Source organism: Phaethon aethereus (assembly GCF_964289735.1).
Source record: "Phaethon aethereus genome assembly, chromosome: 10".
Taxonomy (NCBI): Eukaryota; Metazoa; Chordata; class Aves; order Phaethontiformes; family Phaethontidae; genus Phaethon; species Phaethon aethereus.
In genome coordinates this window covers 4,273,967-4,346,055 of record NC_138586.1, presented here as the reverse complement: position 1 = coordinate 4,346,055, position 72,089 = coordinate 4,273,967, and the positions used below count along the sequence as shown (strand labels likewise).

The 72,089-nt window shown below is 39.0% G+C and overlaps 3 protein-coding genes across 3 annotated transcripts; 1 reads left to right on the top strand and 2 right to left on the bottom strand.

The window, feature by feature from the left end:
- Nucleotides 1-32,566: 32,566 nt before the first annotated feature.
- NXT2 (nuclear transport factor 2 like export factor 2) lies at nt 32,567-35,091 on the top strand (the record flags this gene model as incomplete). The annotated part of the gene is made up of 3 exons (XM_082004036.1): nt 32,567-32,662; nt 33,859-34,003; nt 34,913-35,091. The coding sequence occupies exons 1-3, from the start codon at nt 32,645-32,647 to the stop codon at nt 35,089-35,091; spliced, it is 342 nt and encodes a 113-aa protein (XP_081860162.1). The 5' UTR covers nt 32,567-32,644.
- An 8,660-nt stretch (nt 35,092-43,751) lies between these two features.
- KCNE5 (potassium voltage-gated channel subfamily E regulatory subunit 5) lies at nt 43,752-44,313 on the bottom strand (the record flags this gene model as incomplete). Its single annotated transcript, XM_082004287.1, has 1 exon — nt 43,752-44,313. One exon carries the CDS (start codon nt 44,311-44,313, stop codon nt 44,014-44,016), a length of 300 nt encoding a protein of 99 aa, XP_081860413.1. The 3' UTR covers nt 43,752-44,013.
- A 7,888-nt stretch (nt 44,314-52,201) lies between these two features.
- On the bottom strand, nt 52,202-67,023 carry ACSL4 (acyl-CoA synthetase long chain family member 4; the record flags this gene model as incomplete). Its single annotated transcript, XM_082004035.1, has 14 exons — nt 66,242-67,023; nt 65,758-65,935; nt 63,854-63,963; nt 63,612-63,750; nt 62,140-62,290; nt 60,838-60,961; nt 59,982-60,053; nt 57,107-57,246; nt 56,471-56,643; nt 56,194-56,268; nt 55,772-55,963; nt 55,106-55,220; nt 54,233-54,390; nt 52,202-52,359 (listed from the first exon to the last, which is right to left on the bottom strand). The coding sequence occupies exons 1-14, from the start codon at nt 66,590-66,592 to the stop codon at nt 52,202-52,204; spliced, it is 2,136 nt and encodes a 711-aa protein (XP_081860161.1). The 5' UTR covers nt 66,593-67,023.
- Between the last annotated feature and the right edge of the window lie 5,066 nt (nt 67,024-72,089).

Here is a 72,089-nt window from a genome sequence, read left to right as displayed (position 1 = left end):
TGTTGATTGGTGTAGCTCAGAGAAGTTGGGGAAAGAAGGGACTCTGACACTGTTTCTTTAGGTCTATAGTCTGCAATAATGTGAGGTACAGTAAGTTAATTTCAGACTAAAGCTTGAAATAAAGAACAAAATATACATTCAGTCGAAACCAAAACATAGTATTTCAGTCATATGGCTAGTTAGGATTAGAGCATAGGTTGTTTGATAAACAGATGTTATTCTTTAGATGCAAAGATCCTGGTTAATGCTGAATACCTGTGTCTTCTTGCTAAATTAATTATAATTAAGGGTGTCCAGTATTTAGACTTATTTTACAATAGTGGTGTAAGAATAAAATTAACCTAAAATCAAACAGAATGCTCCACAAAGGCAATATATGGGTTGTAATTTTTTAATGAAATTCTTATGTTTGAACTTAGATAAGAAACGAAAGTTTGAGCAAGCCCTTGTGGATGCAGCATGTTCCTTTCTGACGGCTGAGATAAACAAGCAAATTGAGTATGCAGATAAAGCTGGATCATATAAATTAACTGTGAGTCTATGCATGCTTAAAATACACAGAAAGCAGTAATCAACAACACTATACTCAGTTTAGTCTGTCATCTTGAGAATAAAACACTTGTGTAGTGGCTCTCTGTGAAAGCCAGAAGCGTATTCTTGCCAAACTCTCTCACTTGCAAACTTGGTCATCTATCAAACATTGCTTTGTTATTCCAGAAGATCAGGTATTTGAAATTTTATTTGAATGTATTTGATCTCATCATTCTATTTTCAGTCTTATAATAGGTGACAACTGCAGTTACTGTTCTGGGCAGGAAGTTTGAAGCATAATTTCTTTTTAGGAATTTAAATGTTTTTCTCTGAAGAAATGAGCAGATTGTCTACATGTATCTAGTAGTAAGTATATGGAATAGAGAACTTTATGAGATTACTTCGCTCCTGGAATTAATACTGTGATGGGCACCTGAAAAATGCCCCAGACAGCAGAAAATGTGCTGCTTTCCTACTTATGGTCTTTCTGCTCTAATCAGGCTAAAATAGAGTTCTGGCTGTTCTACCTACTTTACTTATTTTGAAGCTTCTTGTTTTGTTATCATGGACCCACTATGTGGTTGTCAAGCCTGATTTATCAGAGCCCTGTTCACTGTGACCTTTAAAGTACAGTATGTTACTGTAGCAAAGTCAGTTTTCCAGTAACAGAGAAATGAATCAGTTGACATTGCCGTGGCCTTTTACAATTGCAGAATTTATGGGGTCATAGGATCTCTTTGTACAGTTAGGGTGTAGGTCAGTAGTACATGAGCTAAGTCAAATCTCAAAATGTCTCTCTTCTATCCTGCTTCCAGCTGTTACGACATGAAGGACACTTTATATACAGCAGAGGTAGAAGTATATCCTTGGGCATCCACCAAAACAAAAAGAAAACTATAAGTTCTTACAAAATCAGCTGAACAGTTGTTTTCCGCCTGTCAAAATGTGATAGTCCTCATTGCTGGTCATTTTTTGGGCAAAAGAGGTAGAAACCAAAATATTCAATCATCCTATGCAATCTCCAGTGTAGTCAAAACAAGCTCTACCAGAGTGACAGCTGCCACAGACCTTGGTCCAGTCAAGTGATTACTTCTGCTCTAACAAGCTGCTACGAAATATTTGTAACTTTTTTTGTAAATACTCAGACTGCCTCCCACTTTTGGTTGTCTGGAATTTAGGGCAGGACTTTCAAATAGAAAGGGGACACATCTGGGCAGTCTCCAAACAAGCTCAAATACATAATACATGTAGTATAGAAAAGATCTTTGAATTGTTTATAGGTGTATCATTTTGTCATATACATATAAATATATATGTCCTGATTATTCATCTTAAATGCTGAACAAGCTAAGTCTTTAAAAAGAAGGGATTTTTCAAAATACTTTTTCAAAACCAAACCAAAACACAACAGAAATTATACACTGAATTTCTGATTATATAATTTACCCCAGGCTGAAAAAAGGGATGAACTGTATAATATGGAATGCCTTCTCACACTAGTTAAGTTCACAGGAACATCTATTTGCATTGCAAATATGTTTCCATGTTTTCATAATAGAGAGTGATAAGCAAATGGTAGAGAGAGCAAGACCTATATGTTAGTGCAGTTGCCTAACACCCTTAGAAATCAGTGGATTGGAAGCTATTAAAATACAGCTTCTCTCTGTGTTTTCTTTAGATTCTGGATCATTCCTTAAAATTAGATGACTTGTTTCACTTGTAACTAATACTGATATATATCTGTTGTAATTTCATTGACAGTTACCCAGGGGGAGGTTAGAAGAGACCCAGTCTATGCATACTGAAAGCAACATAACATCTTTTTATCTCCTGGAAATACTTAGCCTCTGAAATGCTTATCCAAAAGCATAGCAGCCCCTCAAATGAGTTTAATTGTTCTGTGCACAGCCTATTCCAGTTGTCATGTTTTTTCAGGCTCAATACAAAAAGGTAATTCAGACAGGTGTAGCACAGGTTTTAGTCTTCAATTAGGTCAAATTACAATTAAATCTGACAGTAAAAAATAGGTTAATTGCTTTAGACCCAATTTAACATGACTTAGCCCTTGTATAAAAACACTTCTCATGTTGAAAAAAATAGCATTTTTTAATCTAGGTGAAGGAGAAGGGCAACTTTGCTTTATTTTTAATATCACAGTAAGAAAACTTTTATTTTTAATCTTTATAAAAAGATATTCAAATATTCAGGTATTAAATAGTGTATATAATCCCTAGGTCAAATCTGACAAGGTATAATCTTTTACAGCTAACAGAAGACCACTTTCCAAGCCATTCTTAGGAACAGCCTGCTTAACCTGTGGAAGATAGGTCTTTTGCTCTTTTTCAAAGACTGCAATTGTGAAAAAATTGTATTTATTTCACATTTTACTTGAGCTCACACAGTCTCACTAATGTTTTGTAGGTCGCATTGTACCAGAGAATTACACCACAATAGTTCATGCTTTGTGCAATATGATTTTCATTAGGACTTTGACTCTTGGTAATCAAGTATGCCCAATAACACACCCCAGGACTTGTTTTATAGGCAGTTTAATCTTTCATAGAAATCCTGAAGTGAATTAAACTGATAATTCCCTGTTGGACTTCATCTTACCATTAACTATCTTGGTTGTTTATAAAGCTTACTTGCCTTGTTGGTCTTATTTGAGGGGAACCTATGCAGTCTTTATATGTTGCTGATATAAGAGGAATAGGAAAAAAGCAAACATTTAATATATTTTCTTGTGTACTTACACATAAGAAGTTTTATAGTAGGTGTTTCCCAATTTATTGCTTCCCTACAATCACTATTGGAGTAGCTCTGCCAAAATGTTGATGGGTCATATGTTATAAAGTATTCTAGCTTCAAGAGCTGAAGGGAGGATCATGTTCTCCTGTCTGATTATATATGTTACACAGGAGAATGTGGCTCTCTTCTCTGAGAAACCTAAAGCTTTGTTTCCTATTCAAGACTATATCTAGGTACCAAAAACATTTGTAATAACATATGAGATTAAGACCATATAAAAAAGGAAGAAGAATGAGAAAAGGTTGTTGGGGGGAAGAAAAGGGTAGTTTGGTTCCTCTGGCATGGGGATTACATGTCTGGACTTTATCTGTTAAGCAGGTTTGACATTTATACTGCATTTATCTCAGTGTGGCATCAAGAGATCTGGATTTCTGTCTCTGTGACTGTAGGAAAATCACTTTGCCCCTCTGTGCTTCCATTTCCACCATAACATCTTATTTATCTTCATTTAGAATTTAAGTTCTGTGGGGTTGGAAACTGTGTTTGTTTGTGCAACCCCTCAGGCATAAATCTCAGATGCAGCCTCTGCGTATTACTGAAATGCAAACATTACTATTTCTGTTGTGACTCTAAAGAAGCCATTTGATCTCTTTGCCGTTATTTCCTCAACTTTAAAATGGGACAGTAACTCACAAGTGGGTTATGAGGATTGACTGACTAATGCTAATGAAATATTGTTAGTTCCTCAGAAAGCTTTTAAGGACAGCAAAACATTGTTGAGGAAATAACAAATGCATTCCATCTGTTTTTCGTTAATTCACATTTGCTATATGATTGACTTAAAAAAAAGGCACTTTTGATCGATCACATAGAATAGTCCATCTCATGGCAGAAGTTTGTTAAGTGTTGTAGCTGGCTTTTTACAGCTTTGTGCAAGAGAAGTGGAAAGAGGAAGGAACTGTGCATAAGTTTGCGCCAAGAATACCAGGAGTTTTAATGATTTCCTGTGTCAAGTCTGAGGGTTCTCCTCTACCATTCAGGAGTGACACTGTGTAAACAACAGTAGAGGAACCTCGGACGACTAGTGAGCTCTCTAAGAATTAAACCAAACTAATATGTGACTTTTTTTCAAAGTATACTGGAGAAGCATACCAGAAGCCTGTTCTAATTTCAATTTAAAAAATGAAACAGCAGTTCGTGTCAAAATCTGACTCATTTTAGCAATGCGAGGTATTGAGAGCTGGGCTAGCAGTCCAGTGGTAATACCACCACAAGTTCACAAGGAACCGTTCAGTCTTTAGTTCTCCCAAGTAGCCAAGAATTAGGGAACCTTGCTATACAGTGTGAGGAATACAGAGAATTTCAGCACAGGAAATTATACGGAGAGAACAATGTGAAAGGGTCAGAAAAGCCTGGTTTTCCCAGGAATCTATGAAATAGAAAGTGAGGGAATAAATAAAAGGAAAACCTGCAAGCCTTTAACACAGATGGAGGATAAAAATCCTTTTTTCCAAAGCATCTTTCCTAGGGAATGGTAGTAAGGTCTAACTGTGGATAGAAAGCTTCCTCAGAGATGTTGGTGAATGGCTAGGTGACTCAGTTGATAGTGGGAGTGTATAAGTAAGAAAACAGCTAGATAGTTTCTAATTTTAGAAAAATTAATTTTCATATTTTTACAAGATTTAAGGTCTGGCCGGAAAGATACTATTTTTGTTACTGAAATTACGTAGCAATTCATATGGCTCTGTTGACTTCAGATATGTATATATTATAACCAGTAGTTTTTCAGTGATAGAATGCACCATAAAGGCCTTTTAAGTCAGAAGTATTCTATATTTGTTTCCAATTTGCATGGCAACAGGAAACTATCATGATATATTTATATTTGCATGTGTATGCATATATATGTATATAGGGAATTTAGAAATACAGTAACCCTGGAGGGATGCTGAATATGTTCAGACTGAAGAAGAGAGAGAGAGAGGCTGCCTGATAACTGAAGAAACAGTTCATTTTATTCTGTGCAGGCAGGAAAGGAAGTGCAACATAAGCAAGACATTTCATTTGTGGTTGAATCCACAGATGAGCTATTGTAGAAAGTATTCTCCAAAACATGCTTACATGAGAGATGGGGCACGTGGTACTGATTAGATTAGTACCAGCAGAGCAGTTTTATTACACAGAAACATTACAGTTTGAAAGCTGCAAATGTTTCAGTGTCCAAAGGCCGTCCCTTTATTGTTACACTGCCTTAATGGGAATTAACGGAGCTCTGCACCTTCTCAGAAACTGCTCAGCACCTTTTAGCTTTCGTCAATGTTAAAGTTGGAAAGATTCAAAGCTTGAGACAATGTTTGCTTTTAATAGTCAAACATGCTGGAAAACAAAGGAGAAAGCATGCCTCACATTCCACTGAAGTCAGTGGTTTCTGTCTCTTTTTGCACTTCAGGTCGCTTCCAGTTCCCTTTGGCAGGAAAGGAACAGCCTGTGTTTGAGTCTGCAGTGTCTGCTTTCATACATGGGTACTCGCTCACACATATCAGACAGGGAGTGATGCACCCCTTGTGTTACCGTGCTGTTTGTGCTGTGACCAGTCACTAAATGCCTTTTTGCCTATTAGTTGATAGATTAGCCATAAGAAAAAAAGAGATTATAGAAAACAAATGTACAGCTTGCTTTTTATTTGGTCTTCTCCTGGCATGCCACTGATTTGATTTACATTGTGTTTATCTAGATGATACCTAGAAGTTTAGTCAGTGGAACATTTAGTTGGATTTATTCAGATGCATTAGATCTATAAAAACCCAAGAAGGAAAAATTTTGAGCATTCAGTTATCTGAAAATGTCAGTAATTAAATATGAGCTTGGAAAACACAATGCCCAGAGCTCGTACAGTATTGTTAGAGCATCTTCTGAACCTTGATATAACAGCCACTCTGAAAAATGTTGAGCAGCATTCTTTGGAATTATTTTTGTGCTAGAAACAGGTTTACACAGCAAATCAAAATGATTTTAGAATCAGTTTAACCAAATTAAGATGGTTAATAAAATATATTAGTATGTGTCGGATTTAACACTTAGAACATTTCAGCCTTTATTTGTCTGTTTTCTGCTTTTTACCTCCTCTCTTTTTTCTAGACTATAACTCAATGGAAGGCTAAATTTCCAGGTCTAGACTTTGTTTCAATTACTATTTTTCCAAACCAGGGAGAATAGGAACAATAATAAAAAACATAGAAGACTCTCCACTAAGCATATAATTATTCCTCCAATGTCAGTAATTGCTGATTGGATTTATGGTGATGAATGGAAGAATCCTGAAATAATTTCACTTTTTGATACAATTCCTCTTTCAGATTTAAACTATTGCTCATGAGAGCATTCTGCAAGATAGATAGTACCAAATCAGCATTTAATATATAACATTTTAGTTGTTTTCTAATTGTTTGGGTTTACATATGGATTTAATTTGTTCATCTAACAAATGTCAGGGTAACATGAACACATATGATTTAGCAAATATGCAAGATTGTATTATAAAAAAACACAACTACTGTGCCTGCTAGAAGGAAGTGCCAGGGGCCCTCTCAATATGAATAGTTAATTACTTTCCTCTTCAGTTGCCATAAAGAACTCATTAAATGCCAAATTATTTCCCTAAACAATGAGTAGCGCTGGTTCCTCTTTGGCCTGTGTGCTTATTTATTAAGAATTACATCTTCTTTAATTGATACATAAATTCAAAGGAAAAGGAAATCCAACAGTGAAGCTATTTTTGAGTCAGTTGTGGTCAAGGAAAACATCAAAAATATTCTTTAATGATGAAGACACAATTTAGTTTTCAGGACTCAAAATCTAAAAAGCAGCAATAATGAAACTTTTTCCAAATGTCCTCACATTTTATTTTACCCTTAGGCTGAGGACACAGGAAAATATCTGCCTGATGTGTCTGTTGCTTCTTAAAGTTCTAAATGCTTTGTAACAGGAGAGTGGAGTTACAGCTCTTCCTCCACTTGAATGAAAGCACTGCTTGAACAGCATTATAGTATCCAAAAGCACTTGTGTTTGTGAATGAGGAGAAAATTGAAAGTACATTATCTGAGAAAGGTGGAGCGAAGATGCCATTACAGGAAGTATTTCAAAAGATGAAATATAATACATCTATTTTGGGAAAGCCCAGAAACTCAGAAGTCTAAGAAGTTAAACACAAAGAAAAATAAGGAAAGGGGAAAGGAAAGGGGAAAGGAAAGGGGAAAGGGAAGGGGAAAGGAAAGGGGAAAGGGAAGGGAAGGGAGGGGGGAAAGGGAAGGGGAAAGGGAAGGGAAGGGAGGAGGGAAAGGGAAGGGGAAAGGGGGGAAGGGGAAAGGGGAAAAGGGGGAAAGAGGGAAAGGGGAAAGGGATTAGAACTTTTAAAGTAGTTACATTAAAATATTTGCTGTCAAAGTGTACACCTGGAATGTCTAAAGAAGCGCACATCCTGACAGTGTAACAACTTAAAGTCATGGTTTGCAGGTGCAAAGCCTATGTAAACTTAATGGGTCTGTCCTACATAGTGCTGACATCTTTACGTGCCACAGAAGCCAATGGGAATTCAAAGTTCTCAGTATTTTACAAAATCAAACTCTTGAAAACTACAAGAGAAATAATGCATGCAGTGAAAAAAAAGTAAAATAAAATAAAAAGAAACAGTCTTGATAGTAAAAAGTTAATGAGACACAGTACTGTGATAAAAAGTGATGTGATGGTGCCTCCTGAGCACAGCAGAAGGCAGCTGGAAGATGGTGGGAGGACTTTGTCAAGGTTGTCTGTAGAGAGGAAGGAGCAAATGCTGTGAAAGGCCTGTAAGACAAAATATCTGCAATGTGAAAAGCTGAGCAGAGACTGATATATAGCTCAATGCCACATGAATAAGGTGAATAAAACACATACTGCATGAATGTTAAGTTTTGTAACAGCTGGGCCAGTGCTGGGGTCAGATAACACAGAGTGGAGATCACAGAATGGCTTTAGACCCAACCGGCTCCCGCAGAAACCAGTGGCAACATTATTAATAGAATGTCATCACATAATGAACTTCAGTAATAACCCTGCTTGAGGTGCTCATCATTTGCTAATGTTTCTGGGGTTTGTCAGGACTGACCCTTGCCATGATCTTGTACAACCCCAAGCAGTACTAGTTGACAGGAACTGCTAAATGGTAGTTACTGTTTTTAGCAGAACTTCTCTATATTATACTGACAAATGTGCACTCACCTACCATGCAGAAAAGTTTATTAAAGGGCAAAATAACAAACCATGTGATTGTCAACATCATCATTTCATATTAGACGTGGTTCTGGACACACCTCTGTTTTCCCTAGTCACACCAATTTTCTGGGTGTTGCTCTTGGGAAGTACAAAGACCGAATGCTTTGCTTGCACAATAACAGAGTGCTCAGGACACTGTTACTATTTTGATTTGTATTGCACTACTTTTATAAGTACATTCAGTAACTTCCGACGTATTTTCTCACAGAATGTACAGCACAATCTGTGCCTGATTCCGCGAGCCTTCATTGCTTAGTCGACAATAGCATATGGTAGATTCATTTGACATGTTGTTATATTTTCCTATACTAACCTTTTTGGGGAGGGAAAAATAAATAACTGTTTGACACACACACAAGGAATGTTGGTCTGCAACCCAGGTCAATGTAAGCCTACAAAATTCCTCTTGGTTTTATTGCTGGCATTGTCATTAACAGCGTTCTGTGCCTGTTATCTGGTCAGATGAATTCTTTTTCTGTTATTTCGAGACATTCCAGTACATTAAGCTTAAAGTTGTCGTTGATGTGTATGCAGTTTATAAAATAATGTTACCATTACCTCACCATTTCACTCTGCAATAAGATATCCTCCCTCCTAGCGTTCTGCCCTGCAGTATGACAATGTCATGTACTCCTCCCAGTGATTCTCCCTCAGTAAAATCTATGACTGTGGTTTTCATAGTAATTGAATTACTATGCTGAAACAGTTGTTGCCTATTCACATTTCTGCTGAGGATCAGTGTGAAAGGTTATTTGGTGTTAGGTGCCGTCTGACTTAGAGCAACTGAATCTGTGCACAGTAGTTGCTATCTACTTCATTTCAAAAGCACCCAGAAACCCCATTGCTCTCTTTACAGTTTGGGCCTCTGTCGCAAAATTTTGTCCCACATTGGTGATCGCAGCAGCCAGACTCCATACTAGCAAACACTGCCAAGGGCTGGAGCGTAGGAGCTTCTTCTTGATGATGTTGACAGCACCAAGATCATGTTGCTTTGTGCTGCTCCTCCCTCTGTTCCTACTTACTTTCTTGCTTTTCATGTATTCCAACAGTGGACTGTGTAGCTCTTGACATGTCCCTAGCCATCCATGTGCTGAGGCATGGATGATCTTTTTTGCCTTCCCTAATTCTCATATTGCAGTCATCAGTGAAGCCCGGAGTGTGGTCGGGCATGGGTGCACTATGGCATCACCTTACCAAGTTGCTGTCCTCAGTTCCAGAGATGACGAGTTCAAGCACAGTCTCTCATCTGCCAGCTGGAGAGAGCAAGCATTTCATAGTTTTCTGCCTTATGAAGATCTTATCTGTTATATTGTCACATGGACACATCTGACATGGTAGATCTTTGGAACAACCATTTTCATTTTTGACCTGGCAGTGCTGCATGTTCTGATCAAACTCAACAGCAGCCAGCAGTCATCCATCTCCTGATGAGAACCTTTATAGCCAAAAAGCCCTTGTCTGTCTCCTAACACAATCTAACCAAATCATTTGGCTCCTAGGATGTCCCTTTGGGGAACTGTGGCTGGGGTGCTAGCAAAGACATGTTGAAAAGAAGGAAGAAATGTAAATGAAATGGAGAAATATATGCGAATGGGGGGGGGGGGTTGAGGTGCTGAAAAGAAGAGAGGGGGTTAAGTCATGAAATTTCTATGAGAAGGCAGGCTGAGAAGGACAAGGCACAAAAAGAGTACCAATGCTAAAGAAGGTGAAAAGAATCAATGAAGAGATGCAGAACCCAGTTCTGACAGACAAACTATTAGGTCAAGAACAACAAGCAGAAACAGATTACATTTCATTTTTTGTACTACGCTGCTGAGAGGTCTTTGCAAAGTGGAAAAGCTTGTATGCATACATAGTGTGCTGGGTAACTGCTGGGAGGATTCCCTCTTGAAGCAGTGTGAAAAGGGTGTATCTCCTTTTTGTATCACTTTCATCTGGAAAGAAACCTATGTTTCCGTTCCAAAAGTGCCTCAAGAATTGAAATACCATGAGGTAAGTAGAAACAATTGTGAGATGAGAGACAAATACCTGGGCAAGTTCCTTTGCAAATCACTGGTGTAGACATAGGAAGCAGGTTGGTCCTCATCATTAGTGTTACCATCTTTCTTCCAAGTTCATCATGAAATTTAATCATTGTACAGAGGCTACTAACTTTAATCCTCATTAGTGAATAAATAAAAATAGACTGTACTTCAGGAGCTAGATTCCCAACTCAGTGAGTAGTTACTTTGATCTCAGGATTCACAACAATGTAAGTGCTCAGAATGTTTTCTCTCTTCCTATGTCCAAATTGTTTTGTCTATGCAAGTTTCCATGTTTGGACTTATAAATACAAGGCATATTTTATTTAAGGGATGCAAATTATCATTTTCTCCTGTTATACATGCCTGCACTCGCACCCTCTCATCTGTTGGGAAGCAGCCACATTGCCTGAGGTTTCAGGGACTGGATGTCCACCAGTGCAAACAAGAGGTAGGCGTCAGTGTATTTGGAATAGCTGACAGCCTTGTGGCAGGTAAACCTGTGCCATTTCAGGGCCCCTGCAATAACAGATGTCACACATTGCAGAGAAATCATGCCAGCTTGAGGATGCAGAGACAGGCTTAAGTTCAAAACATGGCAAATTTATCATTATTCTAAGAGTTCTGTTATTTCACAACTCTTTCACAGCTAGAATTTTCCCAAAATAGCCTATCCTTATATCCATTACTTTAGTCTTAAGACACATTTAAAAAGTGGTATACAGACTTTGTGTTCTGGGTTGAAAACTTAACTAAAACTATTTCTTTTGAAGTATCATCACCACAAGTAATCCACTTGGGTTTTTTTGGTCTAATAAAATGGATGGAGGGAGGGGGGTGGTCAGCAGAATGTAGTACTTGTTCAGAGCTGGACTGTTATGTCTACATCCTAAAACATTATGCAGGAAGATGGAAGTGTTGTTCATGTTAATAAATTACATTTTGTCTATAAACTTCCGTTCTCAAATAAGGAGACATTACGTGCACCTATGCTAAGCCTAAAATCCTTAATCATTTAATTTGTTTTAAATTTTACTACTGGTCCATAAAATATCCACTCTAGTACACCACTGTAACTCAGTTGACTTTGGGTCCATTGCGGCAAAAGTCACAGATATTCATCTGGAAGCTAGTGCAGTCCATGTTAGACTTTTTAAAGCTTATTGCCATTTTATACAAGCATCTAATTTCTGTAAAGAATCCCAACAAGATGCTGTAAGAAAACAATTTGAAGTAACCTGAAAGAATCAACACAACATTGCTCTTTCTAGGATCTTATCCTCTAAACCTTCCTCCATGTAAGCCAGCATGTTTTCACCATCATTCAAGCCCTCACTGGCATATAAGTGAAGTTATAGTTTCTCATTGACTGCTTTAGGATGCTGTAATATTTCTGACCTGCATATGTATGGTCTCAAAAGTCAGACAGACTTGTAAAGCAACTGCCACTAAGGTTTTTTACAGTAGTAGGCAGATGGTACCTACAGGCAGATGGATGGCTACAGGATACTTACTCTGACAATACAGAAATGGAATTGAGGAAGCCCCGTGCATTTTACTTCACAGATCCTTTGCAGTCTCCTGACCCTACTGTCTGAATTAGAATTGCCTTAGACTTTGTAGTTCAGAGTTTGTTTACAGCACTGGCTTCTTTTTCTTGATAGTTGTTCAAGGTGGTAAAGATCTGTCTAAAAATAAAAATTAGAACATGTCCCTTGTGCACATTTCTGTCTCCTTTCTCAAATGAGACCAACCAGAAAGCAACTGACACTAATACTCACAGTCTTGGTTGAATATAGAACATTGCTGAATACACCAGGGCACCAGCCAGCGCTAGTCCCAGTGCACAATGGCTGGGTGATTCATTCTGGCAAGAGACTAGCATTGTAACCTGAGTTAAGCTGCTGCAGAACTCTCTGTGATCAGAGGAATAGAAGTGTGTACTTAATGCGTATAGAAGCCTTCACAGATCAGTGACAAAATTTTCTTGGTTCTCAACAGTCTTTAATGTCTGGGGCATCTAGTCTAAATACTGCCAAAATTCCCTTTCTATATTAATCTATCAGGCTATTGCATATTCCTGAGCCCACCAAATCATCATCATCATTGTGAATTTAAGCATATTTTGTTCTTTTTCGGCAGTTGAGCGTGCTAAGATGCATAACATCACTGTCATTTTACCTTCTTGTCTTCCTACTTGAAATTGAAAAAGAACTTGGAAGCATTTATTCTGATTCTGTGCCATATAATCTTATTCCAAATATCTGTGAATATAAAAATAATTCACTTTTTGAGTATTTTCCTACACTTTTGCTTTAATTGTATTTGTGAGACACTCAAAGTCTCTGAGACACTGTCTGTGTTTGAAGATCCTTTATTAAAATATGATTTCCAAATTTCAGTAATACTATTTTATTTTGTTTTCATGGCTAGAATGTTAGACAGAGACCTAATATACTAAAAAGCTGTAGCTTTGTGCGGGATGTGTATAGCCTCTTTTAGGTAGCTTACGAAAACATTTTGATATTCAAGAACATTCCCCATAACGTTCTTGAAGATAATGTAACATTTTGTACAATCTGCTGAATTCCAAAAGTAAAAAATATTCTACAATGTTGTCAGACCTTTACGTAAATATTGTTCTTCCCTCTCCTTTTGTTCCTTCTATTTCAGGAATGGATGTTTTAATAATGAGCAGGAATCTTCACTAAAGACACAAATGTCATCTCTTTCTCCTTCTAGAGGAGTCTACCTGTTTGATTTTTTGCAGGTTCTCATCATCATTTCATCAAAGATCTACCAGATTGCAACAGACACCCCTGTTGGACTCCATGAGGTTGCTGGTTCTTTTGCTCTCCCAGTTACAGAGCGCTGTGCTTGGAATGAAATTATTTATATTACTGTTAATTACTATGACTAGTTTTGCAGAGGTATGCTGTTGGTGCTGCGAAGCCTGAGTACTTGGCTAAACTGGTGGTTGCCAGTGGTAAATGTAGTTTGTAAGAACAACTCTAAAGTTTTGTCTTGGTACTCTAAGCTTTTTTAACTCTTATCAGTGTCACAGCCCAGCCTGAAAGGTTTTACAAGCTTTGCAAGATAAGAAAGCTTTCAGGTCCCTATCTAAGGTAAATAAAAGTGCTCTAAGTTTTGGTAGTTCTGGGACAAGAAATTGTGACACCTACTATCCAGGATCTTGTTTCATCAGTGTCTTGGTGCGATCAATACATTAAAAATGAATGCCCAACTGAAAGCCACGCTTCTATCAGCAACTAAATATGGATGTATGACTATGGTAGTGAACATTTACAAATATATCTTCCAGGTTTTCATTCCTTACTTTTCGAAACCAAAGTTCCTCCTTCGGTAGAAAGTAAATACATTGCGCCAAATTTTGTCCTTTAGACTTTACTCCGACATGTGATGACTAAAAGTTACCCTGATGTTTGACCTCAGTCACAAACCATATACTGCTTGGTAGTCTAAGAATGTTTAGCCCATGTCTGACCTCATAAATCATTGCTGGAGTGTGGAAGTACACAGTGCTGTCGTCTCTAGTGCGTGGTGTGCAGAAGACTGCTTCAGGGTGTTGTTTAGGTGCCACCTGACGGTGAGAAGAGGAACAATTGTGTCAATGAAAATACAGCTGGATTTTCTTTGTCTTTCCATCTCTCTGCCTGTCTTTTGTCTATTCAGTGAATTTAAAGATCAGCATCAGTCAACCTAAGTTCAGTAAAAGACTTATCCTTCTTTAATTGAATGATGGAGACAGGTATCTCCTGCTTACTTTTTGACCGTGTTCCTTTACACCAGAGATTTTCCTTGAGCTTAGTGATGTTTAATCAGATCCTGTTTTTTGAGGAATAAAATTTTGGGTGACTTATTCTGGTAAGTCCACATCATTGATTCAAAAAGGATAATTTAAAAAAATGGCTATATAGTATTCTTTAATCTTTAGCTTAGTCCAAAAAAGTAAGCAAATTTGTTTTTTCAGCAAGCTATGGATGCATACAGCTGAGAGGAAAGCAGGCCATTTTCAAAGACAGGGCTATTCTGCTTGTGTAGCATACACCCTCTGCCTTGGAGTTTCATAAAACACACATGCTTCTGATAGTGCAGGCCGTTAGTGGAAAGGTTTCTTGAAGAGAGTTTTCATGTCTGTTGATGTGTTCTGTGTTGTAAGCAGTTTAAGTCAACATGCTGAATACTTTCACTCATGCCATATTCTCCTGTGCCACAAACAGTACTTACAAAGAAGTAATTAGGTGGATAATTGTCTGGCAGGTACTCTCTCTGTTAACTAGATTTTCCACCCATTGTGTGCTTTACTGAGACTATTATTTCCCATTGGAATATACTTCAAAAGCAATTTTTTCAGGATGCATCTAGATCTACTTTTTTCATCACTTTGACTCCTGGTGTTTATCTCTTACAGTTCATAAAACATCTATTTTGATGGGTAGGCTTCTGTTCTCTCAGTTCTTCAGAGAGATTACACAGCTGTCTTCAATTTCCACATTTTCTTGTTACACACATTTGTATGTTGAAATCAACTCTCATCTTCAAAGCTTGTCCGTGCTCTGAAGTTTTTCAGATCTACCTCTCCATTTCTAAGCATTCTCCTATCACATCATGTTGCTTCATTTCCTGATGAATATCTTCTTCGCAGGAAATAACACCGCCAGCCTCCCTGTTGCTCAACCCTGTAATAATGTGCTGCTTCATTCATCTAGTATTCAAATTCCACTGCTTCATACAAAACGTTCCCTAATAACATTTCTAATAAACATATTTGTTCTTTCCCCACAGCTGTGACTCCCTAAGGTCACTCCCCAGCCCTGACTGTTGTAACAACTTTCATAACTTCCATGATCTGGAATTTCCCTCTCCCTTCTCCCCCATAGTTTGTATAAACCGTGTTTGTTAGTCTCTTGTTCTTAGCCTGGCGATCTGACCAGATCCTTCCATCTTCTCTGCCACATAATTTGATCCACTAAACATTACTTTCCACCTCCCCTTACTTAGGTGTCCATCACTCACAGTGAACCACCTTGGACTTGACCTTTTTGGAGGTGCTACAGGACTAGAGTTGCACAGCAGCACAAAATCCCATTTGGGAACCCTGCACATTATGTAAGAAAAAATGCTCAAAACGTAAGGACAGGAACAAAATGTAACATTTTCCAGTATTTCAAACCCCATAGAGAATTCACTGATGACAAATTTAACAGGCAATTGTTTGTGTCGGACAATATGACAGCTATTGAGCAAACAGCTGTTCCTCCAGATGGAATATGTATGACAGCTGGTGGGTCCAGGTGCATCGCTCTGGAATAAATCAACAGAGCATTGGCATGTTGGTTTATTCTTGGCTGTTTTGACGGCACTTCTACCAGTTTCTTGGATGCTCTGCTTTTAATCCTTAAGAAACAATTTTTTGCACAATGGTGTACTAATGTGTTGAAATTTCAATAATAGGGAGAGAATTTACAGTGATTATTAATAGATAAGAATTTAGGGATACAGCCTATTATAATTCCATGAGCATATTCACCTTGATTTTTTAAAACATTATTACAGGAGATGCTCGCTTTTCCTGTACTTTTTCTTTTAGCTGTTCTTAAGTTGTTCAGGAGCAGGGAGAGCATTTTACCTATAGATAGCTTAGCTTATCCTCATTTTCCTGATTGATGCAACAATGGCTGAACCTTTATTGAGGAAATGGTCTACTTTCTGAGAACTGAACTAGGATCAATAATAAATGCCATGTTGGTCCCTGAATAAGTTGGATGGATTTGACTGGAGGTTTAAATGTGGAAGATTCTACTCTGAATGAATGCAGAAAAACAATTTATAAAATGTCCTAGGGCTTGTTTTTTTCTGAATATTTATCTTTCTTGTCTGTTTGTTGATAAAATCACAAAGGTTCTTATAAATCAGTCACAGCTTGTGTTCCCCCCATACTTACTACTGTGTTTTTTAAATATATTCCTCATTGGCAGACTAGTACAATCATGAGAGTTAATTCGATTTAGTGTTCTTTGGTGAATCAATACTTACACTGCAGCAATGCAGAGTTTGTTATTAATAACTGTAGTGGGAATGAGAATTCATCCTGTAGAGTATTTGGTAAATTCAGTGGAAATGTTACGGGACAATTCACATGCTTTCTGTCATAACAGATCCATTCCAAAGGTTGCAGCTTGTCAATAGAAGAATAGATTAGGCCGTTATATAAGCAGTTACACACTTGACCTAGCTTTGCATCTCCATAAAGAAATAGAACCTGTAAAAGATTAGAGGTAAAAAGGAAACTTGTGTCTGAGCTTGCGCTTAAGCCCTTCTCATCTTTGGGACCAACCATCACTGTTTTAATGGATATTCCTCAAAATGATTGGAGGGAGGAGGACACTCTCAGTCAGATCTTATATTTAACTTTTGGTCTGGCTGAGGGCTGAGAATATTCGGGGAAAAAGAAGAGCAGATGGTATCCTCCATTCAAGTCTTCACTAGCAAAGATGACAGACTTACTGTTTTGTCCCTGGGGAGCAGAGATGAGTGGCAGCCTTTGTGTGACACTGGCATCTGACAGTTCCAGAATCTCCGTGGCTATCCCATCTCTACACTGACAACTCCGAAGGAAGGGTAGAGCAGGGGTTGCCTTCACAGTGCCTTACCAAGGTAAAGAATTCACAGCCCATATGTAACATAGTGAGGTTACCTATTTGGGAAAATGTTTATCTTCTCCCCGCTAAGTGTAGAAAGTTAGTTATGAATGCACTTCGTTGCCAGACAGCAAATGGTTATTGCAACCAAATAGAACTAGGCCACTGGCCAAAAGCGTGACAATGATTTTATGGAACCAAGACAATTCACTGGAAGCGCTTCTGCATGTCCTGTGTTGTACTACAGTACATTCGATTGGAGGGTATATCTTATAGTATAAAGAAAAACAGAAATGAGAATCAGCTCATTTTATACAGTTCCTCTTCATTACTGACAACTTTTCCTCTTAAAAGGCTTGTGAATAAGAAACTTTTCTTGTTCAAGCAGCCATGTTTGTTTGTATTTGTTTCACCGCCATCTTTAATGTCTCCTTGAGTCATTTGTAGGCACCAGATAGCACACCCTCTGATGCTAAAATTTATCCTTTGGGCTCTGCGGTGGGTCACCTGTTGTTTCCATCTCATTATGTATGTACAAGGCTAGAAGGAATAGGGGGAGAAAAACTGCTTGTGAAAAACAAACAGAAAAATTCCAAGTATTCAAGTCTATTTATATACTCAGAGGAAACATAATGCGCAGCTCCAGTTAACAGCTGCTCTAGGACGAACAGGGGGAATTTGCATCTGTTTTGCGACTTCTCCCAAAATGACTGTAATTATTTTTATTTTTATTTGTTTTAGAAAAGTGATAAATAATTTAATAACAGCAACGGTATGTTGAAATTGTAACTGGGCAAATATCCTGCCCAAAATAATAGATCTATTTTAAGTTGCAATACATTTCATACCTAAACTGCTTGATATTTTAACTTGGTCTGTGTTTGTCTTTAATTTGAAATTGCTCTGATGCCTATTGATTAGTTTCATCTGAAACACAAGCATCTGTTACAAAATATTGATTTTTGCGTCACCTTTTAGCCAAGTAGGTTAATTGAATGGTGCTTGGGGAAATTATTTCAGATGCAGTCTCTGCCTAATATTTGTCTTCAAAGAGCTGATGGAATTGTTTGACATTTAGCCAAGGTATCTGCTGAAACTGGAGCTTCAGCAATGAGGCTGTGTAACTGAGGTAGTGATTAAAGTTACATTTTGAAGAAACTTTGTTTATTCCCTTTTTAGACAAAACAAACAAACCAAAGGCCAGGTCCGGCTTCCATTAGAGTTAGTGGGAGTTTTGACTTTTTTTTTAACAGTTGACTATAGGACTATTGATATTTTAGGGAACACCTGGGACCATTGTCCTTGCAGTTTAAATTAGCATCGAGTACTGAACTGTCATGCAAACCCACCTATATTTACAGTGATGTTCTATATTGTACATGCATGTGGTACTCAGGTCAAAACAGGTTTTTTTGGTTCCAGGTTTTAGTACAGATTCAAAACCTAGTCTTGGTTTCAGTCAACACTTAGCAGACAGTATGCTAATTTTCCAAATAACAAGTATCGCCTCATTAAACATATTTCTAACACTTCACCTTCTCAAATATCTAAGGGGAAAAGAAGGAACATTTGGTCAATTGAGTCCCACTGAATATTCCTGGTAGTTTTACATTTATTTGTAAAACACTCTGGGACAGACAATAATATGATAAAGCTTTTTTTTTTTTAAATAACTCCTTTTCTAAAAAGTACACTGTAAAATGTTGATGACAAACTGTAAAATAGTGGATCATTGCTGCAAAATAATAACAGTTTCCCACCATCTGCTGATCTGTATATCTGTCAGGAACAACCAGTGTTATCAAAGCACTGAAAATATAATCAGAAAAAGAGATCATAAATGACTCTGTTTCTCCTTTCCGTGGTCTGTGTGTTTATATCTCTTGTCTAAGTGTTCCACTGACATCAGGTTGCCTTCCAACTATCTTTCTTCAAATATTTGTGAAGCAAAAGGTGTATGAGTCAATGTTTGGGGTGGTAATGGTTATCTTGTGTTGTCTGTCCCTTAGTGGATTCTTTCTTTCAGTTGTCTTTATTCATACAGCCCATTTCTCTTTGGACTTTGCCTTCACTTTACTCTGCCTATGCAAAGGACCACAGAAAAGACTACTAGATGAGGATAAACCTGTTTTCATTGAAGATTTTTGTTCTTTCTCTAGAGACTAAAGACCTTTGTATAGAATTAGTATGCTCCACTGAGTTTGTTGATTTCATTAGGCTATAAATGAAGGATACACAGATGAAGTTTACGGAAAGTTAGCAAGCTATTAGGATAAGAGAAGCAGGTTGTAAAGTCCAAGACAGCATTTTTTCCTGTATAATTTAACCAGTAGCTCAGTAGATAAAAATAGATGTACTGGCTTTGCCAATGAAATTTGACTGTTTTCCAGTCAATGTGTCATAATCTCTGTAATGAAGGAGAATAAGTAAGACAGATTCCATTTTATATCCCTGAAACACTTTAGTTGTTTATACTTATGGTGAGTCCCTAACTAATTACTTCAGAGTTACCCTTCATCAGTACTCTTTGCTATCCGTGTTCCCAAAGTGAAAACAGTGAGCTTGATTCTTTCCTCACATTAAGAAAACTTACCACATTCCAACTTCATTGCCTTTACTAAATAATTCCTAATTAGTCTGATGTGAGATTAAAATTATCAGGTCAGTGTGTTCAACATTTAGGAGAGACCACCCTGGACTTCAGTGAGTTCATGTACGCTCTCAGTGCGGATTACTGTCTAATGATGGAAGGGGTTTGTTTAGCAGATGTGCCAACAAGCATCATGGTCTACAGTGAGTTAATGAGTGTACTTTCACTATAGTGATGTTATCCCATTAAAATATATGGTTTCTCAAGTATAAATTTAGATAAAAATAGGCTTCCAGGCAGTCAGATACACTGTCAAAATAGATTTCATACATATGTAAGTATGCTCACCTGTCTAACTAGAAGAGCTCCCATTATACAAACTGGAAGAGTGTTTAAAAAAAACCCTACAATACTGCAATCGTTTCTACTGCCTGCTTGATGTTCACAGGTTTCCCAGCTTGGCTCTAAACCTCTGCTGTCAGGTGTTTTTTACTTATTCACTCCTTGACTTGCTGAGTGTGCTTCCACAGCTGCTGTAAGCTGACCCAAGTGCCTGCTGCTGCCATAAAGAGCAGTCCTGCCCTAAGTGTATGCTTCCGTCACCTTCCTTGTGCCAGTATAGCTGAGGGAAATGAACTGAAAACCAACCCAAGAACAGCATGACTTTCTGCCAGATCCATTCTGTGATCAGTCTCAGCAAATAGGTACACAAATGCGGGCAGAAAGGAAGTGATGTGAAAGCACAACTGAGGATAGCACAGGAGAAGAAATGGGACTACTGGTTTTTGGCAGTGGGTTGCATGTATGTCAAATTCAAGTGGCAGCCTCAAGGAATCACTTCACAACATGGCATGAGTTGGCATAACAGTGCGTTGGTGCTTTTCTCACGTATCTTCCCTCTTCCCCTTCTCATCCCAGCCATGAACTCCAGCTACTTACCTTTATTTGCCAACTATTGCTTGCAAGACCACTCTTTGAGCCATTTTACCTTACCAAGTATATATACAGGTTAAGAAAAGGTGGCATCTTCCAGTTTTAGTTAATTAAATTAGCTCTGCGAAGGGTAAACTTGATAGTCAGAACAGAGGGAGTAGATAACACAGAGAACCAGGAAAGTCCGAAAGAAAGGTGTGCTACTTTCACTGCTGCAGAGCTACTGTGCCAGCTCAACGGATCGTAGGACAACAGTTCAGATGCTCAGACAATACTAAATGTTTTACAGTATTCAGGGAATAAAAGTAAAATATTTTCATACAAATCTGAAGGCAGGTACTCTGTTAATAATCAGATAGAATTGTTATAATTCCGTCATTTATTAAAAAAGCAAGTGACAAAACCCTTTACTTCCAACTGGAAGTAAATGGTTCTTCACTGGAAAATGATTCCTTAAATGGTTACAGGTACAGTTGGCCTGGAGAAATATTAGTTAGCATTTGATTGTTGTTAAGTCATCACATTAACCAGTTAATTGTTGTGGCCTGCCTACCTACTGATGCCCAGCAGTCAAGTCTGAGCCAAATGTAAATTGAGCTCAGAATATGCTACAAGCTGACCTGAACTAACCATTTCAGACAGCATATAAACAATAATTCTAGCCCTGCAGGTCTTTCTCATCTGAGTGAACTTTGCTCAGTAGTTCTGTTAAATCTATGATGTGGAGAGGTTAGTTCTCCATTTATAGCTGATCCAAAAATTATTCATAAAAATTTATTTTTAATGAAAACTTGACTTCTAACGAGAAGGTGGTTAAACAAGACTATTCTCAAAAGATGTCTCTTTTCTGAAGGGGAAAGATATTGGGGGGAAAAAACAGACACCTGAAAATTTGGAAGAAAATGTCTTTTGACCAAACACACATGAAAACTTGTTCACAAAACTTCTTTGTTTCTTGTTTGTATTTCTGACTTTAAAAAATGCTGCTTTTATTGAAAGTATCAATGGAAGAGGAACTAATTTTCCAGCTTCTGTTACCCATAAATGTCTGATACTCTGACCTGGACAGAAGGAGGGGACAGTGATGGCCATAAGTCTCACAGTACCTTTTTTCCCAGATTCTGATGGACCCTTAGTGCAGTTTAGCACAGGTTTGGAAGTTGTGTTGTAGCTCACATTTTTCCTTCTGGTTCTCCGTAAGTTGGGAAGCAAAGTGCTATTGCCATTTGAAATTAAAGTAAGCTTGTTCTGTCTCCAAGCCTGATAAATGTCTGCTAGGGTGAGGTCGAGAATTGGGCTCATTTTACTAGTGCTCCAAAAATGGAGATGCTCCCTGGTATTTTATATGCTGAATTTTTCCTCAAAATGCAAGCTGGCTATGTAAATGCAAGTTATGTAAAGGGAAAACTGGACACAAGAAAGACTTTCTTCTTTCCAGGCTTTAGTGAAAACTGAGCAGTACTAGATGGAGACAGGAAAAAAGACCAAACTATTGCAGCTACAACGCTTGCAGTCCCAAAGAGAAATGATTATGGAGTGTGCTGGTTCAGCTGCATACACGTTAAAGAAAGCATGGTCATGTGCTGCAAGTGATACTTGTAAAATCCTTCCCAGCTAATGTGTGTGATGCAAGGCATTGTATAGGTATTTCATACTTCAGGTATCTTGATAATAGCTACTTGCAATATTTTTCTTTCGTTTATACAGGACACAGTTGGGAGCTGATACAACACTGCTACGTGATCCAATATACTGCTGAAGCCACGATCAAAATTTCAGTCTAAAATTTTGAAGTAAAAGGACAAGTACAAACAAAACTACCTTACCAGCCTTTAAGAAAGGTGAGACTAGGCTCCTTCCCTCTAGTATATAAGTATGTCTGCATGCACGTATACACACTTGGGCTATCAGCCTGCTACATTTAACTGTTGTGGAGTCCACTGTAATACAAATACGCTTACCTAGGTTTTACTTACACATGGCCAGATTCTCATAAGAGCTCAAATACTGTTTCATTACCTAATGAAATGGATAGGCTTTTAAAATTTCTTTAACTAGCAACTGTGGTGACACTTGGAACTGACCTGTTCCGAAAATTTATCCCCACTTGGGAGTGCTTTGATATGGATTAAAACAGAACAGTTACTTGGATTTGATCTCACCATATCCCAGAGGGTCAGGGGAACAGTTACGACTTCAATATATAGCAAGTTCTGTTTTTCTTTAAAAAACAAGAGGTGTATTTGTCAGGATAAGAGTCATTACATACCTCCAGTTCTGGCGTGACAGGAATTTGAGGTGCATAGTCCAGAGTCCCAATGGGATTGTAACAAACACAGGTTCTGCCTGGGTCTATCCAGAGTAATATGCCTTTTATGTTGAGAATGAACTGGCCAAGCCAGGCCTTCTTAAATCCGCTGTAGTTTAATAAATCCAAACTCCAGCTTTAACAGTATTTTTGTATCCAGCATATAGGTCGAAGTGTGAATGTGCTGAGCATCTGAGACCTACTCCCAGTTCCCGTTAAAATCAATGGATCAAAACTTTGCGTTCTCATTCAGCCCTTGCTCAGGCAAAACCCTCAAACACAGTCATGATCCAACTGCACAGGCATCGCATTCATCAGAACCTGTCTGGATTTGGCTAGTGTCAGTTGCTTCCCTTGTTTTAGGATACAGTTCCTTAAACTTCTATACATCTGGGTAACATTACTACACATTACAGTACCTTTAATGAAAGTTGAGAATACTGCGTTTCACAAGAACCATTCACTATTCAAAAAGATTCACAGTCTTAGAGGATAGTGTGTATGACCTATATGACTGCATGAGAGCCTGTAAAGATTCTGCTTTACCAGCTTGAAAACTGAAATGTTGTGTGAATCACAGACCTTAAGGGAATTCTTCTGGTAAACATCACTATACCTACTAAATCTTTGAACTGTTAATTGGACATCGTTAACAAGGATGCTGTATGTATCTTGCGATCAGTGAAGGCTAATAATAATAATAAGAAAGTGAACCTATCAGTTTAATTTTAATCACTGACTTAGGCCATGGATCATTTCTTCGGTCTCTGTCCAGTAGAGTGGCTACTGAAATTTGCAGGAGCCTTGCAGGTGCCTCCTGGACTTGCCTGGAGATTTTGAACCTGCAGAGTTCAAATGTGTTATGATTTCAGTAATGTTACATACATTCTGAATCAATAAATTAAAAAGCATGGTAGTTTGTTGGGTTCTTTTAATAGAGGATATTCTATTTGGAATCTGTCAGTGTTAATTGTGTAACCTTAAAGGAGAATAATTGATAAACCCTTGAAAATTACAAATGCATTAATCTACGTCCAGCAAGAGTATTTGCAAAACTAAGGCCTATGCATTTTATCAAGGGTAATCGGGACCTATAGGCCTCATTTTATTCTGATACTGAAGTCGTTACAGAAATATCACCATTTTCTGTGACACAGTACAAGGTTAGTTTGAAAGGTGGCCTAGCAATATGCAGTCTGGCTTCATTTTTGCATAGATAGTAACACAAGTGTACATAACTGTCATGTGAGGATTCTGTGGGAAAACTCTGAACTCTTTTCATCTTATTGGAGATTGTTCTACTTTCAATCTGTGGTTATTATTTGCACAGTATCAAAATAATTCACAATAAAAATCTATGCATTTCGTCAGTGATTCTGAAATTATCCAATGCTTTGCTATCAATTTTACAGATATGGAGATACGTCATCCTGTTTGCCATTTAATTGTGATTACAATTTTAATTCATTGTTCTTAGTATTGGCTACTTGAGAAGATTTCCAGCAACTAAAAATTTTAAAGGTTAGCATTATTGATTATAGAATCAAAAATACCCCATATATCTAAGCTCATCTCACAGTTGTAATAACTGATCCCAGCTATTTCAACAAAGCTACACTTTTTGCTTCTGGTTTGGTTTGTAAGAGCTAAACTAACTCAAAATTTCCCTTCCATATGGTATGTGGGTGTAGTAGAGCTGCATATTCTAGGAACCATCTTCAGATGTAAAGGTATTTTGATGAATCATCATCTTGATGTAAACTGCTTGAACTCTGCATGGGAGTTCAGTGTCATTGCTGGTGAGGCATTCTGGCATTTCTATCTTTCTATTCCTGTATAAGTTGGCTTGAGGGATTGGAGGCAAAGGCTGAGAAACTGTTAGGAATATCTGGGCTTTTGAAGAGAAATTGTGAGTTGCACTTGGTTGTTACTTAAACTAAATCCAGATGCATATTTAGGGAATATTTGGACAATCTACAGTATGGCTATAATAAGTTCACCACAGAGTGGAAATTCTGTCTGCTTCTAGTACTCTTAAGACCTAAACACCCAAATTAAAGTCTTGCTCAAGGGAAAGCAAATGAAGGGAGGAGTCTTGCAGAAAATCTTTGATATGTTTCAGATGGACTCCTTTGTTTCCTCTGCAAATGATACTTTCTAAGTAAAGAAAACGTATTTTCAGGGAGTCAGATTTAGATTATTGTTCTAAAAGTCTAATTTTGCTCAGTCAGCAAAAATGCCAGCAAAATGCTACAAAGATTCCTAGTAGTTGGGTTGGGTAAAGAAGTGAGAGGAGGTAAACAGAGAGTCTCATTATTCCACTAACATCATTTGGAATGGTGCTTGGAGTTGTACATTTAAACAAACTGTTTCATATAAAACGTACTTAACTGCTTCCAAGTATGATAACTCTAGACTAACAGATTAGCAAAATCTGAAATTTTAAGGAAATCACTTGGTGGAAGAAGAATTGTTCACTAGCAAGGCTCTTTACCTCCGCGATTCTTGTCTCTTTTGAAGAGCCAATAAATTTGTGAAAAATAACTTCTCCTTAAAGAACTATGTTGAACATACCGTAATACGTCATATTTATTCAAGAACCTATCAGTTCTGTTCTTTAGCATAATTTCTACCAATTTGCGTAGGACAGACATCAGCTTTACAGGTCCATCTTGAAGCTCTTTTAGAAAGTTGGCCTCAAATTTGCCACCTTCCATTCCTTGAGGACCAAGCCTATTGTAAAATACAGATTACATACCATAGTTAGTATGTTGGTTTGTCCTCCAGGAGCACATAACCTGGCATATAATTGCTTGTCACTAATTGTTTTATGGATTTGTTCTAACAGCTTTTGTACTGACATTCCACTTCATGACAGATCCTCCATTTCATTCCCTTCTAAGGCTAAGAGCCTAAGAAAGGCTCTAATATAAGATACTTTGGTGATCAAAGACTTGAGGAGTTTGTTTAACTTTCTACTACAGCCTTGCCTTCTTTTGGTGCACACTTATCACTTGTTGGCCTTACAGATTTTCTGGCAAGATTTCTTGCTTTTGATGTGTTTGAAAAAGGATTTAATTCATCGTGTTTCTGCTATAGTAAAATATTTCTCAGAACTATTTTTGCCTTACTTCCTTTTTAAATCTTACTAGCCAAACTTTATGGGGCTTTTTTCTCCATTTGAAAACAACTTCATTTTTTGGAGGATGACTTTGGACTTCTAATTTGACTTACCTCATCTTTAGCTGGGAAGATAGTATTAGTTATGTTGGTCTATGGCTTGTGAGGAGGGTGACGGGCTCCAGGGCCGGATTAAAGGGGACTCTATTATTCCACTTTACTACTAAATCCGCCTTTTAGAGGTGGTTTCACACCTCTTTTTGTAAGTGCTCTATTTTAGAAAATGTAGCCCACTTCTACCACCTCATGAGCTATACCTTGACCTATCTTATTAGCACATTTGAGCTATTGCCTTCAGTGTTGCACTCTGATGAGATGAACTGGCAACGGCGGTATGTAGGCTGTTGTTGGCAAGGGGTGGTGAGGTTTATCATGGATTATCGATTATAGAACAGGCTCCTCTAGGTGGGTTTGGGGCACCACCAAGTCCTTAGAGTTTTAAGCGTTTGTGCTCTAGCTCTCGGGCAGATGCTTTGGTAAGGCAAGCATCAAGATTTAGGGCTAGGCATAGTGGAGTATTTAATCCCAGTTTGTGTCTTAGCTTTCATGAGGTTTAGTTTATCTGGGGTGCTAAGATTGTTTTAAGGGTGGGTTTAGGAGCATCTTGGGCTTATAACGGCTTAGTTGCCCTTTAATCTTGGTTGTTTCGATAATGTGGCTCCACTCTTTAAGACGAAAGCTGGTAATTTGGGTTTCTTGTGTGACCACGGTGGCTGGCACAGGATTTACCAACCCTGGATGCCATGACTAAGTCAAGTTTACACTTATTGCTTAATGTGAATTACTGCTGAGTGCCCATGGGGTGTGGCCAAGCAAAGTGTCTTGGGCTCCGGCAATGGATGTTTCTGATACCTGCTCCTTTTGTCTTAGTAAGAAATTAGGGTGTTTACACTGGAGTGCTGATACTTGCATGTATATGTCTGGCAAAAAATAACGGCAAGGTTAGGACTAAGTCTTTTGTCTTTGGGTGTAATGAGTGACCATCTTAGCATCTTCAGTTATTAAGTATTCCAGACTTTTTTGGTCACTTGTAAAGCATGTCTGCTAAGTGGTATGCATTTGTTCTGAGTCTCCCATATTTCTAATGTCTTTAAGCGGTTTCCATACCACCTGCAAATATTTTACGTTTCTTGCTGCTCTTATTTTTTTAATTAAATACTGGGGGGGTTGGTTTTCTTTTTTCCCCTCCCTGTTTTTCCAAGAAGTTTAGACCTGAATTACATTTTGGCCACTGCTGTGAGCCACTGAGTGCCTGTTCCACGGTAATACTTTGGACCAGGTCTTGCATACTGTTTGGTGTTACGGAAGAATTTCTCTTCTTGTTGTTTTCCCCAATTAGCTGTTCCCTACAAGAAGTTGCTACTCTAAATTATATCAAAAATTTTGTGTCATCTTCAGAAGTAGCTGAGAATGAATTTCACACCCATGTTTTCAATTCGCCTTCTATTTGACACATTACTTCACTGAATAATGACTGGTGTTAAGGCAGGCAGGCAATACGCACAGAGAATCTTCAAATTATCTACCTTCCCCATTTCCAGTGGAGAGTCTGCAGTGAATCCTGCTGGAGAAGCGTTCTTCTGATTAACTGTTGCCAAAGAAACTATAATGATCTTGCTGTGTCAAGTATGTCTGAATGAAAAAAGTATTCTCTGTAGAGAAAAATCCTGACCTGGCAGAAGACCTTGTGAACTAATCAGCTACTTCAGTTTCTACTATTCTCTATACAATACTTCTTTCATTGGAGCAGCCATTGATATATGAGAGTTTTTAAAATGTTTTCCTCAGATCCCTATTTTAATGTGTTTGAAAGGTATAAAGAACTTGCACCATCTGCTAGTGACAAGGCTTGTGCTAAGCCTGTTACTCTTCCAGGTTTCACAGGTGCACGAGTAAATGAAGAGGTAATGCTTTTACAGACACTGATCTCATTTCTATTGTTTTGTCCAGATTGTTCACAGTCTCTGTGACAACATAAATAGAATTCCTTCAGTCCACTAGTATTTACAGTGGTCATTTCCTACAAATACCATTTATAGAAAAGGAACATGGCACTACCTTTTTAGACACATTCCCATCAATATGATGAAAATAAACATAAAACAGATAATCACATAGGAGTGATTTTTTTTTAACTTTACACTGATGTATCTGAGGATGGAGTAAAGATGTTTATATGATGAAGGTAAAAGATCAGAATTGCAGTTTTCAGTTCTGCAATTGTCTCCCTTTGTCACCTTGAAGAAATCTTACCTAATTTCAGTGCCTTGCTTTTTAATTTGGAAATTTATGATAGCTTTTCTTTATATGAGAGATGTTTTATGAAATACTTTTATTAATTTGAGGCAAATAGATAATATGGTGACGTAGTGACACTTGAGATTTCAAAGGGGAGGATGTTTGAACTTTTGCATGAAGCAATCTTCACTGAGCAGTTGTTAATTCAGCAGGATACGCCATTTCATAGTGATGCAACTCCCCCACAGCTATGACAAATTAGTATTTGTCCAGCTGACGTGGCTGGATGTGATCCAGTATGCTCAGGGGCACAGGCCCCGATGCCCTGACCCAAACTCAGTCCTCCCCCAGCAGTGTTTATCACCTTCAGTATATGATTTCTTCCTGGTTAGCTCCACATCATCTTTAGTAATTAATTCCAGACCTCTTGAGTCTCGCCAGGTCTTTTCCTGTTATTCACTGAATGATGAAGATTAAACCAGCCTGCCTTACGACTCGGCTCGTTCCAGGAAGACAGCACAAGTTTCCTTTGTGCACTTGCCCGGCTCCCTCCCTGTGGCAGGAGCGTGGGCCTGGGCACATCCCACCCTGCCGGCACAGCAGCCAGAGAGCTTGCAAGTCTCTGCCATGAGTGATGGCAACCATGGGGAGAAAAGCACAGAGATATCTAAAACGTATGTAAAATCAGAGGCAGAGTGCTTATGCACTGACCTGTTTTTACATCCATGGTCTTCCAGACACAGTGGGCAGTACCTGTGACCAAGTTCTCTGTGACAGCAGGTTGCAGTTGTGCTATCAAGTGAGTAACCAACGCGTGTGATTTTCCACTCCAGTTATTGGCCAGGGTATGGAAGGCACCTTTATCCTTGTTTGCATTCACAGATTAACATATAGATCACTTAAATACCATTAACCACTTGTAGCAAAGCCCGCAAGACTTCTTGAACATTTTCACAACTCCACAACCCTGGAAGATGCTGAAGTACCCAAAGTCATGTATCTTTATTCATCAAACTATCGATTAATTATTTCATATAGCTGGAAGGCACTGCAGAGAGGCCATCTGATGTCCTTGTACTTCTCCCCAGACAAGGTCAATGCTGCTTCATGACACTAATATTACTGTTACAAAAAGCAGGAGGAAGACCACGGCATTAATTACAACCGAGTACCCTTTAGGCCCCGTTGTGCTCCAGGCTGTTCTGTGCTCCAGCGACTGTCAGACCTTCACAATGCCCGAACAACGGCTGTTTTAGAAGCAGGAGGAAGGAAGGCCAGTCTCCTGTCCCTCTCCGTTAGGCCGTTTCTAGACGGAGGCGGACACCGCCGCCGGACCGTCCCGCAGACGGCTGGGCGCTCACCGGCTTACTGCCCGCCTGCGCCAAAATAAACCGACAGCTCTGGTTCCTCTGTCCTTGCCCGAGCGCTTACTCGCGCTCAGGCGGTAAAATCCAGCGACTGAAACGGTTTCGCTCGCAACCTGGAGCTGGTTTAGCCGTTTGCCGAGGCCCGTTCTCGCCCTCCGGGGCTCCCTGCAGCGGGCGGCGCGGCGCGGCGGAAGGCTTTTCGCGGTGCGATGCGCGCGGCCGGAAGCGGCGGCGCCGAGCGTGGCGCACATCCGGCGCCCTCCCGCCGCCTGTCCCGCCGCGCGCGCGCCTCGCCGCCCCATGGCCGCCTCCGTGGTGAGTCCGCGCCCCGCGGGGGCGGTGGCCGTTGGCGGCGGGACGGGTGGGCGAGAGCGTCGGTTGGGGCCGCGTCTCGGAGGCCGCGGGGCGCTTCCCCGCCAGCGGCTCCGCGCCCCGCGGCCTCTCCGAGACGCGGCGTGGAGGGAAGCGTGGGTTCTCTGCCCCGGGCTGCGGACGAGTGCTGTCGCGTTTCAGAGAACGAGCCTGAAACGGCGGGGAGGGCCGCCGGGGGTGCCGGGACGCGTCCCGGCCCCGGCATGGGAGCAGGTATGGGAGGGGAACGCCTCAGTGCAGGGCTCCATCCGATGGTCCAGCGGCCCCCGGCTGCGACGGCGCACAGGTGGTTCCGTGTGCCGTTGGCGTGTTCCTGCCCCACGGGCGTTCCACGCGTTCAGCGTCCGCAGCATCCTTGTCCAGCGGCCTACGGCCAGACGGTGGTTTGTGTGATAAGCCACCGTGCTTTACAGAAACCGTCTGCAGAGGCCATGTATATTGGCCAATTTCTTGAAATTGTCGTTAGGCTTTTCAACGGGGTTTTTTTTTTTTTTTGGTTGGTTGGTTGCTTGGGGTTTTTTTAAGTATGGCTTTCCTGTTAAATACTAGGAAGAAAGATTCCTGAGTGAGGTGGTTAGACATTGGAACAGGAGCCCGAAGAAACTGTGAAATCTCCATCCTCAGAAGTGTTCAAAACATGACTGGAGATAGGACTCTGAGCAGTCAACTTTGAAGTTAGGTCAAGTTTTGAAGTTGGCTTTCAGCAGTGGTTTGGACCAGATGACGTCCAGAAGTTTGTTCCAACCTAAATTGTTCTCAGAATTTAAAAACATATTCTGGGCTATGGTTATAAAGAAACTTGTCTGGAGTATCAAAACTAAGAAAGCATATTTTCCATTTGACTTACATAGCAGGTATGCTACCAGCTCATTCCAGTCTCCTGGTGTTTCTCTAGTGTTCTCCCTCACATCTGTTCTGTCTGTTTGGCAGCTAAATGGCAAAACGTTTGGCTGCTGGTTAGAAAATGTGTGTGTGCAAGTGTGTGCTGACTGAGAGGTAACAGTCATCTACTCTAAATAACATAACTGGCGGAGTTATAATCGCTGTTCCCTTAGCAGAAGGTCTGATACACTTTGACTCCCAGGGCCAAAGAGTTTCTTTTGGCATTTGCTGGAATATAGTGTCTTTAAGACTACTGTGTTGTGTTTGTTTGGAACTGGCCTGTGGGTTCAGAAATTGCTGGAGAAGATAGGAAGGCGAAGAGCAGGCTCGTGCCCTTACAGAGGGAGATCAAAAGACTAGTATGTAGTAACAGAATAGTATTTGGTTTTGTGGAGTAAGCAGGATTATTTGATAGGCCAGTAAGTATTTTGTAGTATGGAGGTTTGTCTGAATTCTCTGAATTTTGTGTAGTAATACTGGAGGAATTAATGGTAGTTCTGGTGTATATTCATTAAAGACTACCAAGAAAATGTAAGTAGTTAAATTGTGAAGTACTGATTGAGTTCCAAATATTGAGGCGATAATGCTGAAATAGAATAATGATAAATTATAATATTTTAAACAAAGTACGGTAACAGAACCAAATGCAGTTTTATAGATATGGACAGGAAATTCAGACTCGCTGCTTTCCAGGATGTCACAGTTCAGGGTCTGTGAGAGATCGAGGTTCAAACAGCTAAACAAACTGAACAAATAACCAAATGATATCACAGTGCAGTTGTTTGGCAACAAGGACCATTACCTTTGGATGAATAAAAATAGAGAAATGTAAGGAAAATAATGAGATGTGAGCAGAAATGTTTGGGATTTTACCTGTGGATATAGCACTGGAGTGAGTGATACTGGAATACATCCAGCGTGTGTGCGCATTCTCTCTCTCATTCATTGTATCTATACATCAAATTATATATATTATAACATTTTATATACATATACACAAAGGTGTTTTGAAAAATGAGATTATGGTGTCAGTGTGATAGGGTTCTTGCTAATTTTCAGAAATACGTTGGATAAATCTTGTTCCTTAACTTCATTTCAGAACAGCCATCACAGCAGCAAATATTTTCACTGAACACTTGCATGTTCACACCACTTCCAGCCAGCTATAGCCCATTTTTTCTATGTAAATACTTATGATTTAAACACAATAAATATATCAGCATTCAAAATGAGTCCTAAAACTGTCACCTCGCTAAAAGTTGGTACCTCCTGCAAGTAGAAAAGCAGTTTGGAATAAATTTCAACATTATTTGACATCATCTTTCAGTGAGGATGGAAAAGACCAACCAAAGTGACTTGCTGGAGAAATCACATTGATGACTAGGTTGCATAAAATTGCCTAACTTAATTAATTTGTTATAATTTCTTCTCTCCAGGATTTCAAAACCTACGTGGATCAAGCTTGTAGAGCCGCAGATGAATTTGTCAACATTTATTATGAGACAATGGATAAAAGAAGAAGGGTGTGTAGATACTTTGACAACAGTCAGAACTGTCTTGTGCGTTTTTTGCTTGCTTTTCTAACTAGCATTACACTTGAAAGCACCTGAAAGTGTATTGGCCAGGCTGAGACTTCTGTTCCTCTTAGGCTGCCCTGTAGAGGATTCATTATGTTACTGTGCAGCATTGTTCTAAAATGGGGCCTTTTAGAAAGTGCCTTAGACTTCTTCATCATAATAGTTCCATTTGTGTCCGACAATGTTTTACAGGTACAGGATTTGGTCAATATAGGCAGATCAAACTTGCTTTATTTGTCTCTGAGGTCAGGATTTGGCTTATATTTTTCCAAACTTCTTTTATTAGCAGTTATCACTCCTGTTTCTGGGAGTCTTCAAGATTGCTTGAGGATAAAGTGAAAACAGCTCTGTCTGGCTCTGAAAGTCTTCATGGACCACATTGACGTGGTATCATGTAACAGATATTTGCACCACAAGAGAGCTGTGGAGACTGTTCTTTGGAAGTTTACATGTGTTTAATTTAGTAACTTTCAGATTTTTGTGAAAATATCAGCAATTGCGTGTTATATCATAGTTACTTTGCACGTGAGTAGGTTACAGAGAGACATATCAATAGCTTGAAGGAGAGTTAGGAGGTTATTCAACTGTTACAGCCTATGAAACATTTGGGAAGTTCTTGTCTGCTGCTGCAGACTGTCCTTTTTAAGTTTCCGCTTAAAAAAATGAACTGTCCTTTTTTAAGTTTCCACTGTTCCTGGTCTTGTTCACCTTTTTTTAACTGAAATTATACTTTCCTGACATAATCTGTGTTTCATGCACACGCGCTGCCCGCAGCTGGCACCCCCCTCCCCCCCCCCCCCCGCCAAAAAAAAAAAAAAGTTATAAACTTCTTCTGGAAAGGTAGAATTATTCTTTTTTTAGCAGCTAGTTCAGTTCTATCACTACATTTGTTAAAGGAATCTCATCAGTATTTAAATTTGGAGGCATGTGAGTCCCTATGCAATTTATAAAGGGAAGCATGTTTCAGTTTTAATTATTGGTCAGGAGCACTAGTTGTTAAATGGAGCTAATATTTCAGGAGAGCATTTTGTTTATTGAAGAAACAAATATTTCACAATATAAGGATAAAAAAATGTTTTGTATGTTATCCATTGTATGTGTTTACACATTTTCCCCAAATATGTATTTTCATAATCACTCAGGCTTTAACAAGACTTTATTTGGACAAAGCAACGTTAGTTTGGAATGGTAATGCAGTGTCCGGGCAAGAAGAACTGAATAAATTTTTTGAAATGTTGCCATCCAGTGAATTCCAGGTTAACATGTTGGACTGCCAGCCCGTTCACGGTAAGGTTGTATTACAATTTACTTGCTTATTTTTCAGGTTTTTTATAACTGTTGAAAGTGAACTGCAATTATAATAGCACTTAATACTTCCTTTGGAACAAGCTTAGAGAAAATACTGAGGGTTGAAATGTCAAGTTGTGCATAAATCACAAATCAAGAGATGCACCAACTCCGTACTCTCATGTCTGGGAAAATATTTTAAGGACCTTTTTGTTAAGAACATATTCAGATGTGATACATTTTCATGTATTGAAAAAGTCTGGCTTACCAGGTTATGTTGTACTTGACGATGTCTAAGAGACCTCTGCTGTAGCCTCTGATACTGACCTGCAGTATAATTTGGAACAAATCATTAACCTGTATGTATTTTGATTTCTTTGTGTCTAGAACAGATGTTGAGTTCTTTAGATTTCTGATTAAAAACTGCTAAAGAAATGCTTACATAATTGAGAAGTTAATAAGTTACTTCTAATGGATATTTTGGGAATATAAGTAAGGAAAAAGCCTGTGGTCAAGCACACTTGATTTGCTCTGCTGTGAAAAAGATATAATATCTAATAGTGGGGAAAAAAGTGTATGCAACTTGCTAAATATTAATATATATGTATATATCTATGTGTCAAATAATGAGTGCTTATTCTAAGGAAAAACTCAGGTGTTTGTTATAGCACTCTAAAATGAACAACATGAGATGAAAATAGAAGAGCCACTAAAAAGCAGTGTTGGCGAGCGAATACACCATTGTCTGTACAGAAGTGATGCAACAAAACTGTACTTTTTGTGAATGTGTAACCAGTTGTTAGCCTATAACTAGTATAACCAGAATTGAATGAAACTTCTGTGTACATTTCCTACTGCTTTACCTGTTAGTCTTTGGTTGTTTCCTCTATACTTTTTCTCCTTGTGAAGAGCAAGCTACTCAAGGCCAGACGACAGTCCTCGTGGTGACAAGTGGGACAGTAAAATTTGATGGTGACAAGCAGCGCTACTTCAATCAGAACTTCTTGCTGACAGCACAAGCCACACCTACCAACACGGTGTGGAAGATCGCCAGTGACTGTTTCCGCTTTCAGGACTGGGCCAGTTAGTGAGGGTTGGCTTCGGGAAGTGACCTCTCTCATTCGACGTCTTGAAATTAGCTGTACGGACAGCCGTTCTCCACGCCTGAGAAATGCTCACTCTTCGTGTTGCATCTGTCATTATGGAAGGTCTACAGATGTTTCAGGGTTGATCCCAATGACCATGGGTTTAGTAGTAAACAATCTTAAAATGTGAGAGGTTGCTCGTGTTAGTTGAACCTAATAAAATGCTGACGGCAGTGAGCTGTGTTGGAATCATTCCTAAAATGCCTTACATGCAGCTGTGCCACCAATTCCAGACTTCTGGTATGGAATGCTGAAACTCTACTATTTGAACACAAAATCCTCTATTGACCGAATATTTAATTTTTTCAACTTGAAAAAGTCTGTTTTTACAGTAGCATCTTCCCTCTTGAAGATGCTTGTGGCCTGTAGATAGAATTCTCAAAGCTACCTGCTCTCGGTTGCAAGAGGCCAGGAAGGATTGACAATGACTTCTACTGTTTGTGAAAGTAACAAATACAGCTCCTAAGTGTGTAATTTCTCAAATAATACATTGGAAAGGTAATGTTATCTTCTCTGATACAAAAGGACTAAATAATCTCATCAGATTTCTTTTTGGCTTGAGCTTCTCCAACTTTGGTTGTAGTTAATCTACATTGATTCATATGTAGGGCATGCTGAATGATTCAGAGCTCTGATGCCTTACAGTGGAATTCCTGTTTGCTTTAACTGTTAATTCTGTTGCTATGAAGTTTGGACTATTTTTCCCTCATTCAGTCTGCAAGTTTTGAATCCCTACTGTCTTTTCAGGAAACATTGTAGTAAAAAAGTGGCACTGAAATTGTGTATTACTGTGAAGCCTTCAACTTTTCTCTTCAGTACTGTTATTCAGAACAGGTGCTTTGGTTATTTTCAACTTAGAAGGACAGATCTGAACACAAATACCATCTTCCTCTTGTGCAGATTTTTACTGTAGTTTTCATGTTCTTTTTAATTATTACCTTTAATTATTAATTCTGGGGGTTTTTTGCGTGTCTTGCTTTAAATTTGCAATTTAAAGCTTTCAGCTGCTTTAAAATAGTTTTTAAGACTGCAGGTTAAGACTGAATATCAGCAGATTTGTTTCAAACTGGTACGTTTCTATTTTAAGCCGAGTTAAAAAAAAAAGTCAAGATTTAGCTATATATGTGATAGTACAGGTATATAGCTTGTATTAAAGCTTGTAACTGAAAATACATGAGGGGAACTTGTAACTCTGATCTTAATACGTGTTGCAATGACAGCAGCAACCTGAATACAAAAGCAGTTACGACTTCAGCTCACTTTTTTTAATCACTTAAATTGGGAAAAACATGAAAATTAGCAGTATCTAACTTGTGTAAAACATCTTAAAACATCTGTAGTTTCTGATATAATCCCAGAAATAATGGGATGCTTAGGTGAAATGAGTGGGGTTTTTTTCCTTTTAAGGCACTCTGGTCTTTACATCAGTAATTTAGAATTAGTAACCTGTCTCTGTTCAGAATCTGTTTATGTTCTGAACTATTGTGTAACTGTTTTTCAGCCTGAAGAATATGAATTCCTGCAAAACAATGCAAGAAGTCCAGAATTTTTAAAAACTGTAAATATTGTAAATACATTGTTATTTCTGTATGTAGTGAAGAAAGGATCGCTCTATTTAATTACTGTTTGTTCTTAACAGAATGTGCGAGGTTCATATATTTGTATTTCTTCTACAAGTTTGAAAAGAAAACGTAACCCTAAATTTGCCCATTACTGATACAGCATTGTTGAACTGTGACAGTGGTGCAGTGTCCTTTTCTGGTTTTTTAGTTTGCTGTTGATTATATAAGTAGTGTTACAGATCTGCTTTGTATATACAAACCTGGTTTTGACTTTTGAAACGTAGCGATGGGTGCAACTGTAGCATTTGCTTGTTGAACTTTGAAGGCAGTCACCAGAACACACTCTTATATTTGTACCTGATAAGCTCATCCTGGGAAGAAATACTTACTGGATATTTTTATTCAAGTTTTAATTTGTATAGTAGTTTTTCATCTTTTTCTAGGCAGATTGTGAGATTTAAAATATATGAGGCAATGCTTCCATCAAATGTTACTCTTCACAATTACTTTCATTTCATGCTATTCAAATGCAGGCTGCTTTTAAATCTGACTTCTGCAATTAATATTAAAAAAACCCAACCAAATAAAAAAAAGCCAGCACTACCTGCGGCATTACTTAGGAAGCTTACTAACTGGCCTAGCTGGACAAACCCAGTTTAAACTCTTACTTAGTAAGATGTGTAGTTGGAATTAGACTTGGTATTCATACAGGGGTTTTTGGAGAGAAATTTATTAGAACATAGTTGCTTCAGCATAGGGAGAAGTGGCAGGTACGTAGTGCCTATTTCCGTCATCTTTGTTGAGGGTCACTTGGGGTGATTTGGTACTACCATGATTAGCTGTTGCTCTTTATAATTGAAAATGCTGTTTTACAAAATATTTTTATGGAGCATACTAAGTGATAATGGAGCTGTTAGATTAAATCAATGATTTTGCAACTGAGCAACTAATGGCACAAACGAAAAATGTCTTCCATACTAGCTGGAGAAGTTAGGGATGCTGTAGCTCTGTGCTGCTTGTTAAAACTGTACCAAAATTAGCAGAAGAGAACATACAAATGCTTTTTATTCTGTTCAGTACAAAACCACCTGCCTGGTTTAGTGTTCCCTGTTGCTGACTCTGCTGTAATACCCAAAATTTACATTTAAAGTGAACATGTTTGTGCTCTAAACTGTAAACAGGAGTTAATACTACCATTTTTTGCTGTTTGATACCAAGTTACTGATGTACAACTGATCAGTGAAACAAAGCCAGCTGAAGAGCTAAGCACTTCCGCATACTAAATTGTGGCTACTGAAGACCTGGTAGATATTTTTTGTATATATTCCATGTATTGTCTTTATCTGTCACTGTTTTTATGTTGCTTTATTCTTTTGGCATACTGCAGTTAAATTGACTTAAAACACTTGTGCTGTTTCTTGGAATGGAGAAAAGTGATTTTTCTGTTGGTATGAATGATTTGTTGTGATGATTTTTTATATGCTTACGCTTCCTTATCCTGATTGGAGAAAAGCACATTATAAAGAAATGCTGTTTTATCAGTAAAGTAACTTTCCACATTTGAATATATTTTGTAAGATTTTTAAATTAAGACCTCTTGTAAAATTAATTAAAAAAAAAAACACACACAACACAACCAAACAAAAACCTACCTGATATTCTGCTTTTTTGTTGTTATTATTATTACTATAAGTTTTAATAGTTTGTTCTTAGGATATTAAAAGTGCAAGAAATAGCTTGTGGCTTCCTTATCTTTACTACTTGCGTTCTAGGTTCTAGGTATGAGTTATGTGTTCTGATTGTTGTGGCATGCAGTTCTGCAGAACGGGCTGCCTGTGAGCTCTCTGTCAGTGCTGCAGTAAAAAAAAAAAGTGTCTGGAATAATAACCCTGTAGCAGATGCTCACGAAGAGCACTGTCAAGCAGTAAATGGTGTTGAACTGGCTAGAGTAACAATCTCAAATTGACGTTTCCCTCTAAAATTTACTGAACTTTAGACTGCTGTCCAGCAGATACCTGGATGAAGTCAAACAGTAACTGGTGCCAAATTCTTGGCTTGTAAATATTTTCCCTGAGAACATATTGTTGTTCTCTGCTGTTTCTCTGCTAAGAAGAAATGAAACACTCAAATAAGGAATGGTTCGTGTGATAACTTTGGTGCTTTCTTCACTTTATTTTGCTGTTTAAAATATCAGATTACTAATGAACACTTACACAGTGTAGATAGCAGCTTTTAATTGCTGGCAATGAAAAGATGATGGTAACGCAAGGTCAATGTTTGCGTGGAAAGAGATGTTCTAGAAACAATTAATGCCAAATATATTCTAAAGTTCTTGCTGTGTTTGAATGTGTAGATTTCAGTGAGATTTTGCAGGCAGTCCCTTTTTGTAATTCTCCTGAGCAAGGCTCTGACAGCTGATGCAGTGTAAAGGTTTAGGAGCTCTGGGGAAAATAAATCACGGTTAGGGCCAAAACAGAAGACATTTTTGCATGTATGTTGAAAGTGAATCCAGAAATGGCTCTTTCAATATTCCCCCTGAGCTGAAGAAAAGAAAGTTAAGTCTTGCTAAATGAGCTTTTCTTTTCTGATTCTAACTGAGAAGAAATAGGTTACTGATAGCTGAACTTATTCCTTCAGAAGGCTAGGTTTAATAATATAACTAAACCTATCTTGTTATCTTTTGTGTCCAGTGATTGAATGGACTGCAGAGACTAAATGGCCATTTTGCCCTGCATCAGTAAATACAGATGCCTTAGAATATACTTTTGATGGAAAAACGCGTGTTGAATTTCAGTGGCTGATTTTTGTCATCTTACCTAATTTAGTTCAGTCCCAGTGGGTTTGCAGCTTCATGGTTTTTTAAGGTTTCCAACCAGTACACAATGTATTTGACTTATTAAAACGAACAAAATTAAATTAATGTTGCTGCTGGGCTCAATACTTATTTTTCAAGGTCTCTGTATGCGACAATATGAATTCCTCTTCGGCATTGAAGTACTTTGGTGTGTGTATTCATACCAACAGAGTAGGAATGAACTCGATGTGAATTTACGTTACTAGCTTTGCGGTGTAACCTTCTGTCAGCTACAGCACGTTCCTAGGTTCTGAGTGTTTAAAGCACATGTTTCTTCAGAACTTGTCACATCCATGCTGAATCCTTAGGCTCACCTGGATGGACACTCTCATTGGAGAGTCTTAAAGCAACTGAGGGCTTAATTCAAGTGGGTAGTTCTGTTGTCAGAGTCCCGTAGGACCCTAACTCCCCTCTGTAACTATCCCATGGTACATTTTCCTCTTTAATTTGTGTTTTAACGGAGTCATTCCAGTAACCAGCATCACTGGGATTTCAAGAATTTTAGCAATTACCAACAAATGATTTGTGGTAAAAATGGAAATTTACTGATGCCTAAAGTCAGTCATCTCCCAATCCTATCAATAGCGGTCCCAAGTGAGACCCTTTGAGCTCTCCTGGACCACAGTGGGCTGCAACCAGCATCTCCCTCTGAGTGGAACGCCTCAGAGCCCATGAACCCTCAAGTTCGTGATCAACTCAGAGGCTTGGCTGATCACACGTTGAGCAATGCAAAGCATTCCATGTGAGTATTCGATGGAATTCAAGGGGGGCATTTAAAGGTACCTTTGTACATATTTATCTCTTTATATCTCTTAAGTGTCTGATCTTAGTTATGTTGCTATGATTTAATACTGTGATTTGTCTTAGTCAGTTTTAGGTTAATTATGTTACTAAGTTATATATATGATTTGATGTTGTGATTTATCTCAGTAGTGCTAGTGAATTTGATTGCTGTTATTTTAAAGTTACACCAAGCACTACACCAGAATCCCCGATACCCTATCCCTTAGACATAAACTGTTGACCAAGTCTGGGACTAGGAGTGGGTTCAGCCGCACCTAGACTCCTCTCTGAGAAGGAGTTTAGAAAGCAAGGGGGTCCACTCTGAACCTCGTGACTCAACGGGAGGGCATTCCTTTACTTTCCTTACCTAACCTTAGTCATAAACCATTGACCAAGTCTGGGACTAGGCGTGGATTTCGATCCACTCTGAACCTCGTGACTCAACGGGAGGGTCTCCCCAACTTTCTTTCCTCAATATACATATAAGCCACATTAGCCCAGTTCAATCCACGAGCGAATCATTCCAATCTACTTGTAACTTGGTTTCTCTTCGTACACCTTTTCATGTTAAGTGAGTAATGGAGTGAACCTTGCCATCGAATTCTGCTAAGTTGCACCTTTTAGCATATCTATATTAAAATCATTCACTTTCTAATATCTTTGGTGGTTACTCTTTAAGCGGCCCTACCACTCGTTCAGGGCAGGTGCCTCAGGTGGTCACGAACCTGATCTCTTACAGTGGGAGGCACTTGGCTTCTCCAGTCCCCATCTTGTGGTCCATCCCCTCAGGGAAGTGAAGACTGCCAGTGAAGACTGAGGCCAAGAAGTTGTTAAGTGCCTCAGCCTTCTCCTCATCCATTGTTGCCAGTTTGCCAGCCTTGCTCATCAGGGTACGCTTTCTTTGACCTTCCTTTTCTGGCTCACATACCTATAGAAGCCCTTACTGTTCCTTGCATCCCGTGCCAAGTTCAGCGCCGGCTGCACCTTGGCCTTCCTGACCCCATCCTTACACAACTGGGCAGCGTCCCTGTACAGAATTCTGAAAAATTATGTACTAGAGACACCATGAATATCAGAAATGTGTGAAGTGAATAAACTCATGTATATAGCCAGTTGCATTTGTATATTTAACTATTTGTAGATGCATATTTTATTTAAGCATGTATGTATGTATGGTGTGTATCTTGTGCCAGTGTAAGCTACAGTTAATGCACGATGGTGTTATCTTATTTAAACATCTGGTTGAACTGTAACTATACGAATAGATGGACTGATGTAAATCACAAATTACTACAGTTCACCGAGACCTTGTGATTCTTTCAGGTATTGAAAGGTACAGATAGAACAGCAGATAATTAGAATTAGATGTTTTGTTAGTTAGTTGGCAGGAGATCTTGTGCTTTCTTATTTGTGAACTGTGTAATGAAGGGTAAACTTTTTCACACGGGCAGCCCTTTTTTTAGGTAGGACACAAATACAGTATGTGGCACATGCTTTGTATTTTGGGAAGGGGAGAGAAACATGGATTTTGAAGATGTGTAATCAGTGGTATTTCTTGGACACTCAGAGGGACTGCCACAGACATCTTTCAGATTGTCTAGATGATGAAGCAGCGGAAAGCAGTTAGTAACCAGCTGATATTAAATAAAAAGTGTTAAGCACACACTTTAGTGTCCAGTGCACTGAAGCTTTAATGTGTGCAGATCTCTCTGTAACAGCCTGTAGGACTGTTAACAGTCCTTCGCCTATTCTCGCAAAGGACTAGATTCTGATCTAGCCGAGTTCAGCAGTAGCAGTTAGCACTGTAGTTCTGAATTCTAAGCCATTAGTCTGTAAGGCCTCTTAGAGGCCAGAGTCCTGCTGATGGGCAGTGGTCAGGCAGAAAAAGAGAAGTTAATCTCTGAGGTTAAATAAAAGGTTTTGGATCGGCATAACGATTTTTTTCTTTCTTGTAGGGGGAAACATTGGTTGTGGTCAGCTTAATTCTGATTGTACTGAATGAAATCCTCCCAGAAAATCTTCAAGTGGGACTGATACAGTGTTTTAGTTATCCCAGTGTGAAAGTTTGTTAGACAGTCATCTTCTGCAGCTTAAAATATATGTGTGTGTGTGTGTATATTGCTTATGGCTCTTCAAAAAGTCCAGGCTGAAGTCAGCACTTGCATTTTCCAGAGAGAGTGTCTGAATCCTTGCAGATGGAGGTAGCTGACTAGAACTTCTGCTGTTGTCTACCTACTTGATAGGGGATTTTAAGACTATTGGCAGTTTGTTGGTTTCTCTGACATCCTTTTTTCCACACAGTGCTGACTACTACATTTTCTTTGCTGAGCTAAAGATTTCACATATACATCTACTGATATAGTACTGGCATATAGTACTGTTAAAATTGTTTCTGGAGCTTGAATTTTTTTCCCTGCCCCATACTTTTCCATTGTTAAAATGTCTAGGTATGCACCAGATATTGTTTGATACCTAATGATACTTTGCGATTCGGTCTGTGGATATTTCAGTAGTTTTCTGCGGTGACAAAGTTGACTTGGTAACTGCCAGTCCTCTCAAGGATTTTTTTTTTTCTTAAACTCATCACTTCGGGTATCCAGTTTACAGTGATTCCCCACAAAGTCAGAGTGAGCAAGATGCAGTAGTTGCCAAATACAAGAACCGAAGACCGTTTTGCTGTTGGAAAGAATATTCATGAGCACTATATAGGAAATTTAAGTCTGTAACATAAAAATCTCTCCTACTTTGAAGTTAATGTCAAAGCTGCTTTTTCCTGCAGTGTGGTTGGGATAAAATCCAAATAGTAATTTGTATTGTGTAGTTCAGCATTCCTAGTGAAGGTACTTACTCCTTGGAATTACCTTTATCTGAAAAAACCCACCCCAAACCAAGAAATGAGAGCCTATTAACACGGCTAGAACATTTGAAACAACCTTTGCCTGCCTAGGTTTTTTCTGTAGAAAGCATATGCTCTATGTTGTTTTAATCTTAAGGTTTAGCTTGTTCAAAGATTTTCTTGGAATTGCACATCCCTGTGTGTGGAAGGGGTTTAAAAGTTCTTGTGCATCGGCAAAGCCACAGTACCAAGAGGAGGTACTGATGCTTTCCTCATGGGAAGAGCTTCAGTTTCTAAGCTCTTTTTGTTTGATAAATGCTTCCCCATAAGCCAGACCGATCTTGCTTTAACAGGATGAGACCCGGCCCTGCCAAGCCGTTGCGCCGGGCGTAGCTGGCAGCGCTGTACAGCGACGGAAGGGCGCGTAACGCAACAGCAGCGGAGCGGCTTTCAGTGCCGTGGAGCGCTGCCGGCAGTAACAGCACTGCGGTCACATCGCGAGGTGGAACGCAACCCGACTTTAAGAGCTAACGGTGACTGATGAGAGAGGTCTCTGTACGTACGCAACGCGGGCATTTATTGCAGAGAAGCGATACGAATCAATCCAAAGAGAACAGCCCTCGGGGCGAGACAAGTGCGAGCCGGTGCGCCCGAGCCGCCCGTTGTCATTTCGCCGCTCCGGCCGCAGCCGCCTTCGGGAGCCCCAGCCGCCGGCGGGAGGGCGGCAGAAGCGGTGCCGTGGCGGGGGCGCCCTGGGAGCCCTCACGGCCTTGTCCTTCCTGTAGAGCCCCGGGCCGTCTGCCGGGCCGCGCTCACACAAGCCGCTGGCCCTAGGCGGGACCGCCCTCCTCGGCCGGCTGGCCCGGGCCGCCACCGCCACGGCCCCAGTCGCGCTCGATGTAGAGGTGGTAAGGGTCGTGCTTGGACTCCAGCTTCCGCGAGCGGGTGTAGGCCAGGATGAGCCCCCCGGCCAGGCAGCCGTAGAAAATCATGATGAGCAGGATGTACAGCGAGGCATCGCCCCCCGGACCGGCCCCGGCCCCGGCCGCGCTGGCGTTGCCGCCGCGGCGCAGCTCCCGCAGCAGCGCGCTGAGCAGCGCCTGCAGCCGCCGCGGCTCGCTGCAGTTCATGGCGGCCTCTGCCCCGGCGGCGGGAGGCGGGGTGCGCCGGGTGGAGCGTTCGACGGAGCTGCTGGGATAACAGGCTTGGCGCTCCCGTCCCGATTTAGAGCTGACGAGATAACCCAGCTGTGCCTGTACCGGTAGCGGAGAACGCCGAAACTGTAACTGTTACCGTGCCTGGAGCTCGGATAAAATGGCTTATGCAGGAGGTCCGAGGACTGAGCCCTCAGAGATGTCAGCCACAGCCTTACTGCCTGGTGACTTAGAGCTATGCCTCCCTCTTAGCAGCGTGCTGCTAAATGCAACGGGCGTTGCTGCCACCTCCCAAAGAGGGAGGAAACAGCCTGGTGGTTGAAAAGGCTAATTCCACTTCTTCACCATGCCAAATGTTATTCAAATACACACGCTCATGCTAGAAGGGATAAAATAATCTAATTCTGTTTGAAAGGTGCAGCTGGAAAAAAAAGCAGTCATGTAGAAAACAGCTGATCAGTCCTCATGCCTGTGCCCCTGGCAGCAGGTCCTGCGCAGGTGAGACTGCTGAGCACCAGCTGGGTCCCTCTTCCCCTGGGAGGGAACAGGGAGAGAACTGAGAAAAATCTCCGTTTCATGCAGAGAACAGTGCAAACAGAGATCCTTTTATGTCCTCCCTGAAGTTCAGAAGCAAGATCTTTCATCAAAGTAAATGCTTGAGAAAATGCAGGTCCACCAAAATAAAGCCAGGAAGGAGCTGGTTCTACTCATTTGAGCTGTCGTAGGGCTCTGTGGCAAAGCTGCAGGGTGTCTCAGCCCAGCTTGCCAAGGCAGCCGGGCAGCGCTGTGTGGGACCTGCTCTGTGAGCGCGCGTGCTCAGCGCTGAGCTGGCAAAGCTGCAGCAGGTCCATACAGAAGGCCGTGGGCAGGCTCTCAGAGCAGGTCTGCTGTTGAGTGGCATGTAACAGAAAAGCAAGGAAGCATTGCAAGGAAAGGTGGTGGGGCACAGGAGCTTGAACAGCAGCAGCTGTGGTGGTCAGACACCCAGAGGCAGAATTAATTGGAGTAATTAAAACAATTGGTAAGTAGCTAAAGAGGGTCTGTTCCTTGAGCAGAATGGCTAGGAGAGGATTGAATGTTAGTGGGCTGGTCTCTGGGTTGTTCCCAGTATGGCTGTGCTGGAGAGGGACTGAGGCTGCAGCAGCAGACAGGCAAGTTATCTTAGTTCCTCCTCTGTAGTTGTGGGTTTTTTTAAATCCCATGAATGCTCTGATGGCCTCAGATTTTCCCTGCTCCCAGGTTGTTTATCTGGTAACTTTTTAGATTCAGTTGTCATGCTTATAGGTGAGTGTAGCAGTTGAATATGTTACAGATTCACACTCTCTTCAGCACTTACAGTCACTTTTGCATTGTGCAGTTTCTTTGCCTGTTTCTGGGAGGTGGCTAGCACTGATCATTGCGTTCCATCCCATTTTCTTCTCACTGCTTCCAGGGAAAAGGATGTATTTTATCAGCAGACCAGAATGAGTGCCTATCTGTGAGGGCAGCTGGAAAGGCAAGCTGGTGTGGTATTGACCTGGGCTTTTCTGTGTAAACAGTATCAGGCAAGAGTGCAGTCCTGCTGGGTTAGGTTTTGAAAGAACAGCAGCTTGTTTTCCCTATGATGTTTTTCTTTAGTCTTTCAGTTGCTCCAGAAGAAACACTAGTAAAATGGGATGTTTCTGCAACAATATATTCTTCTTCCTCTTTTTCTTCTTTTTTCTTCTAAGAGTCACAACTCATTATTTCTTGTTTCTCCATCAGCAAAATATAATAGAGAAAGCCTGTGGTTTAAGGATAGTGACAACCTCTACAGCCCCCCCAGCATCAGGCAAATTTACAAGCTGTAGGGTATGAGTGAGAGATTGCTGCCTAGTCAGGAAGACGTTTCTGTTGTGCATATGGGTGTTTTGTTTTTTTTTCTCTTATGAGACCTTTTACAAAGTCATGTGTCTCTAAGCTAAGTTTTTGTCTCAGATATGTTGCAGGCGATCTTGCTTTTTCATTATCTATAGGTGACCTACTGAAAGTGTATTGGTGGCTAGACAATGGAAATAAAATAGAAAATAGAATAGAGAATAGCTTTTACTACAGTTAGGAGGGCCAAATACCCATTTAGAATCTCAAGAGAGCCAAAAACCAGTCTGATAGATTTTTCTTCATGCAGTGCCAGGTTTTAATTTGCTTTCCTACAGTATGCTTTTTACTGGCATGAACAATTTTCTTGGCCTCATTCCTCTGCAAGTAAGGACTCTGCTTGTCAGTAAATGCTTAGAGTGGGCTGTATGTAGGTTAGAACTGAGTCAGACTGACTTAGAAATTCAGCTTGGGTTGTGGTGTGGCATTTGTTTGCAGAGCTCCTGAAACAGTTGCTGTCACCACCACCTGTGCGTTTCCACCCCTCACAGCAATATCATTATTGTGCTAGTGCAAATGTTCAGAGCAGAGATCCAGGTTTTAAAAATAACAAGGAAAAAAGTCCCCAGGTGAGAGTTACACTATTATGCAAGAGGCAAATATGTTCTGGAATGTAGTGAAGTTACAGGCTTTGGGTGGTGATTACCCTAAGCTGTATAAGGCAGGTGGGGTGGGTGCCATAATTTGCACACAAGCTCAGAGTGGCCCTAGTTAAATGATCCTGATTAAATTTTATAAAAAACAGGCTGGTGGGGATAGGTTGGGTTTGCTTAGACTTGAAAGACAGAAACTAAAGTAGGGCAGGTAGCTATAGAGAATAGTGATCCATTCTTCATGTTCACTCGCTGGGGGAGCACCATAAGTAATAAGCTAAGCTATATCCAACAGGAAAGGTTTACGTTAGATACTGTGGTGTTTAAAACAAATAAAAACCTCAGCAACGCCTCCCAGGGCTGGGACTTCCATTAAGTGCTGGAACAATATGTGGACTTACTACCTGAAGCTGTAGTTGGGCTAGTTTTATTCTTAAATTGGCTCGATGGAAGCCTGTTAGCAGCAGTCCAACAATGCTTCAAATTCAGAAGTGCTAAATTACTTCCCCCATCACTTCCTTATCTGTGTTTTAAAAAAGTAAAACTTGTATGACGTGTTCTTGCTTTAGCATTTTAATGATAGGAGATTGTGTCTTGGAGTGATGGGTATCCATGCTTAGGGTCTGGATTTTCAGAAATACTGGTGGAGATGTGGTGGTCATGTGGCTGTAATAGAAGACAGCTGAGGGTAAGTGCAGAAAAGCATGTGGAGCAAAGACATAGAGACTTCTGGCATCTCCGTTAATGATTATCATTAACCAGGTTATTGGTGTTTCAAAATGGGAGGAAAAAATGAAAAATGCAACAGGGTTTGTTGGGGGATTTTTTGGTGTGGGTTGTTTGTTTGGGTTTTTTTGGTTGGTTTTGTGTTTTTTTTTCTCTAAAAGCATAGGTGAGGACTCTGAGGATCAGACACTGTGCCCAGAGCTCTTTGTCTAATTTAATTAGCATTGGTCTAATGTCAAGACTACACACTTCGAACTAAAGACAGTTTTGGACAGATTACCTGTGATAATCAGCTTTGTTAAAACACGTTGTGAATACAGAATGCATCCTATTTTCTTCAAAACGTGTCTCTCTCCAATAAAGGTGTAGCAAGATTCTAGATATTACAGCTCCCAGTAGCAAACAATAGTGCAAACAAAACGCAATTTCTGTCAGAACTCATTAAAATCAAATTATGTGAAAATGACAGGCCAACAACAAATGTGTATTTAGTATAGTCAGTCCTATTACTCTATGGCTGATGTAATCCTATCATGTTAAAAACTTAACAATTAATAGTCTACTTTGCAGCAGCACAGAGTTAACTGGAAATGTGTTTTGTTTATTAATCCAGCTGGGTTCACACTACTGTAGAATACCCGAGTTTTACTCTATGTGCATCATTCAGAATTCCATGTAAGCAGTGACTGCAAGTTTTACTGATTGTATTTTGTAAATCACCTGATACTGGTATTTTTTTACTGATTGTATTTTGTAAAACCCACACCAAAACCAAATACATAGTGAGAATTTATTTCTTGTGTTGCATGTAATTGCAGATCACTAATGTATCATTAGAATATAAAATAGTTATTTGAAACTGTCATTCTGGGATGTGGTAGATTTGCGTTGCGGTGTTTTTTTGACTGAATATTAGTGACTCGCATTATCAATTCATGTCCTGTTCCTTATATAGCCAGAAAGTGTTATATACTGCAGTTCAACATACTGGCTTACCTGGCAGGCAGCTCTCTACATCATGTTATGCTCGAAGTTCTCTGATGTTGTAATGGGCACCAAAATTGCATTGGGTTGGTTAAACACCACCTCACCTACTCTTAGGGAGTAGCTCATTACTTGCTCTGTTTTTACTTTTTTTTTTTTCCTTGCAAGCCATTTAATGACATCTTGCTGTTACATGCAGCGTTACTGTTGCATTATGTGCAGGAACCTGGTCTCCTCTTCCAGCCCCTACCGAAGGTTCTGTATCAAAGCTGTTCCAAAAGGCGTTTGTTTAACCTTCATTGACTCTGGGGTTCTAAAGACTTTCAGTGGCAGAGATCTTGAGCAACTAGTTCAGTATTTAGTAAGGCATTGTTTTAAAGTTCTGTGTTTCTTCTAAAATATCTAATCATAAATGTTACTTAGTGTAAACTTAATCTCCATTCGTCCTCTTCCACTGGTGACAGCTCATTTGTGCCTTTGTTAGGGTGACATTGTATGTAGTTGAAGGATAATCATCTCTTGTCATGCACCATTCCTCTTCAGGCCAGCTCAACTCAACTATAATCTTTCATAGATAAGCTTTCTAGTCTCACTGTTACAGTAGTTATAATCTGGCTTTCTCTAGGTAGCCCATGTTTTTTGAAGTAGAGGGCCTAAATATAATCTTGTATGGGATATGCCCAAACTGCTTCTCTTTGAACTTGTTTCTCAGACTTAGGAGAATAATTTTAAATTCTGAACCTGCTTTCTGAAGAACTTGCAGCTACTTTGAGCTTTTTGGAACCTTCACGTTTAGTAAATTAACTGCTCCCTCACACTTCAGTCCCGTATTGTGCATCCTTTCAATCAAGCGCAGGATAACATCTGTAACTATCACTTCATCTGCATTACCAAACTGCAGGTATTACTATTACATAATGAGGGTGGTGCAACACTGGCACAGGCTGCCCAGAGAGGTGGTAGATGTCCCAATCCTGGAAACATTCCAGGTCAGGTTGGATGGGGCTGTGAGCAACCTGGTCTACTTGAAGATGTCCCTGCTCATTGCAGGGTGGTTGGACTAGATGACCTTAAAAGGTCCCTTCCAACCCAAACTATTCTATGATTATATTTGCAAATAATCCCCGTATTTGAAGGCAGCCTGATCTAATCCTTCCTCTTCTCCAAAAATGCCTGAAAAGCTGATGTGTATCGAATTGTCTCTTGCAGCACATAAAAATGTAGTTCATTTTTTAAAAGAAAAACTAGGCCTGCTTGAGGCTTTGTTTCCAACATCTGTAGCATGTACTCATTGCTGCTCCTTTTGAGAAGTTCTTCGAAGGTATGCTTGGTTTCAGAGAGAATGTGCGGTGCTGAACAGTAACTAGAGCCAACTTGTGCAATATATAAAGATCCTTCAGAATGGGAACTTGTTGAATCATTTAAATTGTATTCCACTTTTGAAATGTTAACATTGTATATGTGTATATATATTGAGAATAGCAATCCGCAGTCAACCAAGACACAGAAGATACCTGCAGTCTAGATAAAATACATTTCATATAAATATGTTCATGGTTTAAAAAAAATCATACAACCCGCTAACAGGCTGAAGTGCAAGTAACTTCCTTACCTGTATTTAACTTTCGTGATGCTAGCAGGCTGGCTAAAGGCTATTCAATAGTGACCAATTTTAAACATGGAAAAATTGGTAAACTGGCTCCAGGATAGAGCCATTTTAAAAATTGCTACTGATATGGGCAGTATTTCCTGTTGTCATAAACCAACTAAACCAATTAAATAGATTTTTCTTTTTTAGAACAGCTATTTTCTTGATCCTTTTAGTGACTGTTATAGTTCAATGCACAACTAGATACAGACATCTTTATATACCACATTTTTTCCCTTTCCCTCTGGAGTTCTTGGATGATCAGCTGGCAGTGTTCTGGACTGGCCAGAGAAAGTTACGCCTGGGGAAGTTTGAAGTTGGTCACAAGGAGAAGGGATGGTTTAGTTAACGAGAGTATAGCGATGATTTATTTTTGCCAAAATCTGTTTGAACTGGAACGAAGAAAAATACACATACATGCGATAAAAGAAAAACTTGCCCTTAAATTGCAAGCTAGTGTGTTCAAGAGAAGCATCGTACAAAATTTTTTACTTTCTGTACAGTGACAATACCAAATAATTTTTCTTTTAACCATCATATACAACACAAATATTATGAATAGAAATCTATAAATACTTTAAAATGAATTTGTACTATATAGCAGTTGAGGGCCACAGCTGTACAAAATGTAAGCAACATATATAAAATGATTCAGAAAGTGCAAAGTAGAACAGTATCAAGAGCCTCCACTTTTTACAGCATTTATGGTTCAAGTGTGAATAGCTAGCAGGGGTGCAGGAGCTCTGTTATAATTCAAAAGAAGACACAGTACAGGATTCTGCACGCAAAACAATGAACTATTGTTAAATTCTATCTTCCCACTTCTTCACATTTATGACTTCCAGTTAATAGAACATTTTTATAATGAATTTCTGTAAAGAGGGTTTTGTCCCTTTTTACAAGTTCCATAAAATAAAAATTCCCTGGCCACAGTCTACTTTTCCATAAGTAAAACAAGATGATATGGGGAAACTACTGTTGGTTTCTGGTTGCCTTGTTATGCTTATCATATTTAAAAGGTGAACGGAAATCCTTTCCATAAAGGTAATATAGACATTTAGACTCTGATTCTCTAAATTACATACAGGTAACCTGTACTGTTACTCACATGTACGTGAAGGTCTAGAGGATCAGTGCCTTAAAAACAAAAGCCGACCCAAAACTCCTTTGAGTTTCAAGTCTGCTTAGAGACAACTGCCCATCAACTTCGCAGTTGTTTGCCAGTCAAGGCGCAAGTTTTGTGTTTTGCATTCAGGTGATGATTTCTCATCAGTACCTCCTGTAGCAGTGCAAGTCTTTGTTTTCTTTTATGCTGTGTGTCTGAAGCGTTGCTTGAATTAAAACAAGTAAAAATGTATTTGGTGAGTTGGAGCTCTTGAATGAGATTTTAAATAACTTGATTTTAGAAAGCTTTTCAGTTCACCTTTATTTCCGTAAGTGTACTTTATATTCCTTCTTAGGCACTGTAAATATTCAAGGTACTAACTGATGTGCAGAAGACTACATCCATTCTCAAGCAGTGCATTATTAGTGATCTCTAGCAAGTTCTTGACTAATGTTGTTGTTTTGTTTTTGTTTTTAAATGAAGAAGGGTAGACTTTTAAGTACGCTCTTCTCCTCCCTCACTAAGTATCTTATGATGACGGAAGAATCACCACAGTTAATTAATTTTGCTCTTTGAAATTTAGGCTAGACTTCAGAATGAATTAAAAAGAAGTTGCAAGCAGTCTGAATATGCTAGAGAAACAATAATAATAAAATCACCTGGTCATACTGCTTTACATAATGATGCCTGTCTCAAAACTGGAGATGATCACATGAAGACTCATGTGAAGACCATCAGTATCTAACTGGCTGCTAATTAAGAATTTGGAGTCTAAGATATTCTGTTGTACTCAACAGAGATTATAGAAACATTCATCCATTTGATGTATTTTCTAAATGCGTGGTATCTACAGTATACACAGACATCCAAAATTGAGGCATGAGAAGGAACCATCTGCACAACATAACCTGTTTATTTGCCTCCATACATTCTTTCGATGTCGTTGAGGTAATGGTTTTTCAGTTCTTTTCTTTTCAGCTTGAAAGCATCTGTTACTAACCCAGTCTCGGGGGTCCATGGTTCAGGGCTTAACCGTACTTTGATGGGTATTTCAAACCTTTCTAATTTCACTGCAGGAACAAGAAGAAACAAAAGCATGACTATGATTACATAGCCAAATGAAATAATAATTCATGCTATCTAAAAACCTAAGGTGAGCACTCTGTAGCTTGTATAATATAGTGTCCTACTTACAGAAGTAACCTTACAGAAGGGCCACAAGCAAATTTAGTCTTGTACCAATGCTGAGTGCTGGTTAGTGTGCAAATATTCTAGTAACACATTGTCCTTATAGCTTGTATTGGATGTGACAGTGTAAAACCTAAAGCTTGCAACAAATGAGCGTGTAGCCTGAAGATGTAAGACTACTGTCACAAGAGGATACACTGAAATCTAGAGTTGTATCTTTATTATAGGAATGTAGTAATAACTAGATTAACTCAGACTAGGCAGACGTGCTTCCTGTTTAAATTATAATGGCGTACTTCTACAATTCCCATGATTGAATGATTCTTTCCCAAATTTTCCCTTCCCTTTGAGTTTAGAGCTCAAAATAAAGGGACTTCTCTGTATTTTTTTGTTACGTTAGTCACTTATTTTCCCTTCAGCTGGAAACAGTGGCTTGGCACATGCACAGTCTCATTGCAACCAAAGCTGCTTCTACCTCTTGCCCAGGCAACAGGCCAAAGCGGGTAAGCAAGGGAGGAGGTAGGTAACTGCTTCAGGGAGAAGGGCAGCGACGTCTGGAACGGGGCAGGGAGCTGCTGCATGTGTGCAATACTTGAGGGACGGAGCTATCAGCTCCTGCAGATGGGCTTCTAATAGGATTCCCCCCACACAGACTTGCAGCCGAGTTGCTAGGACAGCTTGTGGACAGCAGCCTCCGTCTGGCAGCAAGCGTAGCTCAGTTGGGATTGCTGGCTGTAAGGCTGTCCTGGGAGCTCTTCTGTCCCTCTCACTTCAAACTGCTATTGGAAGGTACTGTTTCATCTTACTTAGATATATGCCTGCTCATGATGAAGGTATATTATGTTCTGCTAAGAACGAGCACAATCTCTTTGAAATACTTTTAGAAAAAAGTCTCAAATAAATTAGTTGTATCTCAATGGTTGAGTACTATCTGGGAAGTAGAATGTATAAGCAAAAATTTTTGAATAAACAAAGCTATATGGGTAGTAATTTGCCGAGTTCATAATAGAAAACACAGACTAAAATGTTTAAACCCAAGTCTGAGACCTATGGATTGATTTTTTTTTTTTCTTAAAGGCAAGACTTAATACTGCCTTCATTCTTGTTTTCAAAAGGCAGATTCTCCTCTCTAAAGTTTGAGGGGCAGTGCCTCGCGTGTGCTTCAGTCCAGTATTACTACTTCCTTGTATGAGGTGCCAGGTGCTTTAAAGACACTTTTGCCCAGTTTGTTAATTTTTTTGGTGCCATAAAGGATTGATGAGGCTTTTGATCATTCAGGACAACAGCAAGGAATAGCAGGCTTTTAAGCCATTACAACCCCAAGGATCATGGTTGTTCAAAGCTGTAAGGAACAAAGTTGCATTGGAGGGAGGGGAGAAGCTTTGAAATCTCTTGCTCTACTAGTTTTCTTACCAGCAAATGTCTTGTAACTTTCCTTTCAAATTGATAGCTCTTTTGGACCTTATTTTAACTGTATTGGTCAAGTAACCTGTCTCTAGAAGTTTGTTAAAAAAAAAACCAGATTTTTTTAGAAAACAAAAAAAAGATAAAAGTAGTTAATACAACCAAAAAGTATGCCAATTCCTGGGATAATGGGCAACAATTTGATGTGGTCTTTGCCTCTGATTAAACCATTAAGTTTTGGCAGATACAGAGGCAACAGGAAGCAGGAAGATCAGTTAGTATGGATAACTGAAAATTTTTTGCTGGATAAGCACCATGACACTGGCTAGCACGATAAGCTGCTTTACTTACTTTTGTTTGCCACTTCTTTAATCTCTCGCAGTATTTCAGCTTCCATTGTAGGATTGTTACAAATATCTACCCAGGTTCCACTGATGCCTTTCTGCTCAGCTAATGCTGTCAGCTTCTTCTGATTAGGAACCACAAAACTGATCACGTAAGACTGGTCGCTACCACACGATGGCAAGAGAAGGAAGGAAAAGAGATTCAATCAGTGGAGGCTTCCATTTCAGGGAGTAAAGTGCTTACTTGCTGTTAGATACACAGATCCACAGTGCTTTCTGAACTGTAGCTATTCCCCATACAGAATCTTTCTTGTACATTAAGTCTTCACAACTGATGACTTACCAAAGGTGTTCTAAGTTGTTTTACAACATTGGGTTTGATTGGTGTCATGCTTTTCTGTAACTTCACAAGTGCACCTCTCTGTCTAGCTTCCCATCTACATCTGGTGTTTAGCTAGTTCTCTTCCATTTCCCTTCCTGTAGTGTGTTAGGGAGAGGGGAGACTGGGACTATTTCCAAAACCCAGTGGAGAGCTTTGGATCCGGTGCAAAGTGTTCAGACTAACTTTTCTCTGGTATTTGTCCAGAAAGCCAAAACACATCATAAATACAATGACACCTGTTTGGGGAAGGGATGGGGTGGAATTGGAGTGTATGAGGATAGGAGAAATGCCAACAGAAAAATACAGGTCACTTCTTCAGGTTTTAGGGAATCTGGGCACCTGTGCCACTTCAGAGATGCTGCTTATAACTTGTGCTCTGGTAGGGGGGTCTGTTCAATGGAAACCATGGAAAACTATAGTGTATCATCAGAGAAGTGGGTCAGAGCCTATATTTCATGTTTACCCTAAATGGAGTTGATAAATTAATACCACTCTTACCTTTTGGCATAAGCACAGATATTATCGATCAATGGACAGTTCTTCAGTGCTGCCTCTACTTTGCCCAGAGATACATATTCCCCTGCTTGTAGCTTTACCAAGTCTTTCTTACGATCTAGGAGATGAATGGGAAGGGGGGGGGGGGGGGGAAACAAGCTTGTTCCATTTAAACTTTTGCATTTCCACATACTCATTTGCAAAGCCACTATATATGTATTTTGTGCAATGCTATGCAAGATTCTTAATAAACATGAATTAAAACATCTTACTAAAATTTTAAAGTGGCTACTAACAGGTACATATTCTGCCAGCTTTATAAAGGCTTCTGTAAGAAAGTTTATATAGCACTACACTTGTCATGTAACTTGTATGAAAGTGGTGGGACTCTGATTTTACAGCTTTGTAATTAATACCAAAAATTTATTTATTCTTTTAAAGTCCATGTGCTAAATTTAGATAGTGATAATGTCACAGGAAAAGGCATCACTTCCAAAATTCTCCTACAGCTGTGAAGACTTTTGGGAATGTGTTTTCTGTTGTGATTCTGTAAGCAAGTAACCTTTAAGTAGATTAGCCCTGGCAAAGCCAACAGGATCAATAGCAGGCTTATAATTATGTTTAGTCAAGATCTTGTTATAGATTAAGATATCAAAAATTGAGGCCGACCTATGATCTGCAGACACCCATCCGGATGAAATTCCCCTATATCTCCTGTACAAAACCATCTCTGACCATTCTCATCAATGGAGAACTCTTCAGTTGTCTTCTCTTGGTTTTTAAAATATCCCATTGAGACATTAGGTCCACCAATTATAATTTCCCCTCTAGGATTAGGCTTGTCTTTATTAGTATAGCCCCCTGAAAAACAAGAAACACCCCCCCCAATTATTTTTAACTTGTATATTCTGCTGACAAGAAAATATTTTGAAACTTTAGCTTGAAGTTAATGCACACAAATCAATGACTATTATAAAAGATAAAGAACAATAACAATCATATGCTACACCTAGTTGAGCAGATAGGCAAGGAAACCAGGTAAGCAGTGGTTAAATTAGTTACTCTGAAATCGAAACATTTAATGCTCTCACCTTCTTGCCAGTCTCTCAATTTTATTTCACAACAAATAAGAGGAGCTCCAACTCTGCCAGTGCTGTAATCAGCAACTTAGGGAGAGAACAAGGAAGAATAGAGAGATGTTTGTCATTTGAAACATAAACTCAAACCATAAATAAGGCAGTAGCTTATCTCAAGTTACTTTATTGCAGTTAAGAACTACAGCTATTTTGACTATACAAAAAAATCCCCACCAAACCCTCCTGTGTATCTGTATCTTAAATTATTTATTTCCAGAAGCATTTTAACTACCTTCTGTAATTGTTCCAGCTCCACATGTTTCTGTTAGTCCATAGCCTTGACCAACAGGACAGCAAAAACAGATGTTCATGAATCTTTGTGTCTGAGGTGAGAGTGGTGCTCCTCCAGAAAGCATCATACGGACATTCCCTCCCAGTAGTGCCTTTACTTTTTTAAACAATAGTCTTGAAAGAAGGAAAAAAGCATTAAAAATCATTCACTCGGCTCACTTTTCTAAAAAGAGAGAGACACAAACCTTCTTCTTCTTCCCTATCTGGAACACCTTAAAAGTAACTCAGTCATTCACTGATTTTAGCGGACAGCAAGGATAATCAAAAACATTACCTCTTGTGTAACCTTTGAAGATGGCAGAATTCCTGTTAACTAAACAAACATTCCAATTTTATTGCTAATAAAAAGCAATCCAATGAAAACTAAGTAGTCATCTGTTCTGAAGATTAGTCATTCCTACCATTAAAATCTTACCCTTTTCCCGTAAGAACTTGTATTATTTCAATTAGTCATTAGATGATATTTGCATGTTGGATGAGAATGATCTGATGTCAGACAGCTTAGATGATTACTCTTTTAGACTGTCTTAACAAATCCCAAGGAAAAAGGTACACTTAGACTGTGAATTATACTTACACGTTACACAGAGGTGCATCGTATCCCCTCTTGATTTGTTCCAGTTTGTAGTCATAGCCTATCTTGAACAGAGTTCTCTGAATGTAGTTCATCTCTTGAACTTTACTCATGACATTTTTATAAATTCTGTCCATTATCTCCTGCAAAGTGTTAAAAAAGCAAGGAAAATTATCACATAGAGTAGACTAGCATGTGTAAATCAAATTCCATGTTAAAAATGAAATAGGAAAACTATTATTCTTTCTTTAAAACAGATAATACAGTAAGAGTGAAAATGCCTGCATCATTGGTAAGGTAATGCTTCACTGTAATGCTTTTCATGTGTGACCAATTGGTTAATTTATAGGTCATCACAGCTTGGAGCTATTTGAAATGGGTGGAATGAAGTATGGAAAATGCAGTAGAAGATTAGTGACTTAGCCTTACTTTTCTCCATTTGCTTTTTTCTCCTCACACCAGTATCACTAGAGAGGGAGAACCCTCATGCTGTAGAATACACCTTATACTAGAAAACTTGCCTTGAATTAGGCAGACAGGTAAGTCAAGGGCGAGTAATTCGGTAACCGTTGTGCGTCTTCAGGCATACTGCAGTAATTGGTAGTGCCCCTTGCGTTTCTACAAATGGCGCTCTAAACCTCAGATTTGGTTTGAAAATACTTTCCACCCCTCATTCTGAAGATGCCTTTTCCATCAACCACAGCTACAAATCTTGGGTAACGCACCATAGTGTAATAGAACTTGCTATATGATACTGCTTATGTTATCGATAACATCTTGGCCTCTACTTAATGTGACAAACTGATTTAGAAAATTTTTACTGCAAGTTTAGCTAAATCCCTTTGCTAAAGGTTGGTATATGCCATGCAAGCTTTATTGTGCTTAGAAGTCCTGATGCTGTACTTCACCCACAGCAACTGGCAAGCACAGGGGAGTCAACTGAGATCTCATTTCACCACTTCCTTTTCCAAGAAAAGTTTTTCAACTTTCAAAGCAACATGGTTGCAGTAATTCTAGTTACCTGACCAAAAAACCACAGTCCTGTCACAGACAAGAAGTTAATTTCCATTAAAATAATAAGCTTATGATCACTAAAATACACAGTATTTAAAATAAATAGTATTTAACAGAAATTTAAGGATTGGCTCATTCAAGTTTGTTACAGAGCACAATGCTTTGAAGTATTTACGTGCTTTCTAACAAAAGTCAAATTAAAATTGAAAAGCAAGCTATGAAAATGATGCGCTGTGAAGTATCAGAGATCAAAATATTAAAGTCTTATTTGAAACCACTCTCATTAATGTGCTTGAGTTCCTTCAAATCTTCACGACTGGGACTTATACAAACTAAAATTTCAGAAAAACTACACTATCTTCAGGACAGTTTACCTGCAGAATATTATCTAATATTTCCAAAAGCCAGACAAGTATCTTAAAGCAGAATTAAATGTAGATTTTGGAAAGACTAGAGAGGCATGACAAGGTATTTGGAATTACAAAGGCTGGAAGGAACTATTAATGCTTATTACAATGTTCTGATTGAATCAAATATTTAGAAATATTTGTGTCTCTGGATTTTGTTAGAATTATTTTCCATTTCAGTTCTTATACGTTCTAATCACTGGTGATGTTACGACGCTTTGACGATAAAAACAAGACAATAGTTCTAGAGAGAGAAATATTTATTAGATGATACTACATAAGTGTTGTTCCTACTAGGGCTTTCTGAAGGTTTTTCCTCTTTGCTGTAGATAGTTGAACTCTAGATTCTGTATGCTATCAACTGAAAATGGATCATGAGTTTCTATTTTATTTTTTCTCTGTTAACTTCTTTGTGATAGTAAGTCTGTAGAGTCAGACATTTAGGTGGGGTTCTCAGCATTATCACTGTTCTGCAGTTAATTCATGTCTTCACCAGGAAATAAATTTAAATAGATAATCTCTAAAAAGCTGAGGTTCTCAAGACAAAATAACTTTCACTCAGTTAATAATTAAGAAAAAGACCACACCTATATGTATGATTATTATTTTATTTTAAAAAAAAGCAAGTAAATGATTTAAACTCTTGGCTGTTCCCAAAAGATGCTGCAGAACAACCAAATCCAACCAAAACTCACTACTCCCAAATGAGACTAAATCCTCCTACTTGCCCACCACCACGTGGCAAAAGCTGGTGTTACCAGTTTTATGAGCCACAGATGTGATACGATCAAAGAGGCACATGTGATTCCAGGACACATGAGGAGGGTTTTTGCATTAGAAAGATGCAAACATTTGTGTATTTTGCAGATAGCGCCTTGTGGAATGCAAAAGCCTGGTGACCCACAGGCCAACGTGAGCTATGTCGGCAACAGGAGTTACAGTCTCCTGACCATTTTTTTCTTAGGAGAGGAGACTAAGCATGGCCTGCTTACCCTAAGAACAGCAAGACAGACTTAGCCTAAGTGTTACCTTGGAGACAAGCAGCTGAGATTGAGCACCCCACAACTGTGGCAGCACAGCTTAATGTGCCAAGTTCTGTAACTCATCCAAACGCCCAGACCCTTCAAGTGTCCATGTTAGCCAAAGCCACCCACCCTGCTTGCTCCCTATGCAAAAAGGAGTTTCAGGCTGTGAATGTCAAAGACTTTCTGTATCCTATTATATCAGTAGCCCAGTAAAACATCACTTGTAGCTATTAAAACACATTTACAGTTTAGGATCAAAAAGGGTCTTGACTTTAGCATAGATACATTCTTGTGCTCATCTGCAGCATCAGTACTCAGTTCAAGCAATGACAACTGGAACTTCTACATTTTGCTTTTTTCCTATTAGTGACAGTTACACATGAAGAGGAAAAAAAGTTGGTAAATAGATTTTTTTTTTTTCTGCATACTTACAGGCACAGCTGCCATCAGTGTAGGCTTAAGTACAGTACAGTCTCCTTTGCTTCCCTTCTTAATTTTACTTGACTGTAATAAGGAAAAAATGACAGTTTATGAAGCTGAAAACCAAGCAGCTCTTTAGAAAATGACTAAAAAAAGAGGGAGATATATTAGCATGTAATTTCTTTAAATTTCTTCCCCTGTCCCTCCAAAAAACATTTCCTGTGTAAATTTTTTTTCCCCATTGTGATGGAAAAAGTAACAATTAACAGCAATTTTGACCAAAATACTAGATGTTTTACCAGCCCAACCTGATTAAATCCACTTTGTATATCTTTTTCTTACTTCCTCCCTCTAGTACTTGCTTTTTCCTCCATCTTCCTCCAGGAGTTGCTTTTGCCTGATGTAAAACATACAGAAGCATTCTTTTCCAGCTTAATTTGCTCTTATTTATCTTAATTGTTGAATGGAAAAAGGCGAAGGACTAAATAGAAGATCTACGATAACTGGATAAAGAACTGATAAAGTGAGACCAGAAACTTGAAGTCACTTTAAACAGTCTTACATTCAGCTAATCTATTAATAGCTGTTCTTATTCTGATATTCAGTGGATAATGCTACATGCATTTATTAGGTTTTCTTTTAGATTTCCTAAGTATCATAAAAGTAAAGGTTTTAATAAAATTTATATGGTATGACCCGCTGTTATAGTTCACCAGGAACATTAATCTGCATCATTTTCTGAAAAAAAGATTACATTTCTGAAGAGTGCCATACACATCAGCACCTCCTTAATGAAAGAGGACTAAGTGAGGAGAATGCAGACTGCAAGAGCTAAAGTTTTCTTTTCCTTTCCCCCTCTGCCCCTTACCTGATCCGATAGTGTGAGTGGAGAGGAATAGCCAATCCTGCAGCCGTAAGTGATGCAAGAAATTTCTGCAGTCAATTCTAATACATGGGCCAGAGGCAAATAACCAATATAAGTGTCCTTGGGCCTAGGAAAGGATTATCTAATTAACAATGATGCACGAGTGGACTGAAAATACTGTTTAACAGTTTCATTGTGTGCTTAGTTAATTACTTTCTGAAAAACTTGCATCACAAGTGAGGATTATGCTTCTGCATGCAAGAAGGGAGTGATTTCAAACCATGGTTTATAAACAAAATGGGGAAAATCCCACTGCACTCAAATCAATATAAAGTACAGGATTTGTCTTGTTTTATAGGAAACTCAAAGATTCCTTAGTGCTCCACTGCTATTTCCTCTCCATGTGGCAGATTTCATCCCAGGTATGAAATTAAGGATGAAATCACTGTATTTTAAAATAATCACCAATGCTTATTTTAATGATCAATGATATAAAGCCTTGACAGTCATCATAGCATCTCATTCTACAATAGCTTAGTAGAGAGCTGATCACTGAAGTACTGAGGCTTATTTCAGGAAATAATTTCTCAGAGATTTCTCAGCAAGAAGCTTAGAGCTGTCACTTAACAACAGCTTTCCGCATCACGTCAGAACTGGTTTTATATCCTATCAAAAAAGCAGTTTAGCAATGTTGCTTATTTCAGCTATTAAACCCTTCATGAATGCAGTGACAAACACACCCACATTCACAAATAATATTTTCAGAAATTTATGTGAGGGAATTTGTAGTTGGTTTTACTATTGTCAATGCACAGTTTATTACTTTTCTGCTCATTTCAGTGAGTATACTAGAGCAGATTCTGCAGCACGTGCATTAACTATTCAAAGTGGTGTGTCTAGATAAATGGAGTGGCACGCTCTGACATGCTTCCTGAAGTGATTCTAACTGCCTGAAAACATCTAAGAAAAACTTCCCAAGTTTGACTAGATGAGGAATCTCCTTATCTGGTGTCATCTTCTGATGCACAAGAGAACACAAAAACCTATCACAGACCTAAAAGCTATGGGGAATAATAACAAAAAGTAGACACAGCATGTGAGATGAGCTAGAAGGGCATCCTTTTCAAACAACAGGGTAAGTTCACGCACACAAGATCTATTTCTTGTATATTAAAGATTAGTGGGCTCACAATAAAATGAAGAAATTTGGTAACACCTGATGCTAGCAACAGACTTTCTATAAACGTGTACTTTTGGAGGTTCTGTTTTATCTCTCCATTCACATGACAATCAAGTGTTTCTTACCCCAGTCCAGGTATTCTCTCACACTGTCCCGTCATTCCAGCTATTAAGTTTTTATGCATCATCATCACTCCTTTAGGTCTCCCAGTAGAGCCACTGGTGTACATTACTAAAGCCAAGTCTGTAGGAACAGGTCTGCTTGGCAGAATGCTTGCTACAAAATGCAGGAGAAAAATTGTTACTGATTCTTAGCTACTCTCTAATTTGTTATTTCTGTAATTAATCAATGTGAATGTGTCTGTAATCAACCAGTGTGAAACAGGTGCTTCAAAAGTAGGCACAGTGTGCTGCTAAGTGGTCAGTGGTAGATGCAGATGAAGAGAGTAGTGGTCTGTTTTTAAAAGGAAGTGAGGGAAGGCAGATTTTGAAAGAAATGACAAGTATTTGGGCATCTACACAATCTGGGTGATACTTTTGTCATTGTCTTATAGCTGACTGAAAGTTTCATAGAAGAAGCTTTTTGAAGACCAAGTAAACCTGTCAAGAGCAGAGAATGGGAGAAATACAGTACTGGAAAGAAACAACAGGTTAAGAAAAAACCAAAAGCAAAACACCCCAAAAGGCTGCAAGGCAGCTTTTCTGTCACTCGCTCTTCCAAAGCCAAGGTTGTAGAGCTAAGACTACTTTATTTTTATTTTTTTAAATTAACCTTCCTCAGGTAAGCTAGCAGTAAGCTCACAACCCTTGACTTTTGATTTTTGTTTTAATGCCTTGGCATTTATTCTCAGGATGAAAATTATTAGCTTTCATAGCTTTCACAGCTAGAGAGGCAGCAGACCTGTACTTTAAGCTGATCAGAGATAAGCAGTTGTAATGAATGTGTGCTTCTCTGCAAAAAACCTCTTTGCCAGTTTCTCTCCTCTTTTATTCAAGAGAGGAGAGAGCTGGCAAAGCACAGACTGCTGATTTAAGGAAAAGAGATGATCAAGGTTGGTTTTTCCTTCCTTAAAGCAGATTGTTACACTCATTCCTGGCTGCCCAATGTAGCAAGGGACATAATGGTTATTCCTCTCGCCCAAGGTGCTTTTTAGCTACAGACTGGTTAAGAAAAAATACATTTCCAAGCCAACAAGCAAAATAAAAGGCCTCTCCTCTTTTCTTAGGAAAAATAGTGAATGTAAGATGAATAAAGAGGTAAGACTAGCAGAAAATGGAACACTGCACTAGATTCTATTTCACTTCCTAAAACAAAGGCAGAGTTTTAAAATTAAATTATTCTGATTATGGTTTAGAAGTTAAAAAAAAAAGTTTTATCCTGAAATATCTGATACTCGAACAAAGGTGCAGGACGATAAATAGATATCAGAAAAACTTTGTTTATTTAAAGGAAGCCAGAGGATGAACTGGCAATCTGCCACTGCCTTTGTGTTAGAGATATGCATGGGTGTGTTTTTTTCTGCTATGCATCCCTCTTAACCTAGGTCCGATTCCACTGTTAACATTGCTTGATTAGCTCTCTGAAGTGATTCACTTACAGTTTTCTGGTTTGGCTCCCAGCTCTTCTACTGTCTGCATACTATGGATCTCCACATTTTCAGGGTATCCTGATTTATTGATAGTCTTCTTGTCCACATAAATGATATGCTTAAGACAGGAGACTTGTGGCAATGCAGTCTATAGAAGAGAAATTACATTTTTAGTACTGACTGCACTGTAGTGTTACAGTAGGATTGTTTATAAGCAGGTAAAGCTGGTACCAGGTAATTAAGGTAATTACCTTAAGTTTGCCCTCAAGAAGTTCTACACTAGTGACCAGATATGACGCTCCACACTCATTAAGACCATAGGTTACTGCCTCTTCACCCAGGGTGGCATACAAGGTAACAACTGTTACAGGAAGGAGACAGAGAGAGAACATAAAAGAAATGTTAAAGTAATACCAAATTCAAAAGCTCTTGCTTTAGCTCACTGGAAAGCATTGCGGGAGGATGGGGTAGGGGCATAAAATTAGCTCAATGGGGAATTTTCTCTTTTGGAAATAAAACCGCTTTTAATTTTTTCTACATCAGGATCTTATGCCCCGAGAGACCTCTGGAATGAGGACAGTTGTATAGGAAGCATTTCTTTACCAAGAGGGTGGTCAAACACTGGAACAGGCTTCCGTGTGAGGTGGTCAACGCCCCAAGCCTGTCAGTGTTTAAGAGGCATTTGGACAACACCCTTAACACCATGCTTTAACTTTTGGTCAGCCCTGAATTGGTCAGGTAGTCGGGCGAGATGGTTGTTGTAGGTCCCTTCCAACTGAAATAGTCTGTTCTATTCTATGGAAGAAATCATCAAAACAAAGAGATCCACCAAAACCCAACAATAATGCGCTAAGCAATCATGCCGTAAACAACTGAGAACACATGTTCTGCCCCAACCTCTTTGCAGCCAGAACTTGGGGGGAGAGGTGACCCTCTAAACACTGCGGGGCACCAGTCACTGCTTAAAGCCATGTACTTCTACAAGCAGCTCTTTCAGCAGCATCAGCTACTTTGCTTGCTCCTGTGAAATTACTGATGGGGGCAAGGCAGAGAATCAGACTGAGGAATAGGACTGTTCGTCATATTGCTAAATTATTTTTAACCCTCACTGGCTACAGTGATGCCATTAAGTGCCTCACAGGCACCAAGGAGTTCACCTCTTCCCATCATCTCTCTATTGAAAAAAAACCCTTTCCTTTAGTATTGTCTGCTCTCTCAAACTCTTAACCTCCAAAGACCATTTAAAGGCATCTAATATTCCTATGAAATAGGGTTCATATGGAAGGGACAAAAAGAGAGTAATGTTATATAGCTGATTCTTCCTGCCTCTCAAATAATGAGGCTCAAGACCAAATTAACCATCCTTTCCTACTTCAATAGCAATGTCAGCTCTTCCATTATTGCCCTTTAACAGCCTCTCTCATACTCTACTGTGTGACCTTCTCACACGGTCAGCTACTACTAATACTGGAAGAAATAAGAGGCAGCCTCGTGCAAGCAAAGACATAAGGTAGCAACAAAAATAAGCTATGGGTCCTAGTGTGTTGTATGCAGACTGCACAGGTGAGTGCATAGTAACCCTTGCCACTTCACTGAGAAGTTTGTATGCATTAAGTCAGATTAGAGATTTTTTGATAGCTTAAATAAAAAAAAAACCCCATATACATAATTGTAATCAACTTGAGCAGCTTAAAAATATCACCAAAACCCCTTCACGCTAGCATATGATCTTGATTCTTCTCTCTCCTAATAACTTTATTTCATGTTTTGGATGCATCGGTCAGGATACAGACAGAAAATACTATAAAAACATTCCGCATTTTGGGAGGAGAAATGCAACTACTGTCATCTTCAGAGTATTTAAAAAAAAAACACACAAGTAGTAACTGTACTGTTCTGTCATTTAACATCTAGAACATTACTACAACAAAATCAGAAAAAACAGTCTCCTAAGTATAAGCAAGTTAATTTGGGGGATCTCCGCAACGCGTAGAATAGACAGGAAACTTGTAAGAATCAGACCATAGGCAGAGTGAGTTTATGAAATTCTTATACCATCAATGACAGGACTGGCAGATTCAAAACGCTTAACAGCGAAACCAGTGCTGAGAAATGGTTCTAAAATACATCAGCATTAAACAAGTTCAGCACTCACGAGGGAAGTTGTACTTGAAGCAGGTTAGAGCTGCAATCATCCATTCTGCTCGGGTCTCGCAGAATATGACAACAGTACTCTTTGGGGTTAGTCCCAGGGCAGTCAGTCCACTCCCCAAGCGATTCACTTTCTCATTTACTTCTTCATAGGATAACCACCTGTAAGTTCCTAAAATTAACTGTTGAGGAAGAAAAAAAAAAAATTATGACGACAAGAAGCTGCTGGTACAGCTCTACAAGCTTATGTGAGTTGGTGCGTAACACCATGAGCACACGCATTGCCACTCATTTAAAAAAAAAATAAATTCCTTTTGTTTTTCTTCAAGTAGAATAAACAGTATCCTGTATTCTGTTATGCTTTAACTGCTATAAAATGGATGTTTTCTATCATGAGGTGGTGATTAGTAGAGACCTCCATTATCTAAGGCAAGAAGCAAAGCAGCTCAAAACCAAATCAGAATTAATGACAAAATTGTAAGTGTTACCTTTTTGAACACTTTTCCATTTGGTTGCATTTCATTTTCTTCACTCAGTATTTCTCTAGTCCCAAGACAGTCCTTCTTCCCAAACTTTGCTAAAGCATGGTCAAACAGCTTGTCCAACGTGTCTGCTCCAGGAATGTTTATGTTTGCTAGTGAGTCAAGATGAGTGACAGAACGGTAGGGGCTTCCAGGTTTGTCCGAGATGGGTTTAGCTTTTAAACGTTTTGCCATAGCCTTTTTCTTCTTAGCATTGGTAAGAAAATACCATGGAATAAATACAAGCATACTGTACACAGATATTAACAAGTACAAAGGCAGCAAGAGAATGGCATGTACTTCTAGCCTAAGTTTCATTGCAGGTATTTAAAAAAGAAAATCTCTTATTGTGTTCTGAAGCAGGCAAGAGCAAAGCAGCAGTGCAGTATGGTGCAGGAAGAAGCAACAGTAAGTGAGGCTTAGGTAGTTGTTTCAGAGCAGCTGCTAAAATTTTAGTAACCTTTGATAGCCAACAGTGGACACCTGGGGGTGGAGACCAGAGCCAAGCAGAGAGCAGGAAAAAAAAACAGAAAAAAGAATTAAATTAGTAATCTTACAGTCAGTCCATTAGTGTTAGTCCTTCTAAGAGTTCACTTCAAACGCATCAAGACAAAGGAGACTGAAGTAACTGACTTAGGAGGCATGTACCCTGTACGACATAGCAGTGTACTGCTCTGAAGACGAAAGAGGATTAATCTTTTCCATACTTGTTTGGTGCTTCCACAAATATTTACTTTTCAAAGACTTTTCCGCACTATCTCTGTTTGAATAGTTCAGGGCTGTTGAGATTAAGCCTGTCCTTCGCATCATAATATTGTGTTTACGCTACTTCAGTAATGCTACAATTGTGTAATTACGGGAAAGGTCAACCGTTGTTTTCCCCCTAAATATTTGTACTACAGAGAAAAGATACAGTAGATTTCTTTACTGTTTTTCAGATTATATCAATTTATATTCAGAATAAAATGTATCTTGATACAGAGTCCTCAAAAGTCTACGTGTTGTAATCTAACAACTATATAATATTCCAAAACTGCTTTATTAACATTGCCGCAGCAACCGACTTTTTAATCTATTACTTTTCAACTATGAATGTCAGACTCTTGGAAAGGGATTACACAGATTTGCTTCCCCCCCCTCCAAAGAGTACATCAATCTAGGCATTTCAGAACTCCGGGTATGGAAAATGGAATCCAGTGTGACCAGTTTAATCCAACTTAAAATAAAACACAATTTGGCAAGATGTTGTCTGCATGTCAGAAATCTTTCCTCATTTAGGAGAACTGGGCCTGAAGGTGAGTGGGAGAAAAACAAAAGCATCGTAGTAAACCATGGTTGTGGCTAACCCGCTAGTCTGTAACTAGTCTGCACCGGCTCATAAAATACGCAGGTTCTTACCCTCATCTGGATGGCATGCGAACACGGCACGCAAGCACATCGTGAATGATGCACACAGGAAAAATGAAAGGCAAAGGCGCACCAACAAAAGAGCGGTACCTCGGACACACGGGGGAGTGAGGAACGCTGACTTAGCTTATTGCAAAGCCCAATCTTTCATGGACAGAATCTGATACGCAGAATGGATGAGAACAGGGGAATTTTCAGGGCTCTGTCCAGAATTAAAAGAACGTGGGCACCCCTCAAAATGTACCTTTATTAACGTATTTGCCACTCTCAAGTGATGAGGGAGGCTACAACGAATGTTTCAGGTTAAACAAGACAACTGCTACTAACAGCATAACAGAAATCTATTAGTAAGTTGGTGGGTATTTTAGTAAGAATTCCAACATCTGCAATTGTGTTGTAGCCAATATCAACAACATTTAATGTAATGTAAGATTAAGAGATCTGCAGATACTTAAAATAAAATGATCACCACATTAATTTTTGTAATTAAAACCATAGAATAAAATTACTATTGAATGGTAGTATAATGTACTAAACTAAGCTCAGACTTGTTCAGAAAAAAGAGTATTCTGCATACTTCTTTTAGAAAAGGTGGATGCTACATTCTTTTCAGAACATATATGCTTATTCTGCTCTAGTTAACCTCATTGTCATCAACTGCTCAGAGTCAAACCTCAGCAGAGGAGAGATCATTTTACTTCCATAAGCTCCAGTTCCATAAAATGAAGGTTTAGTGGTTTACATTACAAATCCTGTATGATATTTTCATTCCAGTTAATTCGGTGCTCCAAAAGCAGCAGTTGAGCTTGTATTTAGAACAAAAGCCAGCCATAGTGCTAAGACTACAGTAAGAAAACTTCACTGCATGCCCACGCTTAGACAGATTTTAAAATAAACCCCATGGAGAACTCGCTGCTCTTCACCTTCCAACAAAAAGCATATGACCGGATAAAAAAAAGAATATGACTTGGATAAAAAGCAGACTTTTGGACTAATGCAAATAATTTACTATAATGATACAGTACTATAGCTTTTATTCAGGCTGAGTAGTAGCTTTTTCAGAAGTAGTCCTACTAGTAAAAAAAGTACTTGCTAATAATCGAGAACTGATTTAGAAAGGGAGGAGGGGAATGGGCTCACATTTTCTTAAATTCTTTAGCCAATGTTCTGGCCTGGCCAATATTATAAAAAGACACATACTTTAACTTTTCAATTTAATCTCTTGTACATTATTTTTTTAAATTATATTTAAGCTGTTTAGCAGCTTGTATAACACTGAAGTACCACAAAATTTTCAGAGTATTTTCTGTGTACCTGTTACTACAACAGATACAAAGAACTGAAGATCATATTTTCACACATTGATTTACTTACTACTTTCTATTTAAATCTCTATTGACTAATGGTATCTATTAACATATACTTATTGCAATTATCTCTTCTTTCCACTGCTATTTCTAGCTCTTTCTTATTGCATCAGTGAATTGAACTGTCTCTGGGGTAAGAGCTGTCCCTTTTTTTACCATATCTAAAATGACGGGGACCTGCACCTCTTGTCATCTAAGCACTGATGAGATGCAAACACCACAATGAATTGTAACAGTGCTCTCATGATTTAAAGAGGTATTTCACAATATCCAATTCACACTGTATTACTAATTATCAATACTAAGTCTTTAAAACTGAACTAGGTTGCAGAATGGATTGTAAGACTATGTGTGAAGAGGACTGTGTTTGAAAAATTACACCCTACTGATGTCATCTAATAATCCTTTCTACATGCATGAAATGTGAGGTTTTATATGTGTGATGATCTTCAAGCTGACTAAGCAACAAAAAACAAAACTCAATTCAGTGTCAAACGCTAACTTAAGAACTTCTAGAGTTTATTAGAACAACTTTCTAACATGCTAAAAAAACTCATCAGCATGTTCAAAATACTGCCTGAAATAATAAAGTAGTGATAAAAAAGGTCTTAATGGAAAAGAATGTTTGTTTTGTCCTAAAAATGGCACCCTGGTGAAATAACTTTTAAGTGCACGTACAAACACACTTTGTACACTTGCAGCCAGTTATGCTAATGTTCACATCAGCAAAAATTAACGGCTGCATTTCTTTCATTTTGAAATTTCGTTTGAAACACTTTAAAAAGGGTTTGTAAAAACAGGTAACTTAGCTAATTTGTACACATTTGTGGTGATTTAAAATGTTTCTAGCTTGACAAAAATTGTAATTCTTAATAGACGGGAGTTGGAAAAACCTAGTAAGTTCCAAAAAGACAAACTTATCTTCTTCCTTTGAACATAGTAACATAAAACACAGACACACGCACACAGAGGTATACTTACCAGGTATCTGACAGCGATGACTGAGGTTTTTTCAGTGTCAATTAGATCTATATTAAAATAGAAAAAAAGAAAGTCTTAGAGGTTGGGAATTTTTTTGCCTTGCAGAAAGGAGGAATCTTTAGAATTTCTACCCTAAGGGGAAGAATAGCCCTTCTAGGAGGATTTAGACAAAGGTGGCACGTGCTACCCCTACAAGAGGAGAACAGCGATGTTATTGGAAAAGACCGAGTTGCAAACTACAGTGTACAAATAAAGACAAAACTACCCAAAAGGAGTTTAATTTTTATGGGACCTCTGACCCCTCCCCATTTAACCATGTTCTAAATAAAACTATGAACAGAAGCTTAATTTAATTTAAAAAAAAAAAATGGCAGGAAAGAGACTTTCAGATTCCGTATGTTCCATTCATCTGTCTTGGGGCAGAAGCAACAAGACCTTTATCACTCTGGATGGATGAGTATCAGTAGACACATGAACTCAGGACTATCTGTAGCATATACCGCCCAAAAGAGTCATAAGGAACATGAAGTAGAGTTTGGGTGCTGAGGTAAGAGGAGACTTTACATGACAAAAGCATGATTATGTGGGCAGCGAGGCCTCACTGGTCCCACAACCAGTGGGGAAAAAAAAAAAAAAGATGCTGATATGTAACTATACAGATAATGACTTCAAAAAGTCTACTGCATAATCGTTCTCTTGGACTACTTGGTTTTATATATAGAAGGCTTTCAACTGATGTTTAACCTAGTTATACTTTATTAGCCTTCCCCATAAGTCTAAGATTTCAATCAAGGTACCGGTTTTTATGGACTGAAACTGTGTTAAACATCCCTTACAAAATTCTCCAACAAACATTTTCTCTTGAAATTTGAAATAAGAGGCGCGATAATGTTTTTAGTGTTACTGGCACTTGCATATGGCTGCATAAGATTTTGATCCATAACAGGACTATCCCCAACTCATGCCAAATAAATATTTATCATATTTTAAATATAATGCATAACAGACTGACATACGGAACTTGCAAAAGTACCTCCATAACAATTCCGTTTGGTTAGAAGCCAAACTTAGCTATTCAAATTACACCTTAGGTCTTCAATTTCTGATTTAAGTTTAAATAGAATTTAAGAGACAGGATGAGATGCAACGTTCACACTGATGTGCCATCGAGGCTACCGTCAAGGAACGCCAGCTACATATTACTGAAGTATAACAGTTATGTTCTCAGCAAACTTCCTCTTTCCTCACAAAGAAAAGGAAATGTAGCACTCGCATAAAAAATTTCACTCTATCAAAATAAAGCTATTATGTAATACTAGAATATTTAGAATACATAGTATTTTATATCGACTTACAAAGTTCATTATTTCTCTTAATTGCGCAATGTAATTAGCCTTGTCAGACACAATGTATTTTGGAAACAGCAGAGGTTCCAGTTCTTGATGTAGGAAATGCACATTCCCAGCAACAGCAATCAATATGCGGCGGGCATGACTACAGTCTAAGAAAAAAACCAAACTGAACAAAAATAACGTAGTTTCTCTCCCAGATAGCTGTGTTTTCAGCACCTCTTCCTCAGGTGAATAAGCTGCTAGCAATTTTGAAATGGTAACTCTCTAGACTACGGTTCATTTATCATTTGCAATGATATGTCACAGTGTTCATATTAGAAACCTCACTCATCAGGTAATATTTTCCTCGTCGCTATTATATGCTGGCTCTTTACACAAATTCTATAGTCCAAGCTTACTACAGAAAACAAATAACCGACGCGAATGCTCAAACACTGACACTGTATTTTACAGACTGCCACAGATGGAAGAGTGTAATCTGACTTTGATATCCTCAGTTAAAGCTTTGGAGACGGATAATACACAACACTCTCTTCTTGTCCTGCAGCCAGGGCCACACAACAGTCTGAAATTGGAGCACAGGTTCTGGAACAGAAGAGAGACTCCTCTTTTGGTCATTTTTCATTAATTTAACCAAAAATCTAAGAAACAAGTGGCAACTATTTTTTTTTATATATATAGGAAAATAGCTTTTGAATAGTCACAAAA